At 32.6% G+C, this 72,089-nt stretch overlaps 5 protein-coding genes and 5 pseudogenes across 9 annotated transcripts; 5 read left to right on the top strand and 5 right to left on the bottom strand.

The window, feature by feature from the left end:
• The first annotated feature begins 19,571 nt into the window (after positions 1-19,571).
• LOC146946754 (RAF-like serine/threonine-protein kinase 20) lies at positions 19,572-27,959 on the top strand. Of its 2 annotated transcripts, XM_085744657.1 has the most exons (11): positions 19,572-19,950; positions 20,025-22,842; positions 22,930-23,028; positions 23,137-23,303; positions 23,460-23,528; positions 23,613-23,765; positions 23,874-24,037; positions 24,154-24,301; positions 25,890-26,012; positions 26,116-26,203; positions 26,291-27,959. In XM_085744657.1, exons 2-11 carry the CDS (start codon positions 20,031-20,033, stop codon positions 26,506-26,508), a joined length of 4,041 nt encoding a protein of 1,346 aa, XP_085600783.1. In that variant the 5' UTR covers positions 19,572-19,950; positions 20,025-20,030; the 3' UTR covers positions 26,509-27,959. The 2 variants fall into 2 exon arrangements, with proteins under 2 accessions (XP_085600783.1, XP_085600782.1); XM_085744656.1 differs by having other exon boundaries at positions 20,025-23,028.
• Positions 27,406-27,959, top strand: LOC146946755 (uncharacterized). The gene has a single exon (XM_085744661.1). The coding sequence runs from the start codon at positions 27,406-27,408 to the stop codon at positions 27,829-27,831; it is 426 nt and encodes a 141-aa protein (XP_085600787.1). The 3' UTR covers positions 27,832-27,959.
• Positions 27,960-29,649: 1,690 nt separating this feature from the next.
• Positions 29,650-31,991, bottom strand: LOC146946753 (elongation factor 1-delta-like). 3 transcript variants are annotated; one of them, XM_085744660.1, is made up of 7 exons: positions 31,931-31,991; positions 31,483-31,583; positions 31,262-31,378; positions 30,916-31,130; positions 30,708-30,821; positions 29,949-30,110; positions 29,650-29,853 (listed from the first exon to the last, which is right to left on the bottom strand). In XM_085744660.1, coding segments are annotated over exons 2-7 (696 nt in total). In that variant the 5' UTR covers positions 31,569-31,583; positions 31,931-31,991; the 3' UTR covers positions 29,650-29,851. The 3 variants fall into 3 exon arrangements, with proteins under 3 accessions (XP_085600786.1, XP_085600784.1, XP_085600785.1); XM_085744658.1 differs by having other exon boundaries at positions 31,483-31,580; XM_085744659.1 differs by having other exon boundaries at positions 31,483-31,577.
• A 4,704-nt stretch (positions 31,992-36,695) lies between these two features.
• On the top strand, positions 36,696-37,577 carry LOC146946752 (uncharacterized; annotated as a pseudogene).
• Positions 37,578-42,481: 4,904 nt separating this feature from the next.
• On the bottom strand, positions 42,482-44,595 carry LOC146946751 (uncharacterized; annotated as a pseudogene). The gene is made up of 3 exons (XR_015026806.1): positions 44,426-44,595; positions 43,313-43,663; positions 42,482-43,230 (listed from the first exon to the last, which is right to left on the bottom strand). The product of XR_015026806.1 is annotated as an uncharacterized LOC146946751 (transcript).
• A 5,045-nt stretch (positions 44,596-49,640) lies between these two features.
• LOC146946750 (uncharacterized) lies at positions 49,641-50,810 on the bottom strand (annotated as a pseudogene).
• An 852-nt stretch (positions 50,811-51,662) lies between these two features.
• LOC146946749 (proteinaceous RNase P 2 pseudogene) lies at positions 51,663-52,592 on the bottom strand (annotated as a pseudogene).
• A 5,545-nt stretch (positions 52,593-58,137) lies between these two features.
• LOC146946748 (uncharacterized) lies at positions 58,138-59,146 on the top strand. The gene is made up of 3 exons (XM_085748922.1): positions 58,138-58,693; positions 58,786-58,876; positions 58,961-59,146. The coding sequence occupies exons 1-3, from the start codon at positions 58,573-58,575 to the stop codon at positions 58,998-59,000; spliced, it is 252 nt and encodes an 83-aa protein (XP_085605048.1). The 5' UTR covers positions 58,138-58,572; the 3' UTR covers positions 59,001-59,146.
• Positions 59,147-62,389: 3,243 nt separating this feature from the next.
• LOC146946747 (uncharacterized) lies at positions 62,390-65,923 on the top strand (annotated as a pseudogene).
• A 2,839-nt stretch (positions 65,924-68,762) lies between these two features.
• LOC146946746 (homeobox protein knotted-1-like 4) lies at positions 68,763-71,663 on the bottom strand. Its single transcript, XM_085744663.1, has 5 exons — positions 71,507-71,663; positions 71,207-71,400; positions 70,892-71,023; positions 69,135-69,271; positions 68,763-69,019 (listed from the first exon to the last, which is right to left on the bottom strand). Exons 1-5 carry the CDS (start codon positions 71,559-71,561, stop codon positions 68,980-68,982), a joined length of 558 nt encoding a protein of 185 aa, XP_085600789.1. The 5' UTR covers positions 71,562-71,663; the 3' UTR covers positions 68,763-68,979.
• Between the last annotated feature and the right edge of the window lie 426 nt (positions 71,664-72,089).

Below are 72,089 nucleotides of genomic sequence, written 5' to 3'. Positions count from 1 at the left end.
CAGGCTCTAAAGGAGAATCTTGATGAGAAAGCAAGCAAGCAAAATATCTTAAAAAACAAGACTTGGTGACCAAGTATGCTTAAATAATTAAATAATGGTGTCTTAATGGCTAAGAAATGCAAGAACATTAACAGCAATGCATCTTGGAGAACAAGCATGAAACAGCTGTAAAAAGATAAGATATTTTTACTGTTCATGTACTTTTCACTGTTCACACACGCTCCTGGTACAAAGACAAGCTCAAGCTCATAGTGTTAAATGTTGAGGTCGAGGCTGACAAGCTCAAGCTCAGTGTACAAAACTGTGGGACAATGGCAGTTTTGCAATTCCTATCAACAGCAAGGGTCTCTACACAAGAATGAACAGCTGCAGATGTTGAAGGATGAAGGTTGGCTATAAATAGAAGCTTTCTCTCAACAAAGAAGGAGAATGAAAAAGGGAAAGATTTGGAGATACACTCTCAAGCCTACAATCAAGCAATAAATTCATCAAGCAATCTCAAGATCAAAAATACTCTCACAGTACAAAATCATATTTTCACATCATAAAACCAGTCACACAACCACCACTTAAACCACCACAAATCCATAACCCATCACACCCTAAACCAAACCACATCATAAACTCTATCCAAGTCCACCAAACCGGTTGGAAACCTGCACAAAGCCGGTCACAGCAGAATCCATTTTCAAAAAAGGTAGTATTTCATTTCTTAGATCCAGGTTTGACTCTAACTCTTTCAAAAATCTTGAGATTGTCTTGCTCGACCTCAGCTTTAATTTCTAGAGGTTGAGCTTGTCTTGCTCGACCTCAGCTTTAATTTCTACCTAGAACTACGTAGCTTTGATTTCTCCATCGCACCTGGAGATACGTAGGAGCAAGATGAAACTCTTGTCAAGCATAATAATAAAAAACCTTTTTTTCTCTACATTTAAACATGCAAATATATCAAAATCACAAAAATATTTTCATAAACAAACCTTGATCTTAAATCAAGTGATCGCTCATTTTATTTTCTTTCTTAATCAAATCATCAATCAATTTAATCTTACTTAGGGTCATTTTTCTTCCAATATAAAAAATACAAACAAATTCCAATTTGCCACTTGGATTTCCTTGTTAAAACCTTTTTCAAAAAAACTAATAAAAAACACAAAACCAATCAAACGTCAATTTCTACCCCCGAACTACGAGGTTTTGATCCCTCACGGGTACGTAGGCAAAGGACATGCGTCCTTCCAAATCAATAAAAATGTAGATAAATTAGGTCTCTATTTTCTTTCATCATTTCAAATTCCATTTTTTAAAGCAAGCAAGTTTATAGCACAAAAGTTAAATAAAATCAAGAGGTTCTCGTAGAGTACTACGAATATTTAGGGTGCTTAACACCTTCCCTAAATATAACCAACCCCCGAACCCTTAATCCCTAAAAATGTGGTATTTGAACCTTTTTCCACTTTCTTTTGAAAAGAATTAAATGTTCAGTCGTGAAACCAAAAGCGGGTCGAACGCCAGTCAAACGGCATTCGACCGTCCGAAAAATGACGCGACCGTCCGAAAAATGACGCGACATTAATAAAATACCTTCTCTGATCACCATTTTAAGAAAAAAAACAACTTTTTGGGTCATTAAATAATTGAACATATGTGTATTAATTGATTATGTGGGGTCAACCCAAAATTTTAAGTGGGGTCACCATATCGAAATATACTATTATTGGTTAACAAATAGGCAATGAAGTGGGGTCAGGTGACCCCAATTGCCATTGAGTGCATCCGTGCCTGGTATTCCTACGTTTACTCCTTAAAAAAAAAATCCTACGTTTATTCTTTAGCACCATGTATAGTTCATTCAACCATTCATGAGCAATATCGTCAAAATTGCATGTTAAAAATTAAAATTTATTTTTATGTTTTTAGGTATGAATTTCATGTTAAATCGATGATAAAGTCTAGTTAAATGATATTGAAATTCTATCCGATTCTGAGCGATCCGATAAAATTTAATTAATTTTATTCGATTTTGAATAAATGAACTCCTTCTTTTGGGGTTTATTATAAACTGTGAACCCCAGATACTTCAAAATTGATGTACCGTATCCCCTGCGTATCATGCACCGATATCTGTCTGATACTTCCCGATACGTATCAGGAGAGTATCCGAAGATTAAATTTTATTTTAAAAAAAATAATTATCCGATACTTTCCGATACGTATCAGGACAGTATTCGAAGATTAAATTTTAATTTTATTTTTTGGATATAGTGCTTCTTTTTTGGATCGATATAGTATAGCACTAACAATGTTCCTTTTGGATATAGTATAACACTGATGGTGCTCATTTTGGGATATATTGTGTATGTAATTGACTAATCATCACTCTCTTAATCATCAATATTATTTATATTTATGTTGATGTGCTACGAGCCTATGACTGGTTTCTTGTGTTTGTTAATATATTTGCATATTAAAAAAATGGTTATAATTATATTGTACATTTAATTATATAATTTTTTATTAACGTATCATAGCCGTATCATATTTTGATTTTTGAAATTTTTCCGTATCGGTGCAGTATCGTATCTATATCGTATCTTGTATCCGAGCTTCACAGATTTTAACTTTTAATTACTCTAAGTGAAAGATTTTTCGAATATTTATATTCCAATTTCATTATGTGGACAAATATCTTTATAATTAGGGTTAATTAAGTTTTTGGTCCCTATAAATATCTGCAGTTTTGTTTTTAGACCCTATAAAAATAAATGACACTTTTTAGTCCTACAAAATTTTTCGTTAGTGTTTTTAGTCCCTGTTAAATTAAAATTTGTTTAAAAAACTAAAAGATTTTATAAAAGAGTGCCTTACGATGTTATGAACATGTCTGTAAAAAATCATTCAAAAATTTAAAAGTTTAAGCATAATTAAACAAATTTTAATTTAACAGGGACTAAAAACACTAACTGAAAATTTTGTAGGGACTAAAAAGTGTGATTTGTTTTTAGAGGGACTAAAAACAAAACTGCAGATATTTATAGGGACCAAAAACGTAATTAACCCTTATAATTATTTTATTAGTTATTTATCAATTATGAACCTTAATTAATTAGTAGTCGAATTAAGTAATACTAGTATGGACACCCGTGCCAAGCACGAGCTAGAATTTCGTCGTAATTAAAGCATTGGATGAAGATGTATTATTCTCATTTATGTGGTTGCTCTATGTCTAATGAGTAGATTAACACCAGTGCTGGCTCTTTCCATAAGGTCCAATGATGATATTATAACTTGGTTCGACTTTGCGAATGAAGCATGGGTGAATCCCAGTGACAAATGTCGGTTGCGGAGAGTCTTATACTTAAGTGAGATATGTTGATGTGTTGACTGTGAGCTAAAGTTTCACATTGGATGTGAGAGTAGATGTTGAGCAACATCTAAGTGATATGATCCATATACATAATTTCTTAAGGTTTAGGTTAAGATGTGGTGTCAAATTCATGTGTGTGGATTATCTTTGTATGTTGAGATGATCATACTCAATGTAGGATTATGCGGAAATCACAATATTGTTATCAACCGGTTTTTTAGTTTTTGGATGTCATTTGTTCATTTTCATATTAAAGTTTAGTTTTTATATGGCATTCTCTTCCATATGTTTTTTTTTCATTCAATGTCTATTATTTCAATTTATTCACTTTTGGACTTTTGTGGCAGGTGAAAATGGTAAATTGTCGATGTGTTGTGTTGAGTTGACAAAAATATATATTTATCAGACAATTTAAAATCATGTAACGTTTTCTTAAAAAAAAAATCATGTGACGTTTGTTTAATTGAATCTAATTTTTTGGTAAAATAATTACCCAAAAATCTCGGACTCCTTCGACCAACCCATAAAATAACCAGCAACTCACACTATTCTCTATACTCTCACAAAAAAATGCACGATACTTATTTTCTTTCGCCTATCTTCCCTTGTGTTTTAATTCCTTTTTTGATTTTTTTGTTCCTTTTAATTTTCTTTATTTCTTCTCATGGAAGAAAGAAACATAAACCCCTCTCCATGAAACCACCGCAAACCAAATTTTTTGAACATTTTGTGATTTCAGTTGACCATATTTAAATACGTCATGTAATTACGGAGGTGGATAGTTGAATGATAATTTATCAAGTGTGTATTAAAGTTTTGTATTGGATGGAATAATAGATTTTGAACATCATATAAGTGAGATGACTCCTGATGCCTAAAGGTTTTGGACGAAGATATGATATCAATCTCACTTGTGAGGTTTCTCTTAATCTAAGATGGTGATCAAACTCTATGCATAATCCCCTAGAAGTCCGAAAATCATGATGAACTGTTTTGTTAGTTTTTATATGTCATTTGTTTAACTTTTTTATCTTAAATTTTAATTATTGAATTTCATTCACGTTCATTGTTTTTTTATTCAGCATTCCTTATTTCAAATTCTTTGACTTTGGTCTTTTGTGAATTCTGATAATGGAAAAAGATAAATGTATTATTTTGAGTTTACAAAAATATATACCTATTAGAAATTTTAAAATGATGGGATGTTTTTTAATTGAGTCTATTTTTTTTTGGTAAAGTAATTAGCCCAAAATCTCCTAATCCTTCAACATACCTACAAAATTGCAAGCAACTCAATCCATTTGCTATACTTTAAAGGTTAAAGCACACACCCCTTACTTGTTTTCCTTACCATCTATCTCATGTAAAAAATTCCTTTTTCATGTTAGGTCTCAGTTTGTCCTTATAATTTGGATATGTCACCATATTACACATGCAAAAAGTCTCACATTTAAGAGAGATGTTAACGTGTCATATGTGAGTTAAAGTTTCACATTGAATTCAATGGTAGATGGTGAGGAAAATATAAGTGAGATAACTTATGTACATAATGTCTTAAGATTTTAGATGAAGATGTGGTGTGAATCTTACTTTTGTGGTTGATCTTAGCCTAAACTGATTATATAAAAAAAAATAAAAAATAGGCTCCCTCAGAAGACACAATATTATGATGAACTATTTAGTTAGTTTTGGATATCATTTATTAAATTTTTTCATCTTAAAATTTATAGTTTAGGGATGTCATTTGCTTTGATGTTGTTTTTTTATTCAATATCTATTATTTCAAACCATTTTACTTTTAGTCTTTGGTGGGATCTAAGAATTGAAAAATGTAGAAGTGTTATACTTAGTTGAAAAAAATACATGCTCATAAGCTCATTAGATATTTTAAGTCGATATGTTGTGTCAATCTCCATTGTGTGATTGTTTTTTGCATAATATGAGGATCAAACACAATATAGGCTCCCTGTGTCGTCCCAACATTAAGATAAACTATTTTGCTGGTGTTTAGATGTCATTTGTTTATTTATTTTTTAACTTAAATATAGTTTTTGGATGTCATTCGCTCTCATGCCATTTTTTATTCAACCTTTATCATTTAAAATTACTTTACATTTGGTCTTTAGTGGGATGTTACAATGGAAAAATGCCGATGTGCTATGTTAGTTGACAAAGCACATGCTTATTAGACATTTGAAAATGACGTGACGCTTTGTAAATTAAGTCTAATTTTCTGGTAAAATAATTACCCAAAAATCTTCAACCCCTTCAACAAACCCATATAATTACCGGCAACTCAGTTTATTCCCAATAATTTTTCGGATAAAGCATGCTACATATATTTTTTTCCCTAATCATTTTTATCATGTTCAAATTATTTTTTTGTATTCTATTTTTTCTTTTTAATTTCCTTTCTCTATTATCATGAAATAAATAAACATAAATTTGCCTACGATTGACCTTATTTGACTATATCACATATTTACGGATGTGGATAGTCACACACTTGATTAACATATGTTAATGTATCAAGTGTGAGTTGACGTTCTACATTGGATAAAATAGTAGATTTTGAACAACATGTAAGTGAGATAACACATATACTTAATGACTTAAGATTTTTTGTGAAGATGTGGTGTGGCAATCTCACTTATATGGTTGCTTTTGACCTAATATGGTGATCTAACTCAATGTAGGCTCATCTGAAAGTCTAAACATTATCCTAAAATTATGATGAACTACTTTGTTAGGTATTGGATGACATTTGTTAATTTTTTATCTTAAATTTTAGTTATTGGTTGTTATTCACTTTCATGCTATATCTTTTATTTAATCTCTATTATTTCAAATTCATTCACTTTTGATCTTTGGTTGGATTTGACAATGAAAAATTGCATGTGTTTTGCTAATTTGACAAATAAAGGGTTGTTGTATTTATCATTAAAACAATGTGTCATTTTTTATTTAGTTTAATTTTTTGGTAAAATATATACTAAAAAATTTCGAACTCCTTCAACAAACTCGTAAATCACCAGGAATTCACTCTATTATATATACTCTCGTAGACAAAGCACAAACATTTCTTTTTTTCTTATCATATCTCTCATGTTTGAATTGCTTTTTTGTCTTCTATCTTTTTCTAATTTACTTTCTCTCTTCTCATGAATGAAAAGAATAAAAACATTCATCCATTAAATCACCACCAACCCACTTTTATAGCATGTTATGATTTCTCTAATCTTATTTGGTTATGTTACCAGATTACAAATGTAAAAAGTCTCACACGTAAAGGAGATATGTTAATATGTCATATATGAGTTAAAACTTCATATTGGATGCAAGAGTATGTGGTGAGAAACATATAAATGAGATGACTTATATACCTAGTGCGTTAAATATTAGGACGGAGATGTGGTGTCAATTTCATCTTTGTGGTTACTCTTAGCCTAATGTGATTATCCATGAGAAGACTTTTGGTATTTGCTGGAAAGTAACCATGGAAAAATATTGATGTGTTACTTGAGCTGATAAATTACATATTTATTTAACATTTTAAACGATGTGATATTTTTTTAATTAAGCAAAAAAGAAATGGTAAAAAGAAACGTCATATTAAACATTCCCTTAATTAAGGGGTGTGATCGTAAAAAGAAGTGGTATACTTATTCAGTCATTTAAATTGAAAATAAATCATATTTACATCAAACTGAAGAAAATATCTATATTTACGATGATGTGTATTATTTATTTTTTTATGAACGACGATGTATATATACTTGTTAGTAAGCATTCCATTAAAATTCACCAAAAGAAAAATATGCTTGTTGGTGGACATATTCAAAACTACCAAATACATTTGAAAAAAAAAATAAAAGAATATATTTTGCATTGCGGATGTTTTTCTCACAAAGAAAACTTGTTATTTTTAATTTATTTATTTTTTATAAGTGAAAGTTTAGTGAGTTAGACTCCGAGGGCTCATCTGAATTAGGATATATTTTGAGATTTATCGAGCTCTAATCGAGATACTTACGTACCACCCATCAAGAAGTTTTCACGTTAGCAGTAAAAGCTAAACTCACGACAATTGAACCAAATCTTCATTGAGCAAGAATATATGTTTTTGATACTAAATGGGAGAAATCCATAAATTGAAAGTTGAATTAGGAAAACATGTTAGTACCACTTGAAAGACATTTATTTAACAAATTAGTAAACACCCACAATTAACATATATCAGCATAACTTGACCAAAATAAAAAAATATAGACATAATTGATATTTTGTGTAAATGCTGATATAAAAACATTTAATTTAGAATGGTGCCATAATCATCATGGACAATTTTAAATATTTATTTGAATATTTTGTTTTATAAAAATGAAATATCATAGCATGAAATGAGGTAGGAAATGAGAGACCGTCATTTGTACTTTATATCTAATGTAAGACAAATGTTTATTATAAAGATAAGGATAAAAAAATATAAAGATCTGTAGTGTGATTGAGAATGTGCTTATATTGTCGATATATGTTGATTTTGTTGATAATAAATTGACTCCAGCCCCCATTAAAGTGTGAGTACAATTCTCAATACCAGCGTTAGGACATCCTCGATGGATAATACATTGTAATCTTTTTTTCATTCTTGAGGTTTTCTCTTTGGACTCAACTCACCTAAATAAAGAGTGATATTGACAAAAAAAAAATCTCACCTAAATAAAATTATTGAAAAAAACGAATATGATTTTTTAGGGGAAAAGATAATATGTTTATATGAGTAAAAAAAAGGAACATACTTGTATGGTGCGCTTTTTTCTTGTGCTATTTTTTATTGTTATAAAAACATTAAAATATATTAATTTCCAACTTTTATTCTGATGATATAATTCAATGCAAGGTTTTTCCTAAATAATTCCTTTCCATTTGGAAAATACGTACACTTGATTTTATCAATGTCTATGATTGGCAAAAAAAACTGTGAGGACCAAATGTTGATTGTAATTAAATTGAAGAAATCAAATAAGAAAAATGGGACAATAACCTTTACCGGTTTTCATGGAAAATAATTTCATTTCTTTTGCATAATGAGGAATGCTAGTAACACACATTTTAATATACATTTTTTAACACACTCTTTTGATTGGTTAAGACTCACTTGAGTTCCACCAAATTTATATGGGTCTCACATGGTTTGGTGGAACCGTGCGAATTGCAACCAATAAAAAAGGTATGTTGAAAAGTGTGCGTTGATATCATTTCTCTTTTTATAATACTACCTTTATAGAGGTTTTGAAAGCTCATTTCATTCATTTTTATAGATAGTATACGATTTTTATCTTAAATGTCTAGGCCTTTCATATTCTATACTACTTTTTTGGGTTCAAACATGCATATTCATTCGTTAGCAGTAACAAAATAAAAATTTCGTTAGCAAAAAAAAACATTCATATTCATTCAATAATAATAAATGGTTTTAGCAAAGATCATATACATTAATATAAACGGTTTTGATTATATATATAATTTTTTTTTTTTGCATTTACTATTATTTTGTTGCATACATTGATATACCATAAAAAAACTTGTAATATTCGGAAAAAAAAAGAAAAGAATATTGTAGATAAATGCTAATTTTTTTTACATCTTGTTCCTTTTTAAAGTGTTTGAATCTGTTTGGCTTGGAAATTATCATTGACATATGTTAACATTTGAATGACTTATAATATAAGTGATGACACATATAAAGTACAAATGTCTTTTTCAATTATTCATAACACATTCATAATAATGTCCTTCATTTATTTGGTCAAACAAATAGCTTCCATATTTATCTTGCATGATTGATGCATTTATGTGTATCATTAATCATTTAGTAACAAATGACATTTATCTTGCATGATTGATACATTTATGTGTATCATTTATCTTGTTATTCATAGACTTGTTTAAAAATATAGTGGAAAAAATCTAATATGTTTTTTTGTTGTTGGGGTTAACCCTCCGGTCCCAGAGGAAAAGGACCCGGGTAATTCGAGCAAAGAGGAAATTAAAGTCTTAACAAAAATTATTTTTCTTAAATAATTCATCTTTTAGTAGAACTCATTAACCACTTTGAGTCCAATTAATTGTTTCAAATTTACAATTGTTTAAAACAATATTGGAGTTTTCTAAAAATGGTTGCTTTTTTGTACTTGTGTAAATAACAAATGATCAAGTTTATCAAAGCCTCATTCTTTAAAAAAAAAAGTTTATCAAAGCCTCCAAATAGATTGTACTACCTCTTTAAGATCGAAAATAATGTTGTGTTAAAAAAACTAATCCGAACAAAATAAAAGTATTATACATATAAATGACATAATAAGAAACACCAAATCAATATCTGAACTGAAATATCTGAAGGTACACTATTCACTACGCATAATTTCATTTTTGTGTTAAACTAAAAATTTTGTTTGTAGTCATGTTTCGTTGTTTGATAAGATCCAAGATTCGTAGCGCAACACCAAAGTAGACCTTTCCTTCCTTCAAATCCTTCTCAAATTTATAGATCATATTTCTTCATACAATAGCATGAATTTTGTTACCCTGAAAATGCAAATAGTTAATTAGAAGAATAAAAAAAAAGGAACTGGATAAAAAAAATGAAGGAAAACTAAATACAGAATTTTCACACCTACATGCTATAACAAAAAACACATAAATACAACCACAATGAAAAACAATCATAAAAAGTATACTCGAAACCTAAATTATGGACACAAAATGTCTTTTATTTTATAAGAGGAAGATGGTAGATGAAGATAATGAAAAACAAATTGTCTATATATAGAAAAAAATCACGTCAAGATCAATTTTGATTGGCTCATAAAAAATAAATGAGTCATGATCTATTTTGATTGGTTAAGAAAAAAAATTATGAGTCATGATCCATTCTAATTGGTTGATAAAAATATTAAATGCAATGGATACATAATACATAATACATAATTAAGTCAACTTTCTTGATCAAAGGTCTAATGCATTGAAAAAAATTTGTTTGAGGAGCATTAAATGCTAGAAGCAAAATGAGGCGCCACGTGTACTTATGCTCATAGAAGTATGCTTTTGTATTATATAAAGATAATTAATTAATCAATTAATTAATTAATTAATTAATTAATTAATTAATATGGACTCAATGTTGGTGGATGTCACGATGACCCATGAACAGAAATAATGGAAAACCCTAATTGACCATCACAATGTAAGAGACTATGATTTTCAATATACCATTCATATCATATTATTTCTTCTCCTCATCTATAGAGATAGATGAAACATATTGTAAATCTGATCATATTTATGCTCATACGGTTTTTTTTTTTTTTTGGTACAAAAGAGGGCCTAAGCCCGAAGAAAAAACAAAACTAAAAAGCTAGTCGAACACTCCTACTCATGCAAGCTCCGGACATATCATCAAAAGCAAACTGCATAGATCATTATGAGGAGACTCCACCACAGAACAACTATAATATTTCAAAGACAACTGTAATTAGAAAGTCAGTCAGCATTTCAGTTTCCCTCGCGCAAAGTATGAAGAACTTGTACATGCGAATCCAAACTCAAAAGGTTGCGAATACGTCTCACAAAAATGGAAACAATCCCCCAAGATTGCATTTATACGTTATCATATCAATCATTACTAGATATTTGACCCGTGCTCCGCACAGGTTTATTGCAAAGGGATTGACATATGAATAAGGATATAGCCAACATGATATGAATGAAATTGGTGCGATGCATTTTTTTAGATGGAATTTTTTAGGTTAAGTTACTGCTAACCTAATACAGCAAATGAGCAGGAAAATATTAGGTTAAATTGCTGCAGACCTAACAAAATTAATAAATAAGGATATAGCCAACAGGAAAGGAATGAAATTGGTGCGATGCATTTTTTTAGTATTAATTAAATAAGTGTACAAAAAAAATGCAAGATGATAAGAATGAAATTGGTGCGATGCATTTTTTTAGATGGAATTTGTTAGGTTAAATTACTGCTAACCTAATACAGCAAATGAACGGGAAAATATCAGGTTAAATTGCTGCAGACCTAACAAAGTTAATAAATAATGATATAGCCAACATGATATGAATGAAATTGGTGCGATGCATTTTTTTAGATGAAATTTGTTAGGTTAAATTACTGCTAATGTAATACAGCAAATGAGCGGGAAAATATTAGGTTAAATTGCTGCAGACCTAACAAAATTAATAAATAAGGATATAGCCAATAGGATATGAATGAAATTGGTGCGATGCATTAATTAATAAATAAGGATATAGTCAACATGATATGAATGAAATTAGTGCGATGCATTTTTTAGATGGAATTTATTAGGTTAAATTACTGCTAACTTAATACAGCAAATGAGCGGGAAATATTAGGTTAAATTGCTGCAGACATAACAAAATTAATAAATAAGGATTTCTACTAAAGATTAATACTTTTATTTTATATTAAACACATATTGTAAAATTAATCTTCATTTAAACCAAATCCCAGCATATTTTTTCTATTGGGGCTCAATTTTGGTTCCGGAGTGGCCTCGAATAAAATTTCCACTCATTTATTATATATAAAGTGGTGGTGGGTCGCCATCTGTGTATTTTAGGAAGGATCCTCGGAGTGGCTTAGAGCCTGGTATTCCTACGTTTACTCCTTAAAAAAAAAAAATTCCTACGTTTATTCGTAAGCACCATGTATAGTTCATTCAACCATTCATGAGCAATATCGTCAAAATTGCATGTTAAAAATTAAAATTTATTTTTATGTTTTTAGGTATGAATTTCATGTTAAATTGATGATAAAGTCTATTTAAATGATAATGAAATTCTATCCGATTTTGAGCGATCCGATAAAATTTAATTAATTTTATTCGATTTTGAATAAAAGAACTCCTTCTTTTGGGGTTTATTATAAACTGTGAACCCCAGATACTTCAAAATTGATGTACTGTATCCCCTGCATATCATGCACCGATATCTGTCTGATACTTCCCGATACATATCAGGAGAGTATCCGAAGATTAAATTTTATTTTAAAAAAAATAATTATCCGATACTTTCTGATACGTATCAGGACAGTATTCGAAGATTAAATTTTAATTTTATTTTTTGGATATAGTGCTTCTTTTTTGGATCGATATAGTATAGCACTAACAATGTTCCTTTTGGATATAGTATAACACTGATGGTGCTCATTTTGGGATATATTGTGTATGTAATTGACTAATCATCACTCTCTTAATCATCAATATTATTTATATTTATGTTGATGTGCTACGAGCCTATGACTAGTTTCTTGTGTTTGTTAATATATTTGTATATTAAAAAAATGGTTATAATTATATTGTACATTTAATTATATAATTTTTTATTAACGTATCATAGCCGTATCGTATTTTGATTTTTGAAATTTTTCCGTATCGGTGTATCGGTGCAGTATCGTATCTATATCGTATCTTGTATCCGAGCTTCACAGATTTTAACTTTTAATTACTCTAAGTGAAAGATTTTTCGAATATTTATATTCCAATTTCATTATGTGGACAAATATCTTTATAATTAGGGTTAATTAAGTTTTTGGTCCCTATAAATATCTGCAGTTTTGTTTTTAGTCCCTATAAAAATAAATGACACTTTTTAGTCCTACAAAATTTTTCGTTAGTGTTTTTAGTCCCTGTTAAATTAAAATATGTTTAATTATGCTTAAAATTTTAAATTTTTTAATAATTTTTTACATACTTGTTTAAAACATTATAAAACGTTCCGTCGCAATAAGTTAGCTCAAAATTTTATTTTTAGGTCCAAATTTTCGTTAGTTTTATCTTGAATTTTTGGCGTTTTAAAAAAATTATATTTGATTCATTACATGTTAAAAAATTCTAATTTTTTATAAAAGAGATTATTATAATTTTCTTAACATGTCTGTTAAAAATCATTTTTTTTTTTGCTAAGCAAGGAGTAATGGCAGGCATCGGGAGGAAACACCGACATACCAACTAGGTTGGCATCTGGGAAACCTCCGTCCTATGCCGCCAAACTCTAAAATTTTATTAAAAAAAGGAAAAAAAAATGTACAAGAAGAGGGGGGACTAGGCCAAAACCCTCAATGGAAAAACAAACAAAAATGCAGAAAAAAAACTACTACCGACTAAGAAAATCGGTAGTTAAACAAACCAACTCTATCCCGAAGAAATCCATATGCAACTGACGATCAGCCGGAAGAGCATCTAACCAAATAGAACTTGAATCCCATGACCCATATTCGTCAATTTGTCCGCACAGATGGTACGGACATCCCAATATAACAGAATCATTTGGAAAATGGAAGAGCACCCTTTGCGCGGGTATGATAGGACGTGCCAAGGACATGCTTTTTACGATTTTGCTTCTGCGCCTTGGTAAGAACTTGAGTGAAGCCTTCATCAGCCATTCGTTGATCATATTCACGGATTCTGGCCCATAGATCAAGACCATCTTGAATGTTCTTGCTCACATGTTGCTGTACGGGTGGGACCGAAAAATCTGCAGCAGTGGATTGCTCATCTCCCCGATCAACTATGTTCTCCTCAGCAATGGTATGTTCTGCGACATCATCAGCTTGCAAAGTTGCTTCCAAAGCTATAAAGGCCTCGGTTGATGTGTTGTTTTGCTCGGGCACTTCCTCCTCGAGTGATTCTTGCTGCGGTGTATTAGTGATTACCACAGGTGTCGGTATGGCTGCATGAATAGCATATGTGCTTTCATCGTTGTTAATATCCTGTGTTTCAACCGGTATTGCTTCTGAATGATCATCCGTGGTCTCCCTTTGATGCTGGTTCGGTAAAAATCATTTTAAAATATAAAAAGTTTAAGTATAATTAAACAAATTTTAATTTAACAGGGACCAACACATACTTTTAGTACTTTTAGTCCTTGTAAAATTAAAATTTGCTTAATTGTGCTTAAACTTTTAAATTTTTAACATATTTTTTACATACTTATTTAGAACATTATACAAAGTTCCTCAGCAAAAAAGTAACTCAAAATTTTATTATTAGGTCCAAATTTTCATTAATATAATCTTGAAATTTTGGCTTTTAGAAAAATTCATATTTAATTCATTACATGTTAAAAAACTAAAAGATTTTATAAAAGAGTGCCTTACGATGTTATGAACATGTCTGTAAAAAATCATTCAAAAATTTAAAAGTTTAAGCATAATTAAACAAATTTTAATTTAACAGGGACTGAAAACACTAACTGAAAATTTTGTAGGGACTAAAAAGTGTGATTTGTTTTTAGAGGGACTAAAAACAAAACTGCAGATATTTATAGGGACCAAAAACGTAATTAACCCTTATAATTATTTTATTAGTTATTTATCAATTATGAACCTTAATTAATTAGTAGTCGAATTAAGTAATATAATTAATTAATTAATTAATTAATTAATTAATTAATTAATATGGACTCAATGTTGGTGGATGTCACGATGACCCATGAACAGAAATAATGGAAAACCCTAATTGACCATCACAATGTAAGAGACTATGATTTTCAATATACCGTTCATATCATATTATTTATTCTCCTCATCTATAGAGATAGATGAAACATATTGTAAATCTGATCATATTTATGCTCATACGGTTTTATTTGTTTTTTTTTTGGTACAAAAGAGGGCCTAAGCCCGAAGAAAAAACAAAACTAAAAAGCTAGTCGAACACTCCTACTCATGCAAGCTCCGGACATATCATCAAAAGCAAGCTGCATAGATCATTATGAGGAGACTCCACCACAGAACAACTATAATATTTCAAAGACAACTGTAATTAGAAAGTCAGTCAGCATTTCAGTTTCCCTCGCGCAAAGTATGAAGAACTTGTACATGCGAATCCAAACTCAAAAGGTTGCGAATACGTCTCACAAAAATGGGAACAATCCCCCAAGATTGCATTTATACGTTATCATATCAATCATTACTAGATATTTGACCCGTGCTCCGCACAGGTTTATTGCAAAGGGATTGACATATGAATAAGGATATAGCCAACATGATATGAATGAAATTGGTGCGATGCATTTTTTCAGATGGAATTTTCTAGGTTAAGTTACTGCTAACCTAATACAGCAAATGAGCAGGAAAATATTAGGTTAAATTGTTGCAGACCTAACAAAATTAATAAATAAGGATATAGCCAACAGGAAAGGAATGAAATTGGTGCGATGCATTTTTTTAGTATTAACTAGTTTAGAGACCCGGCGTTGCCCGGGTTAGATATTAAATAGTAAGTTTTATAAGTTTGTGTGCACGAATACACATGTAAGTATATTAGATTGAAATTATTTAAATTTACAATTATAATAATATCTTAAAAATATATATAAATGATGAGATGAATGTCCAATGCAAGAATAAAAAGTGTAACAAAATTAATAATGAATTAGTCCAAGTGGTAAGAGTTTTGGGTCCCTTTAAACATGTGGTCATGGGTTTGTTTCGTGGCCCATGCGTATGAGAGAAAAAAATCGATTGAAAGGGAATAAAATTGGTGTTCGGCAAACCTGAAAAAGGAAAAATGTTAGATGAAAAGAAGGTTTGGGGTTTCTGCTTGTGCTCAAAATATGTAAATATGTGATTAACAAAAATTTATTTATTTATAATTAACATTTGCATTAGAATATGCTGCTAAAAGATAACATAATAACTAATCGAACCTTTTTTTTATCAAAAATAAAAACTAATCGAACCATTTTTTTCCTCAAACATAAAAACTAATTGAATGATACAATGCTAAAAGATTAGTAATAACTAATTGAAGTTTCTTTTCATAAAAACAAATAAACAAATTGAAGTCTTTTAATCATAAAATAAGATCATACATGTAAACTTTGTTGAAAGTATTATGTGTAGTTTGTTGAGATATTTTTGCTACATAAAATATTTGAAATTCAAAAAAAAATTAAAGAAAATATTGAGTGGATAAGATCAAAATGTTGTTGAGATATTTATGTTAAATAATATATTTGTTTTTTAAAAATAGAAAAAATAATAGAAATATTGAGAATGAATATGGAAGTGACACATGGCATAAAAAAACCTTACTTTATATATATACTATTGATTGATTGATTGATTGATTATTGATTGATTGATGTGTAATTTGTTGAGATATTTCTGCTACATAAAATATATTTTTTGAGGGACTGCTACATAAAATATTAGAAATTCAATACAAATTAAAAAAAATATTGAGTGCATAAGATCAAAAGTTTGTTGAGATATTTATGTTAAATAATATATTGGTTTTTAAAAATAGAAAAAATAATAAAAATATTGAGAATGAATGTGGAAGTGACACGTGGCATAAAAAACCTTACTTTATATATATACTATTGATTGATTGATTAAATAAGTGTACAAAAAAAAGGCAAGAGGATAAGAATGAAATTGGTGCGATGCATTTTTTTAGATGGAATTTGTTAGGTTAAATTACTGCTAACCTAATACAGCAAATGAGCGGGAAAGTATCAGGTTAAATTGCTGCAGACCTAACAAAGTTAATAAATAATGATATAGCCAACATGATATGAATGAAATTGGTGCGATGCATTTTTTTAGATGGAATTTGTTAGGTTAAATTACTGCTAATGTAATACAGCAAATGAGCGGGAAAATATTAGGTTAAATTGCTGCAGACCTAACAAAATTAATAAATAAGGATATAACCAATAGGATATGAATGAAATTGGTGCGATGCATTAATTAATAAATAAGGATATAGTCAACATGATATGAATGAAATTAGTGCGATGCATTTTTTAGATGGAATTTATTAGGTTAAATTACTGCTAACTTAATACAGCAAATGAGCGGGAAATATTAGGTTAAATTGTTGCAGACATAACAAAATTAATAAATAAGGATTTCTAGTAAAGATTAATACTTTTATTTTATATTAAACACATATTGTAAAATTAATCTTCATTTAAACCAAATCCCAGCATATGTTTTCTATTGGGGCTCAATTTTGGTTCCGGAGTGGCCTCGAATAAAATTTCCACTCATTTATTATATATAAAGTGGTGGTGGGTCGCCATCTGTGTATTTTAGGAAGGATGCAAATGCAAAATTGCAGGCGTAAACGGATGTTGTTTTAAGGAAAGTCATTTTCATTTGTGTCAAAATATATAAAGGAAAGTCATTTTCATATGGCCACACATAGGAGAATTCCAATATTCGTGCATGATTCAAATTCATATAGCCAAAATAGGAGAATTCCAATATTCGTGCATGATTCAAATTCATATAATATGATCCATATCTATTGTATATACATGCACGCAACGAGAAATAAACAACATCTGGTGCCGGGTTTCTTTAATTATTTGTTTTACATTTATCCCAAAATAAAACAAAAATCCTAAAGTAGTAGTAGGAACAAAGATGATGTTATTTAAAAAAAAAAAAAGAAGAAGATGATATTGGTCCTATAAATTTAATGTCATTTAAATTTGTATGTTGTTCACCTTGACTAAAAATTACTTACGATAATTTATAACTAAGAAAATATCATAAAAAAAGATAATACTAATAATAATATAATAATAGTAATAATAATATAATTATATAATTTACTACTACTTATACATGACTCTTCAGTCTTCATGAAGAATCACCCTTCACCCTATCAAATCTCTTTATAATATTTTTGAAAAGTATAGTTTGGATGGTGGAAAAATTTGGAATTGCTGATTCGAAATTCAACCTATCAAATCTCTTTATAATTTTTCTACCATCCAAACTATATTTTTCAAAAAATATTACAGTTATATGCATGTCTATATATATATATATATATATATATATATATATATATATATATATATAAGATCAAATTATAGTAATTCAACATTATACTATTCAATATCGTTTTACTCAGTTCTTTTTTTAAAAAAATTTGACTATTGGATTGTAAATTTTTATCATATATAAATGGGTCATGCCGACTAATGCTCATGTGCCACTATTTAAGAAAATAAAAAAGGAAAATTTTACGTTGAAAACATATTTTTTTACACTTACTTTGACCACATAAGTTCCAATATATGTTTGTACCAAAAAAAAAAAGTTCCAATATATATTTTATTTGTTTCTTTATCTTATATCTCGGGGGCACTTGTTATCATTTTTCTATAAAAAATTTATACAAATTTAAAATCATTTGAGTTGTTTTTGATATCTACCAAGATTAAGAGACATGTTATTCATTTCTCACCAATTTAAAATTAAATAATAAATTTTCATTAACGAGTATTTTTTAAAAGGATTAAACATTTCAATTATCAATACATCAAATACACAAAATTTTTATTAAAAAATTCATTTGTTATTTTCAAAGAAACTCGTTAGCATTTTCATAGTCTTAAAAACAATTGTCCCCGTGAATTTAACTCAGTTGGTAAAGATAATGCATAAAATATGTAAGGTCCGCCGTTCGAACCCGACCGGCACCTAAAAAAATATTCTTAAAAACAAGGGTTAAATATGTTTTTGGTCCCTATAAATATGTCAACTTTTCGTTTTAGTCCCTCTAAAAATTTCCTTCAACTTTTAGTCCCTATAAAATTTTCAATCACTACTTTTGGTCCCTATTTTTAATTTAATTTTTGTATTTTTTAATGAAATTGTGCAGAAATGTGTAAAATATTCTAAAAAAATTTAGTAAAAATAATTAGAATTTTTTAACAAAACACAAATTAAATATGAATTTTTAACCGTAAAAAATATATAAATTCATATTAAATTCATGTTTTGTTAAAAAATTCTAAATTTTTTTTGGAGTGATTCTTATAATATTTTGAATTTTTCTGGAAAAGTTTATTAAAAAATATGAATTCTATATATGAGTTTACTTTAAAAGAGGGACCAAAAGTGAAAATTGAAAATTTTATAGGGATTAAAAGTTGAAGGAAAATTTTAGAGGGACTAAAACGAAAAATTGACATATTTATAAGGACCAAAAACATATTTAACCCTAAAAACAATTAGAGAAAGAGAGTGTGAAGTTGGTGAACGGTGGTGAGAGATTTGGTGGGGGATAGTCGACCCCACCTATTAGCTAATCCCTTTCACTTTCTTTCTTTTTTAGAACCCTAATTTCATTAATTAGTATTTGCATGAAGCGGTCGAATAATCCACGTGCCTCTTCCTCTCTTACTATTTTTCTTCTTCTTCTCTTCCTTTCTCCACCGCCGTTGTTTCATTTCTATTCCCGGCAAAAATATTACGTGTAACTCCACGCGCTTCATTATTCCCTCTCCCTCTAACTCTCTTTGATGATTATTAGTTTCATTTTCTTCTCATAAAATAAAATAGATTATTCTATTTTGTAAATAAAATTCAATTTCAGTAGCATTAACTGAACAAGAAGAAGAAGAAGAAGACGACTCTGTGATTAATTGATTCAACGCGTATTCGATTTTGTCCTCTTTCGAAAATCACCGACTTCAACTACATCATCACTCTCACACTTCACCGTCTTTTTCACTTTCTGGTATGATTCTTCTATTTCTCTCCTCATTTTGCTCAATTTGACTAGGGTTTTTAATTCTGCTTTTCTGTTTCTAGGTTTTCATGGCGTTTGATCAAAGTTCTAGCCCTAAAACTATGCTGCCACCACCGGTGAACAACGTTATCCGATCGGATGAGTCGGTGAATGTAGGTTCCGGTGCGGCGGTTCCGGTTTATTATCCTGAAAGTGGGTTGGTTGGAGTAGGATATGGAAATGTTACTTCTGGTGGTGGTGGTGGTGGTGGTGGTTCTTCTACAACATGGTGTATTCGACCTCATCCACCTTTGAACCCTAATGTTGGGTTTAATTTCCCTAATCGTGTTGCTGGTGGCAATGCTGTTGATCTTTCAGGTAGTTTTGTTGCAACTTCTAATGGTTATCCTTTGAATTTGGGTAATTGGGTTACTACTAGTAATGCTTTGGATAGTAATAGTAATAATAGTATTCAGTATGGTAGCAGAGTGATTGGTAATGGTACTGGTGTTGGGTTGATTGGGACTCCTCCTTCCGATCGTGTTAATCAATCCGCTAGCCAGGCGAGTGAAAACAGCGGGGATGATTCTGTTTCTGGGCGAAAATTGAAGTTTATGTGTAGTTATGGTGGGAGGATTTATCCTAGACCTAGTGATGGGATGTTGAGGTATGTTGGTGGGCAGACTAGGATAATAAGTGTTAAGAGAAATGTGAGTTTTAATGATTTGGTGCAAAAGATGGTTGATACTTTTGGCCAACCTGTTGTCATCAAATATCAGCTTCCTGGCGAGGATCTTGATGCATTGGTCTCGGTTTCTTGTGCCGATGATCTTGATAATATGATAGAGGAGTATGAAAGGTTGATTCAGAGGTCTAAAGATGGTTCATCTAAGTTAAGGGTTTTTCTGTTTTCTGCTTCCGAATTGGATCCTTCAGGTCTGCAACAGTTTGCAAATTTAAATGATGGTGGGCAGAAATATGTTGAAGCAGTGAATGGAATTTTTGAGAGGATTGATGGAAACAAACTCACAAGGAAAGGGAGTCTTACAAGTGCAGCATCTACTCAAAATTCTGATTTGAGTGGGTTCGAGGCTCCTGATAGCACAAATGCTGCTCAAGTTGATGTTAATGGCCTACCTATGTTCACCACTTTATCACCCGATGCGAATGTCATTGCATCTCATGACGCTACTGCTGCAAATATTATGGTTACTGACCCTGTTGAATCGGTATGCTCAAATGTTTCTGCAGTTTCATTGGGCATACCTGTGGCTAATTCAGCTCCAACTCAGCCTCCACCTTTGCAGAATGAGGTTGAGGTAGAGAAGTTGGTGCCTGTTACTTTATCCCAACAGCCATTTGGCTTGCAGCAGTCTGGAATGCAAATTCCACCATCTGCACCTTTGCAGGCATTCACTGATCCTCGACAACAAGTTCTGAACCATGCAGATTATGTCCCAATGCCTGCCCACATGGGATTCCCAAGCCCCCAGCCTGTAGGTAGGCCTGGGACTATCTACTCTCAGCATTATTTTCATGATAATACTGCCCGGTTTACATCTCAACAGGTAATCCCTGCATTGCATGTGACAATGACTCAGCCATCTTCTCATGCCGGTATAAGACCAAGTGTTATTCAACCACAACCAGTCATACATGGGCAACAAAACGGTTTTGAGCAATATTATGACGAAAATACTTCAGGGCTAAGGATGCACCACCAGCTTATTTCTGAGCAAAGTTGCAAAGCATATCCAGTTCAAGTCCCTTTCGGAGGTAATTATGGTTGGGTTCAAATTTCTCCTTCGGAGCATGTTTTTTATCATGATGGAATGTTACCTCAACAACCATTAATGGTCCGTCAAAGAGTAGAGGATTGTTATATGTGTCAGAAAAAACTGCCTCATGCTCATTCAGATCCAGTGGTTCAGGATCAGCATAATAGCTGTGTAGGTTCAGTTCCGGATTCAATACCAAGTTACAACAATCTCCCGGTAGAGGACAATTTAAGAGCTCAACCAACAAACAGGGTGTCGGTGACTGCACAAGTGAAGGAAGGCAATGTTAATGTTGAACAAGCAGTTGGGACCAGACCCAGGGACATTATACCGTGTGGTGACACGAGTTGTCTTCCTCTGGAGGCTGAAGGTGAGAGAAATAGGTCTGATCATCCCAGAAACGCAGTGATTATCCCGGAAATGGTTGGAAGAACAGGTGAAAAACAGTCGTCAGGGGACGGGCTTACAGCAACAGCACCACTGTCTTATCTAGATGATTTCGCCCGCCAGCACATGGTGCCAGTTGAAACTTGGGCCAAAGAAGATGTGGTCTTGAATACGCCTGTTCATGAAATACCTTTAGTTGGTGGCACATCAGTTGAAAATTCTATTTGTAGGGTTCAAGAATCATCAACAGAATATACTAATGAGCTTGCTAATACAATTTCAAAAGCAGATGCTGTGGAGAATTGGATTGCACAGGACCTGCTCAAACCTATTGATGGAGGGATGGACAACCTCAAGATAAGCAATCCTGAAACTTTTGTAAATAATGATAATTTTGATTATAGTACTCAGCATGCTATAGAGAAGAAAGGGGTGGATTTGGATAACATTGGCAGGTCAAAATTGATTGCTGATGGAAATCAAATTAAGATGGTGGATACTCTTCCTAATCCCACTGTAGAAATTCCATATGGTAATAAATCCAGGCCAGTGGAGTACAATGAGGTTGCACACTCGCCTATGTGGGGAAGTCCTGGAACAAATCCTCAATCGAAGAATGGAAACCATCAGAAGGATGATGTAGTTTTATCTTCAATTTCGCAACCTGTTGGGTTTGGACATGTGCAGGATTCTTCAAACTCACTCTTTAGCAATCAGGATCCATGGAATATACACGGTACCTACTATCCACCACCTAGACCTGACAAAGTCACATCAAAGAAAGAAACCTCTTCTTATATGGATCAGTATGGTGAGAATTCAGGTAACAGTGTTGAACAAAAGTTCGATGGTCAATTGAATGATGGTCTCTATCAGACATTCAAACAGAATTCAACATTAGAAGAAGCACGATATACCAAGGGTCCGTAAATTGTTAAAGTCTTACATATCAGTTATCCTTATCAATCATAAATAGTTTAGATCATGTATTCCATACTCATTGTATTTTGGTTTCTTCATTGATCACCAGAAGACCAACAACTTCAAGCTGTTGCTGAAAGTTCAGCTGCATCTGTTTTGCACTCAAGCACTTCAAATCCTGACTTACATGCCCGAGATGTGTCCCTTCATGAAAACATCGAAGATGGAGATGTTCAAAATAATCTACTAGATTTACACTGTAAAGAAAAAGCTCAGGTGACTGACATCCCTTTCTATTTATATTATTTTTTTCATTCTTGCAATTGCAGGAACTGTCTCCAAAATAAAATGTTTCTTCCTCTCACATTCTTGCTCCTTCTTAGTTGTGAATTTATTATTGTTCTAAATAGAATTATTCTCTTTCCTCCTTAGGATGACAAAAGCAATCTGTCAGAGAAAGCAAATTTTGGCTTTCCAGCATCAGATGTTGGATCGTTACAGGTTGAATGTTTTCTATTGTATGTTTTTTTCTATTAAAATTGCTTTCCCTGCTAAACTAAATCCTTGCTGTGGGAATGTGGCTAGATTATTAAAAATAGTGACCTTGAAGAGCTAGTAGAATTGGGCTCTGGGACCTTTGGGACTGTGTATCATGGAAAGTGGAGAGGTACTGATGTTGCAATAAAGCGGATCAATGATAGGTGTTTTGCTGGAAAGCCTTCAGAGCAAGAGCGCTTGGTCTGTTTCTCATTAGGAATTATTATTGATTTTGATTTCCATTGTCTCATAGTTTCCTTCATTATCAGTAAACTAGCTTACATTGTTCACCGTTTATGCATTAAGCAGAGAGCTGATTTTTGGAATGAAGCAATCAAGCTTGCTGATTTGCACCACCCAAACGTGGTAGCTTTTTATGGTGTTGTTCTTGATGGCCCAGGAGGGTCTGTGGCAACAGTAACAGAGTATATGGTTAATGGTTCTCTAAGAAATGCCTGCCAGAAGAATGGAAGGTATGTGTATGTCGTGCATGCACACACTTCTACCTGTTGGCTATTTTGCATTACCCTGGTTTTATGTATCACTGTTTCATATTATAAACGTTTGCATCTTTTTTTGATCATATCAGGAATCTTGACAAGCGCAAGCGTCTTATGATTGCAATGGATGTGGCCTTTGGCATGGAGTACCTCCATGGAAAAAACATTGTGCACTTCGACTTGAAAAGTGACAACTTGCTTGTGAATCTTCGTGATCCACACCGCCCAATATGCAAGGTTTTAAATCTTTCTGATGTGATAATATTATATTTAAAATATTGTTCTGCAGCATTCATCTGTGTTAGACATTCATCACATCATTTTGTATATAAGGAGCTGAATAACTAGTGCACCAAATTAGTGAACCAACTTCAATATACTCTAAGGCTCTTAGCAATTCAATGGTGTGAAAGTTCAGAGTGTGACAACATATAACCCATGTTCTGTACTTTTTGAGAAGGTGATTGGATACTAGTGTTAGGGATATGTTGAGGTGGCTTTTCTTGGAGGACCTTGATGAGATACATTTACAATTTGCTGCTTTTGTCGGATTTAAGAAATTTGAATCAGCAGAAAGGCGAATTTAAAGACTAATATTTTATTTAGCTATACTCAAGGTCTATGTAGGCATGTTTGATATATACAAAAAAAGATAGCACTATATCACTCAAAATGGTTCTTTATTACATTAGAGTTTAGTCTGCAATTTCTCATCACAGATTTGCAGTGTTCTCCCTACAGCGCCGCGAGGAATACACAACTACTAATAAATGCATCAAGTATAAGTCAGGCTTGAAGATGCATAGCTCTCCCACAAAAAAATTGAAATTTAGTGTTTTTTTTTTTTTTGTTTTTTTTTTTCACAAAAAATTGAAATTTATTGTTAAATCTTGAATTTTGGAGTTTTCACTACATTCTAATTAGGTACTTATTAGCATTCACCAATGATTTTACGCTAAACCTTAATGTATGCTCCATACTAATGTTCCTATACCATAGAAATGTCCGTGTAGAGTTAACGAGTCGTTTGGTGGCCATGATGAGATAATGATAGATTGAATAATAGGATGAGTCTGATAAGATCTTATCATATCCAATGATTGTTTCGCACTTAAATAGACAAAATTACCTTTCCTATTAGGCGTCTTGTGGGGTTCAACGGCGTGTTAGAAACAGACTAGTATTACTTTGGGATTTTCCTCTGAATATGTGATACCTCTATTCACAAATTGAATACTAGGTTACAATGAAGATACAAGTATGTTCTCGAGCCTCTCTTCTCCCACTATCCACCGCCAAGCTGATACTGAATAATTGCATTCCCAAATCGAATACAATGGGATTTATTGAAGATTGTTTTGGGTTCACTATCTACCTGAATACGATGGAAGTGACTTTACTGGCCCCTGAGGATTATACTTGTTGATAATACTCCATACCATCATTGGTGTATGTCACCTGATACTGGCTAACATGAAGTATATAAGTAATTTGAGATGTTTTTGCGCAGTATCCGGTTGTTCTGTTAACCGACCATACCTGCAGTTTGTTAGTTTTACTGGCTTAAATATGCCTATTGCCTATGCCTCATCCTTATTTTCTTATTTACATATTCAATGCAATTGACACCATGATCTACTAACGATTTAAAATTAGTTCTACCTCTGCGACATTAAGCACCATCTTATTTTCAGTTTTTTGTTATACTGGTTTTAGGGTATATAGTACTTCCTGTCATGATCAAAACAGTTCTACTTTCAGCACAGAGCAACTGAATGTATTATGTTCCATATCCCAGTTATTCACATGTTGATTCTGATACCAGGTTGGAGACTTGGGTCTGTCCAAAGTAAAATGCCAGACTCTAATATCCGGTGGTGTGAGAGGAACCCTACCTTGGATGGCACCTGAACTCCTGAATGGGAGTAGTAGCCTTGTTTCAGAAAAGGTTTGTCTAACTCATTTTAAACATTGATTTATTTAATGATTTTTTGCACATTTTTTCATTCTCTAAATCTAAACTAGTTTTCTTCTAATATTTGTTCTCCTAGGTTGATGTGTTCTCATTTGGTATTGTCATGTGGGAACTGCTCACTGGAGAAGAGCCGTATGCTGATTTGCACTATGGGGCCATCATAGGTAATCCAAAGGCCGAATCCCTACTATAGAGTCAGGTTATATTAGCTTTTGGTTATTGAGCTGTGGATTTTTCCAAACATAATTCAGGTGGCATTGTGAACAACACTTTGCGGCCTCCAGTTCCAGAATCCTGTGATCCAGAATGGAGAGTGCTGATGGAGAGGTGCTGGTCTTCAGAACCATCAGAAAGACCTTCATTTACCGAGATTGCCAATGATTTACGTTCCATGGCGGCCAAGATCTCTCCCAAAGGACAAAATCAACAGCAGCAGTCTGCTTCATCTCAGAATCAGGTGCAGAAATAATTCCCTACAACTGCAGGAGCGAGATGCTTAATCCTATATCCATCTATGGTTTGTGTTTCCCATCCAATTGGCAATATTTGCCTTATGATGGTCTTGTAAGTCTCAGAAGGTAACCTATGATTGTTAATAAGTGTCAGGTTGTCTAGTACTACTACCTATTCCTGTAATACACCCAAGGTCAGTACTAGAAAAGAAAAAAGATAAAGAAAAAGAAAAATGTTTGTCAGTATTCTAAATTTTTTACAGTGCTTGTAAAAATTTATATTGTAAAGAGGAGCAGCACTTTTAAGTTTTAACTATGTTTGCATTTGTTGCTGTTGTTCCATGTTTAAAGTGATTATTGATTGTGTTACTGTACTAAGTACTAAACAAAAAAGAAAAGACCATTTATTTTCTTTAACAAATACCACTACTGGGTTTGACTTGTGGCCACACAGGCAATTAAATTTCTTTGTTCTTATCAATGACGTGGGAGCCACCAACAGCTGAGCGTGACATAGCTTACCGTTGGAGTCTGCTTTATCCTTCTTTAAATGGAATCCATATTTTATATCATTTTTTTGGGTAGAATATTTTATATCATTTTTCTATTCTTATATTAAATTATATATTGCCGTCTCTTGAGCTACCGACTTGCCAATTGAAATTGCCAATGCCAGATACATCGCTTAATGTTGTTGTTTGCATTACCAAACTTCATAGGATGCTTTATTTGCTTGTAGTTTAAAAAGCTATAATCCCTTTTATTAATATTAATTTTGCTTGAAGAATTTTTTAAGACAGTTGTAGCTTCATTTTCTTTGTCATTATCTCCCTTACATCTTTCTCCTTTTTAATGATTGTCACCTACAAAAGAATCTGAACAAATAAAGCCCCTAGTATTATTTCTCTGAAAATATGGCTGCTTTTGAGGGAAGCCCATTGGTTGAGGCGGTGGAACACGGTAGAGAAGATTTCAATGATCACCAAGAGGCTAGTGGATGTGGGTATGGGTGCTTTCGTGTTTGTGGGTTGAAATGGGGGCCAAGCAGTGATGAAGGTAAAGGTCTGCTGGAGCAAAGGGAAGATTCTTGGTGGGTTTGCAAGTTGAGGAAGATGAAGGAGGTTTCAGAAGTGATTGCAGGTCCTAAGTGGAAGACATTCATTAGAAAGATTAGCATGTATGGTAAGAAGCAACAGAAGGGTAAGTTCCAATATGATGAACACAGCTATGCTCTCAACTTCAGTAGTGGGGCTCAGAGTGAAGATGACGACTTGCCGCACAGTTTTTCGGCTAGGTTTAGTGCTCCTTTTCCCTCTGGACGTCGCCAGGGTGAACTGTGATTCATGCATATATCTTGTTGATTAAGGTTTTATTGCTTAAATTTGTGCACTGGATGGTATATTTGTAGATTCATTCATCATTCATTGTGTAAATCTCATTCTTTTTATTCATATTTTGTTGTTTCCGACTTTTCCCTTCCCTTGGTTCAATGTTCCTTTTTTTTTTTTTTTTGTATTTTTTAAATGTAAATTGTAGAAAATAAAAAATTAAAGAGAGATAGAGATAATCATATATGGTGTCTCATATGGTTTCCTGAACTTTGAACTGGAAAAAACTTTAGAAGAACTAGGACATGTAACATGGTAAGATGACAGACCAAACTTAGACTGAATAATTTTGTCCACAAAATGTAAGATGGAGAAGCACATGGAGAATTGAAATGATCCCATAAGAATATACTTTTGGTAGATAAAAATACGGCGAAACCTCCACTAAAAACTTAACGAAGTTTAGTTTCCATCTAAAGGCTTTTGACTGATACGGAACATAAAAAAATGAAAAGGAAAAAAATAAGAACAAAGGAACCACAAAAGAAAAGACCATAAAAGAGAGAAAAAGAATAAACAAGGAACATACTGGCAGTAAAAAAAAAAAACAAAGGAAGATAGACGAAAATAGATAGAGTAAAAAATAAATAAATAAAAAATAAATAAAAAGAACTTGACAATAAAAGGAAAAAATTGGACAGAGGAGCCACAAGAGAACTAAACACAGAGGAAGATAAATGGAATTTCAACAAAGATAAAAGGCGACAGTGCGTTATTGACTACTCTGATTCAACTTAGTGCTTTTTTGTTTGTTTGTTGTGAAACAGGTATTTCGCGTAACAGTAGAAACTAATCTCTTGAGTTGGGTAGGATCGTAACGAGTGACAATACTCACCGTCAAGAGATTTATCATTGTTGCGCTCTCATTATTGGATTCGAACTTAAGACTTTTTTATTTTTAAGTTGAAAGAGATATATTATCATTCATCCAAGTGCACTTGGTATCGCAGCGAATTTAGTAATATCACAATGAACTATCATGAATTTGCGACTAATTATATATGTGCACCTATAATTTTCATATATTTATTCAACATTTTATTTTCTTTTGTTATCTCTCATCCAATCACATCACTGACAACTGACATTTACCACATTACTACTTTTTTTTTTTTTATTCTTTTCTCTATCAAGATGTAAAATAGATATTGAATGTCTGGGAAGTATTATCTTTTTGTACAAGCTACGCTTCATAACAAAATAATTTTGCACAATCCACCATGATTTTAAACATGCATTAAGTAACTTTGGTTCGTTGTATTTTGTTTCACATTCCATAACTAATAACTGGCAGATTGATTTCCTTCAAACAAGTAGTTATTTTCAACAATAAAAATTTCAACCTGAGTTAAAGTTAACCCCCGTACCATATGAAAAATGAGCTCATCTAGGAAAAGAAAACCAGTTTAAATGTACACCCCTTATTACAAATTTGGACTAGGGTACTGATTGGATAAACAACTTATTACCACACATGCTTATTACGATAAACACTCGTGCCTGTTGAATTGTTTTGGTAAAAGTTACGGGCTATTTTCAGTTAGTTATCTTGGGGAACTTGAGAAAATAAGTTCAAAATCCAAACAGGGACGAGATGCTAGATACATCAATTTGCAACATTAATCACTATTTTTAATGTTTTTGAAACATTAGGGTAATTTGCATTCCCAGGGTTTGTTAGAGGACACCCCATGAAATTTTAATGTCACATGATTCAAAGAGTGTGCGCAAGACAAGAATCAGAGTTTAAAAAACACAACATGCCTACAATTCTCAAAGTTTGAATAATTATAACACAATCCAGATAATGGATAAAGTCACAAAGACACAGTATCACAAAAATGACAGCAACAAGAAGTAGGTTCCCAAAAACAAAAATCTCATCTTAGGATAATAGTATCCCTTGATTGTCATTTCTAATAATTGCAATTTCTGCCTCCTACCATGATCTCCATGTCATACGAATTGCAGATTCTGCACCAAAGAATATGATATGGCATTAAGATATGCAGCTTATGAGAGAAAAAATTATAAAACCAACAGTCAAATAAAATCTGAAAATTACTTACAGATTTTATTGAAGGCCACAATGTCACAACTCTGGACATACTCACTTATGGGTTCAACAGTAAGATAATCCTCAACCATATTGTCAACGGAAACAAGATCATCCACAATAGTAAGCATAATTTGAAGTTTCTTGATACCGTACCCAACAGGAACAAGTTTGGCTATGAAAGCAATAAACTAATATCAGAATCATGGAGATAGCTAGTAAATAAAACAAACAAATAAAATTAATAGCAAAGACTAATGTATATTTTTACGCATTCGAGCATTTGAAAATAGTCTCTCTTTTACAATTGAAAAATAAGATATTTCGCTATTGGATAAAACATTCCACCATTAGATCAAGCGAGATATGAAGGGACTTATTGACCCAATAGTGGAAAACAAACTTATGCATAGAACACCAATATCTTATTTGTGCACCATAGACATGCCTTGAAAAATAGTATACAATAAACTGAATGGTGCACAATGAGATGACCGTGAACAAGTTTGCTTTCACTATTGGATAAAACATTCCACCATTAGATCAAGTGAGATATGAAGCGACTTAATGACCCAATAGTGGAAAACAAACATATGCATGGTACACCAATATCTTATTTGTGCACCGTAGACATAGCCTTGAAAAATAGTATACAATAAACTGAAACTTGTTATTCAGAATCATATCATAGAATGAAAACAATCAACAAAGCTGAAATGAGCAAATATTAATCGACAAAAAAATAAAAATGGTTAAGAGACAAATAACATACAAGCACCCCAAAACAACCCTTCCAACTGAACAGATCTCACTGCTTCTTCAAGCTTCTTCATGTCGGTCTCATCATCCCATGGCTTCACATCCAACAATACAGATGATTTCCCACCTGATAATGCAATCAGCAGAAAACCAATACTCTAAATTGATGTCCAACCAGATTCCAAATAATTATGAGGATATGAAATACAACAGAAACTCACTCTCTTTCTTTTTGCCAGATGCCTTCACAGCTGCTGCCCGTACCTCAGCTGCCTTCTTCTCTTCCTCAGTCTCTTCACCAAACAAATCAACATCGTCATCATCTTCATCCTCAGCTTCAGCGGCCTTTGTGTCAGAAACTGGAGGAGTGGCAACAGTCTCTTCCGCCACAAGAGAAGATTCCACAGTGACACCAGATCCCTCACCAGAAACACCACTACAGTCACAAAACTCAATTAAAATTTGACAAAGATAATTGCATAACGAATACAAGTCATTTGAATTACTAATTTCTAATTAGTTTACAATGTTCATATATAATCGACAAAGATGGTGAGGGGAACTTACGCAATTCTCAACAAAGCATCAATGTGCTTGTACCACCTAGCAACATTCCCATATTCATATGATGGAACTGATGGCAAAGCTGCATAAACAGTGATGTCATCCTTTGAAGCTTGGTACCTAAACAGATCAAATAAAAACAGAATTCATAAGAAACAAAAAAAAAAAAAACAAATAAATAAACAATCAATTATGAAAAAAGAAAGAAAAAAAAAAAAACCTACCCAGTGATGTAACTGCGTGTAAGAAGGTACTCATCAAGCTTCTTCAAACCAGATTCAGCCTTAAGGTTATAGAGTGTAACTGCCATTTTTTTTTTCTTCTACTTCACAAAACACATAACATAACAACGATCAACATAAATCACCAAAAAATTCAATTTTTTACATTGAAATCAATCACTGCAACTAAATTGCGAAACCCCCAAAGAAAAACTCAAATCAGGAAGATAAGCTATAACAATGATTAAGCAAAAACCCATTAACACAAATTACCGAAAAATTCAATCTTTTTACTTGAAATCAATAAATAATGAAAAAAGCCTTAAAAAACACAGATTCGGGATGTTTTTTTTTTTATTGATTTATGCAAAAAAATTGACTATTGTTAACATCGAATTTAGGGTTTTGTGAATTTAAATTGAAGAAGAAGAGATCGATTGAATGAGTTTACCTGTGTTAAGAGAGGCGAGGAGATTGAAAGCAAGTAGTAGCAACGAGATTCAATGCAAAGTGAGAGTGAATTGAAAAAGGGTTTTGTTTTAGGGTCAAACATGTTTTTGGTCCCTATAAATATATCAACTTTTCGTTTTAGTCCCTCTAAAATACCCCCCCGAAATTGCAAGGTTCATTAATTACCCCCTGTTGTTAACGAAACATCAATTACCCCCCGAAATTGTTAAACGTTAGTCAATTACCCCCCTCCGTTAATTTCCTCCATCCAACATGCTGATGTGGCAGTTAACTGCCCACGTGGCACTGCCACATGGTCAGAAAAGGCATGCCACGTCAGAGGGAGGTAATTGACTATATTTTTTAATTTTTTTTTGAAAAAATTTAATTTTTTTTTCTTTTCAAAATCAACATTTTTGCCACTCACGGGCCTTGCAAATATCCCCCTGAAATTTAACATTAATGTGCAAATACCCCCCTGAAATTTAACATTAATGTGCAAATACCCCCCTTAAATTTAAAATTTATGTAACAAATACCCCATGAAATTTATAACTTATATGCAAATATTCTCTCCAAAGTTAAAACTTATATGTAAGTTACACCTTGAATCATAAAACTTTGATGGTAAAGTAAAACTTATTCATAATATATAATTTACTATATCTCTAATTACAATAAAAAAGAAAAAAATCACAACTTTAAAATAAAACAAACATGTTTGTTTTATTGTTACACATTAGAGAAACAAGCAGCTATTATTTCCACAAAGCCTACTAGCCGCCAAAATAAAAGGAGCTGCATTTTCATCATGTATTAGAGTTTAGAATTATAATTAAAAGCATATTATTAAGCAACACATAATTCCTCATCAGCATGTTGAGTGTCCACAACATAGTTATGGCCACTTGTTGAGTGTCCATTCCCTCCCAATTGGGCTCCATGAACCATCTTCAATCTTCATGCACACTTTCTCCCCAATGATTGCACAGTAAACGTTGTGATTGGCCTCCAGAATCCTAATAGGTGATCTGTTATGATCCACATGTCAGTTTTATTTTAAAGTTGTGATTTTTTTTATATTAGAGATATAGTAAATTATAGATTATGAATAAGTTTTAATTTACCATCAAAGTTTTATGATTCAAGGTGTAATTTGCATATAAGTTTTAAGTTTGGAGAGGATATAAGCATATAAGTTATAAATTTTATGGGGTATTTGCTACATAAATTTTAAATTTGAGGGGGTATTTGCACATTAATGTTAAATTTCAGGGGGATATTTGCAAGGTCCGTGGGTGGCACAAATGTTGGCTTTGAAAAGAAAAAAATCAGATTTTTTTCAAAAAAAAATTAAATTTTTTCAAAAAAAAAAAAAAATATAGTCAATTACCCCCCTCTCACGTGGCATGCCTTTTCTGACCATGTGGCAGTGCCACGTGGGCAGTTAACTGCCACATCAGCATGTTGGATGGAGAAAATTAACAGAGGGGGGTAATTGACTAACGTTTAACAATTTCAGGGGGGTAATTGATGTTTCGTTAACTACAGGGGGGTAATTGATGAACCTTGCAATTTCGGGGGGGTCTTTGACTATTTACTCGTTAATTTTTGTATTTTTTAATGAAATTATGCAGAAATGTGTAGAATATTGTAAAAAAATTCCTAAAAAAATAAATTTTTTTAACGAAACATGAATTAAATATGAATTTTTAACCATAGAAAATGTAAAAATTCATATTAAATTCATGTTATGTTAAAAAATTCTAATTTTTTTTGGAGAGATTCTTACAATATTATGAAGCTTTCTCAAAAATATGAATTCTACGTATGATTTTACTTTAAAAGAGGGACCAAAAGTGAAAAAGGAAAATTTTTAAGGGATCAAAAGTTGAAGGAAAATTTTAGAGGGACTAAAATAAAAAGTTGGTATATTTATAGAGACCAAAAACATATTTAACCCTTTGTTTTATACAGGTGAAAATTGCTTTTCACATCTAGTCTATTAGCTTTATTATATAAAAATCGAAGTAAAACTAGTTTTACGATGTCCTTATTAAAATTTAATTTTACATCTAGTCTCGTCAATTTTAGGTGTATAATGATTATTTTGTATTTCAAAAAAAAAATTATTATTTTGTAAAATTTAATTTATTTGTTATTAAAAAATTGAGAACGGATAATGTTGATTACAAGTATAACTAATTTTCAAAGATAACTATCAAGCTAATTTATTTGCTTTTTAAAAGATTAAGGGTTAAATATGTTTTTAGTTCCTATATTTTACGCTCCTTTGATAAATAGTTCCTACATATGTCTTCGCGAGCTTAACTCATTTGGTATGGACAATGCATAAAATATGCAAGGTCTGAGGTTCAAATCTCGGGCACCACCAAAAAAAAATAGTCTCTACATTTAAGTAAATATTTTTAAAGTCCTCAAATTTTATCTCCGTTACCAAATTTAGTCCCTACATTAATGTTTTGCGTAAAAAATAAAATTTTAATTAATAGAAATATTGCATTAATGTTGATATTTAGAAATATTTACATAAAATTTTCTTCTGCATATATAAGCATTTAAAATACCCAACAAATGCGGTTTAAATATTTAATGGTGTTTTAAATATAAAATAAAAATTTATTTAATATACACACTACATTAATGTTGATATTTTTAAAATAGTCATGAGTTTCCAAAATTTTATCATATCGATTTTCTCATGTCTTTTCATTTTCACTTATCTCAATACAAAATCTTGGATTAATCCAAATTGGTTAGCATATCAAGGTTAGCATATCGATTTTCTCATGTCTTTTCATTTTCACTTATCTCAATACAAAATCTTGGATTAATCCAAATTGGTTAGCATATCAAGATTAGCCTATACTTTGCTTGATGCCTAAGTTTAATTTTTTTAAATCGGCTTTTCAAAAAGTTGAGATTTTGATATGGCTTATGTAATGGATCCTTCTTTAACATGATTTAAATGAATATCCTTTTTTAGGATTTATTTTTGAAGGATTTCAATAAGAAGATACATGATTGATATTCATGAGAATATTTTGTATTAATTTGCCATAATATATATATTTGGTCTAATTTGAATAAGACTTGCCTATTATGTGTTGAAGTTTGTTGTATGTCCCACATCGCTCAGGTTCCCGGGCTGTCGAGTGTATAAATATACTTGAGTTCCCTCCTCCTTCGAGCTAGCTTTTGGGATGAGATCCAAGCTTATTTAACATGGTATCAGAGCCGGGTTAAGGATTGCGATGTGGGAATTTGACCCAGGCCCACGCTAGGTTCCACGCTAGCCACGCTAGGTCCCACGCTACGCGTGAGGGTGGGTGTTGAAGTTTGTTGTATGTCCCACATCGCTCAGGTTCCCGGGCTGTCGAGTGTATAAATATACTTGAGTTCCCTCCTCCTTCGAGCTAGCTTTTGGGATGAGATCCAAGCTTATTTAACATTATGCAAGCATCATGAGGCATATTAATATAATTTGTGCATAATTAGTTTAGTGCACAATTAGTTTAATTGTTGCATAAGCCCTCGTGAAATTTTTTCTTATTAAATGTTTAAATATAATTTGTGCATAATTAGTTTAATTGTTGCATAAGCCCTCGTGAAATTATACTTGAGTTCCCTCCTCCTTCGAGCTAGCTTTTGGGATGAGATCCAAGCTTATTTAACATTATGCAAGCATCATGAGGCATATTAATATAATTTGTGCACAATTAGTTTAATTGTTGCATAAGCCCTCGTGAAATTTTTTCTTATTAAATGTTTAAATATAATTTGTGCATAATTAGTTTAATTGTTGCATAAGCCCTCGTGAAATTTTTTCTTATTAAATGTTTAAAATATGTTTTAAGCATGAAGTAAAAATAACCAAGATATCTCACACAGACACTTTCAAGCGAAATATTTTTTTTTATTGCACGTGTGTTTGCATAAATTTTGTGAAAATAAAAAGCACTTTATAGTTATTTTTTTTTGTGTGCTGCTAAAATGTGAGAAAACCATCTTGAAAAGAATGACCCTTTAAGCATTATAGGAGCTGAAACTTTGAAAAATTCATATATATTCTCAACATCATGATTTTTTTAAAAGAGCGAAATTTTATTGATTTGAAGTCAAATCACTCTGATTTTTTTTAGCTTCCGCATTTGCGTCACTTTCTCTCTATTAAAAAAAAAATCATTGAACAAATTTTCAAATGACATTTTGTTTCAAACGGCTAGAACATAGCTGTGACTTTCTCTCTATTAGAAAAAAAAAATCATTGAACAAATTTTCAAATGACATTTTGTTTCAAACGGCTAGAACATAGCCGCGTCCATCATTTTATTTTTGGGAACATGATCTTGTTTTCAAATAAATTGTTGTCTCAAATTGATGTAATTAAGGATATTCATGTCATAAAATTGAGGGGGAGGTTATTCTAAGTTTGAGAATATTTTTTCTAACAACTTCCATTGACATTGAGAGCAAATAACTGAATTTTGCATGAGGTTAAGTTATATTGCTTTTGATATTATTAACCATATTGTGATTGCAGTATTGACAAGAATAAACATTTGTTTTGGTCATATCATTGAGGTCCAGAAAGTTGATGATACAGAAATTCGTGCATTTAAGATCAGGTTGATTTGATGATACAAAAATTGATCACACAGAAATATGTTAGCTTCTTTCGATATCAGAATGAACAAAGGTAATAAAATTAAATGATGTATTGTTGTATTTATATATAGGGCTTTCAATGTCAAGGGATTATGACTACATTAAGGATCTCAAAAAGGATTTGGACATTTGGAAAATAGGATTTAGAGTGCTTGATTCTTGGATTGGGACTGGTAGTAATGAAAATCAACATATGGAGCTCATTATTTGTGATGTAAAGGTTAGAGGAGTTAGTCAAGATTTGTTGTAATTTCCTTTATGATTTATCAATGTTACTTATTAGTGTACATTTTGATTTATTTCTGTTTTTTTGGTTTCTTTCTCGGAATTAGGGTGATCGAGTTCATGTAATAACTCGATATAGAGAATTTGAGCATTGGAAGGCTTCGATCGAGGAAAACAAAACTTATACCTTGTATAATTTTTTTCTTGACAAATATACTTTGTATAATTGTCATGTATTTGATAATGACATTGCATTTATGCCTGTTGACCATCCCTTTAAGGTTGTTTTTGGTTCTGATTCAAAGGTGCAGAAGGATGACAAGTTAACTAACATTCCTACTCATGAATTTCGCTTTAAGTAATTTAAGGAAATTCAAGATGGAAAATTAAAAACCGACGTTTTATATGGTATAGTTATGTGCTTTAATTTATTTTTGTGTTTTCTCCGATTATAAGATTCTTACAGATGTAATTTTTTTTTTAAGAAATCATCGGGCTTCTTCATGAGATTGTCAAGACAACGCCAATTTGGACTGTAAAGAAACCGTGCACGAACATTATGTTAAGAGATGAAAGGTATTATTTTCTAATTTGTCAGCATCAGATGATAAGATTTTGTGTAGGTTTGATAATGACCTGAAAGATGTCTTTCCTTATGCAGTGAGAATATGGTTGATGTAACACTATGGGAAAAATACTCCGAAGCTTTATCATGTACCATCTATTTACCTTGAGTTCTTTGCTTCCATTTTGTAGACAATGGCAAGCCAAATATATGTAACAATTGGTCAGGTTTGAGGTTGCTCATCAACCTACATCATCCGGTTGTTGAGAAGTTTAAGACTTAGTAAGTTTGCATTATGATTTCACAATACACTGTTAAAGTAACTTATTATTTCACAATCTGATTTGATTGTTTTTTGACCATGTTTCTTGAATAGTTGTTGTGACCTTAACATTTCTCAAACTCAGAGTCAAAGCTTCAGTCAGAACTTAAGTCAGGGTTCGACTTCTTCTCAACGTACTTCGTACAACGATTTTTTCATTCTGTCTCAAGTTAGACCAATTACTGAATTTAGAAAATTAGCCAAGGTCTTTTTTTTTTATGCACAAACATGCTTTGAGTTTTTTTAGGCACAAATTAAAAATACATTTATTCTTTATTTCATTTGCATAATTTGTGTTAAGATACATACTGCATCACTATTGGGAAAACAACTAAATTCAATCATAACCAGTTTGGATGACATTATGAGAGTTGCACCAAATGTCCGAAGGCATCAAAGTCAATTGGTGTTAGCTATAGATGGACATGCGGGAGTGATGCTTAATTTCCATTTGTTTCAACAATATTAATTGGTCAACGGGGTACATATAATCCACATGCATGCATTTATCTAAACTGTATAGGAAAATAATAGGAAGATAAATTACAAGTCATGATACATTTACTTTACCTTAAAATCAGTTATGCTTCCTTCATTTTATTTTATAAATTATATGTAACTATATTCACATACATCTTATCCATGTTAATATCTTTTATAAACCTAACTATTATGTAATGTTAATCTGCACATTGTTTGGTTCCTTCATTGGTTCCAATTAGTATCATGTTAATTATAATGTTGTTTTCCTAATCTCTTGAATAAAATAGAACATGCTCATTTCCTACAGCAAAGCTTTATAATGCTTTGGTAAATGTTTTAGAAAGGTACATGTAGCTGAGATTTGTACAATATGCTTGCTTGATTTTCACATTTATGAAGGACAACAATTTCTTAAAAAGATGCAGTTATTTCCCTTAATTTGCTCATTTCACCTTTATAACAAAGATTTTCAAAAATACAGTACGGATTTTCAAAAACTCCAACTTCTCTCTAAACTTTTTTCCCCTTCGTTCATCGAGGAGGGGTGGTTTTAGGTCATTTTTTGACCTAGAATCACCCCTCCACATCTTTCTTCTCTTTTCTTTCAATCTAAATAAGTGGTTTTCACATAGATCAAGTTTCTTCTTTTGTGTTTTTTTGTGATTTCGTCGTCTAAGTGCGGCGTTGTGTTGTTCGTCGTCTTGTGCGGCGTTTGATTTTGCGTCTTGTCGCGGTGTTCGTTTAATTCCTATTGAAAGATCGGCATCAGTCAATTACAAATTCAACAAATGATTTGGTCGTCAACGTTGCAGATCCGGAAGCATGTGAATTTCGGTGACTTAGGTTTTATCATTTTTTTTTGTAGGCATTTTGCCGTTTTATGCTATTAGCTTGGGTGTTGTGAGTTTGTTCGCAGATTCACCCTTTACGTTTTTAGCGATGTTTGTATCTGATGTACTCTATCAATTTGAATGAATGAATATCGTTTTGTTTTTGTCAAAAAAAAACTACTCCCTCCGTTTCAAAATGAGTGTCGCTTTAGCCAAAAAAATTTGTTTCAAAATGAATGTCACTTTCAGTTTCCAATGCAATAATAACTTTTTCTTTCAATTGTACCCTTCAATTAATACTCTGCACACTACTTCCAAAGTATTACTTTTAAAACTAACCAATAGTTAATAAGGATAATTTGGTAAAATAACTATTCTCTTTCTTTTAATCATTGCATTTCTTAATATGTGTGTAAACACCTAAAACGACACTCATTTTGAAACGGAGGGAGTAGTTTTAGTAAATAAAAAACTACCAACATTATAACAAGTACACAACAGTTGAAATAGGCATCGGTTTAAAAAACCACCAATGCCTTTTTCAATATAAGATATGGTAGACAAAATTAATTAAATCATAAATTACGCCAAATGATAATCTAAATAAGCCTTTGTTTCAAATGGTTTAAAATCATGTAAAGTGTAGAGAGCTCAATCGACACTAGACAGGTAGCAGAACCATCTTTATAGCCACTGCCCACCAGCAACCCCGAAAGCTGTCAAAATTGAAAGATCATGCCAATGGAAAGAATTATCAGGAAGGATCAGATCTCTCTTTTCTTTTACCAGTGACAGAAGTAGTATTATTCTCAATGACTTGGTAATTTAAGCTAAGTAGTATGATGCTAGAATAAGCAAGGAGTTGTTGCCTGCTCACAACTAAGAAAGTTCTTCCTTTTAATTTTAAGTTTTCAGATTATTTTTTTTTACATCTACCTTCTTTTGAAATAGGTTATTATAGTATCAAATCAAAGAGTTTTAAGTTGTAGAAACATCATATATATTTTTTATTAATTTCATGACATTCTCTGTTGTCTGAGGTAGCGCCAGTTGTTTCCCGTCTATAGAGCCTTCAAAGCTGATCCATGTATCATACAAACTCTGATTTTTAGGCGACTTAAGTTTTGTACACTGTGCCTGTATTTTTGTAACATGTTTGTTTTCTTTATCTACAGGTTCACTACATTTTTGTTAAGGGGAACTTGAAACTTCAGATGCCACCATCGTATTCGATGGTAATCCAGGTAATGTTTTGTATGTGCCATGTTATTTGTTTAGTGTTGTCATTCTACTGTTCTTTCTGGGAATGTGCCAGAGTGATTCTGCACTACATGACAGACAAATATTTTGTTACTTTGGTATTTGAGGGTAGATCGGTGTAATTGTTTTTTAATGTGTTGCACAAATGTCTTAGGTTCATTACCGCTAATGTTCACATAGGTTTTGTAATAAGCTTTAGAAATAAGAAATATCTTACCTGAAGTCTTTCTTTCCACTGGTTAAAAAAGTTGCTTCCCTAGGAGTTCAAATATGTGATCTCGCATTTCATCATTTGTCACAAGCAAACACCTGAGTTTTACGGTAGCATAGAGCCAATACCTGAAACCCAAAAGATAAATTAAGTTCATAAAATCCCAACGGAAAATAGGTGATAAAATTGAATAATATGTAAACAGAGGTTTTACATAATAGTGATTGAAAGATTCAAAACAAAATTTTGACCAATGTAAAAAGTAATAGCGTATAATGAAATTGCATCAAAGCGATGAATTAGTTAGTAGTGAATTTAACTATACATACAAATTATTTAGACCAAAAAATTAGCACAAACTGAAATAAAAATATATTAATAGCACTATTAAAAATAAAAACTAAAACTTTAAGAAAGTTACTTCTTAGACTTTTTGAATAGGCTTGACACAACTCCAAACACTACCTTAAGGGGTGAGAATTATTTGTGCCTTATAAGGACCATTTCTGTCATACCCCTAGTAACTGTGAGATCTCAACACACCCTCTTAAGCCAAATACATGAACTCGGAAGTGTATAGTTTTTAGGAAAGGACATCTAGTTATTGTCCAACATCTGACCTAATATAGACTCTAATACCATTCTAGAATTTTTTACTAGGTCTAACTCAACCTCAAGACAACTCATGCGACTAAGATTGTCAATGCTTCATAAGCACTATTTTGCATGTATCTTTAATCAATATGAGATCTTGACATAATATCATAAGGCACGAAAATGGTATCCATATATATTGTCCACGACAGAATCAAGATAACGGAAATTGGTTGCAAAAATCATGCAAGTGGAATGTGGAACTTCTGATTGTCAAGATAGTATCCATGAACATAATCCCCAGAGCTAAGCTTCTTCAGAGAACCAATGCCTCTGCCCCTAACAAACTCAATGATTCCACTTGATATTTTTCTCTCTCCACCCAGCATCCTTAACTTACACTCCCTCCGTCTCAAAATAGGTGTCCTCTTTTCTAATTTTATGTCTCAAATTATTCGTCCCTTTTACAATACCAATACATTTATTATTCTTCTCCACTAACATACCCTTATTTATTGCATTTCAATCATTTCTAACTACTCCACTTACTATAATTAATAAGGGTGTTTTAGTAAATAACACATATTTCACCTTTGAAATCAACACTATTAATCATTTCCTTAATACCCATGTAAAACTCAAAGAGGACACCTAATATAAGACAGAGGGAGTAACAGAATTTCCATTACACAATTCGTTGTCTTGTTTCTCTCCTATTAGGGTCCGTTTGGTTCGAGAATTAGGAGGGGAGGGGAGGGGAGGGGAGGGATTTTAACGGAGGGGAGGGGAGGGGAGATATTTTTAATTAAAAGTGTGTTTGGTTCACAAGGGGAGGGGAGGGGAGGGGAGGGATTTTAAAAGTATTTTACCGTTTTACCCTTAAATTTAATTAAATAAAAGAAACTGCTTGTTTTTACGATTTTAGAAACCGACAAAAGACAAGCACACATCTAAGCTGCTATTTTATCTTAAACGGCTCATGTATTTTGCTCCATGCATCATATTGTTTTTTTTTTGTCGTTTTTATAGGAGCAATTCTTTGTAGTATTTTTTTTTATAAGAGCAATTCTTTGTAATTTTTTTTATAAGAGTAATTCTTTGTAATGCTTGCATTTTTTGCCAATTACTTTCGTAAAAAATAGCATAGCTCTTAAATATATGACATAAGAATATTCAAAATCATGGATAGTGCTTATTAATTAACAATTGTAAGATAAATGAAATTTGTTGCATATGAACAAATAAGACACATGAAAGTGACTACTTACTCAAAAAAAAAAAGACACATGAAAGTGACTACTTACTCAAAAAAAAAAGACACATGAAAGTGACTATGACTACGATTAACTATTTCTCCTTAAAAAAAATAATGATAATAAAAAACAAAATATTCAGTGTTCCAAATATTCAGAAACATTATAAAGTGCAAATAAAATACTCATAAACATTCCCTAAAAAAACTCATAAACATCATAACACCATCATAGTATGATTAATCAGAAGAGCCAAAGACAGTTTCCATTATCACTGCTTTGCGTGCTTTGGGTGGACACTGAAGAATCATTCTAAGTATGTCTACATCTTTCATGACAACACGATAAATCTTAGGCAATGAATTTGGGTCACATCCACACTCCTCTAATAAATTCCAAGTTTCTTCTCCTAAAATTGGAGGCAACTCATGTTTATGACGTTCTCTCGTTATTTAATTTCCTTCCCGTATTGCAGCATTTCCTTCTCTTAGTGCCTCTGCAACCACTTTCATTGACTCTTTAAGTTCAATAATATCATTGTATGTCTCTTTATTCTTAGCCGCTTTCAATTTCTTCCTTTTTCCACCACTTGCCATGGTTGAAGGATCATATGATTGTGTTTCAGGTAAAGTAAAGTCATAATCAGGAGCATCAAAGCTCTCCAAAGTTACCTCATTCCGAGCAACACGGTCATCAATATCTTGAATAGTTTCAACAAAATCTTCCTCGGTGATCGATGCCCCTCGTTTTCTGGTCTCTTTAAAAGTTCCAGATTCATCTCCATCAACTCGGTTAGGCCCATGAAGTATTGTCATCTTTTTATAGTTTGGAAATGAATCAACTCTCCAATGTGCTGCTTTTGGTTTCAACTGAAAAGTAAGTTTGACACAAGTTGTAAAATTTTTGATCAATCAAAAAAATATTTTAAAATACAAGATTTACAAAATTTACCTCAATTAGAGCAGCCCAAACTGGTTCTTCCGCATCCCATAACTGTGTATTTGAATTCCAAGAAAACCCACTCATACCACCTTTAAAAATTTCGTGATACTCACTGTAGTTTCTTTTCAAAGTTTTCCAACGATTTTGTATCTTCACCTTATCAATTTTGTCACCAAACAATCTCACGAGTTCATCTGTAACATTGTTATATGCTATTGTCGTAAAGGTACCGTTAACTTTGTTACCTTTTTCAAATTCTTCCATGAAAGCATCAACAAGAGCATCATCCATGGCTTGGTTCCAGGTCAAAGCCCCATAATTACCATTGTTGGTTGACAATTGCTTTTTCGATGTCATAATCTATGAAAATGGTCAATTATAACATAACTACATTAATAAATATAATTAACATGAAGTTCCAATATCATTCACTTGACATCAATTTCAAATATACATTTAGTCCAAACACACACATATATAATAAACACCATAATTCAATAAATTCAGTACTACTTCATTAAAGAACAACCAAAATCAAAATAATAATATAAATTGCAATGTAATCCATTTAGGTTTGACCATTATTTTTTTTTTTTAAAACTATGTGCGTTTTTAGTGAATTTCATTTTCAATTTGATTCAATGATTACGAGTTATATTCAGCTAATCCGGTAATAGTAAGGTTGTGCAGTGAAAAAAAATTCCGGTCAAGATTTTACACAACAAGACATGGATAGGTGAATTGACCATGAAAGAAAAAAACAAGCAACAACAAGTAATAATAAGCTGAATTAAAATAAAATAATAATAATAATAATAATAATAATAATAATAATAATAATAATAATAATAATAATAATAATAAAACTTCAACGAAAAAAAAAAAGAAAAGACTTCAACGATTTGAAAACTGAAAAAAAAAAATTACTCTCAAATGAATGGATCAATACTATAAGAAAAAACACACTATGAAACAAACAAGCCATCGTAAGGATAAAGCAACAATTTAAACAATAAAGTTCCAACAACAATAACGATTAAACAAGGATAATAAAGTAGCGAATCAATAACGATGTAATTAATAATACTACGATATAGACAATGAGATGATGAAATTACTCACAATTCACTTTGGAGGAAGTCTCAAGCAGTCGTTGACAACAACAAAGTAGTAGTAAGAGCGGTTTGTACATGTAACAAATAAGAGTGGTAGATTATATAATAATAAAAGTTGTTACAAGGAAAATATAACAAAATAATAATAATAATTGTTACAAGAATAAGATAACCTAATAATAATAATAATAATAATAATAATAATAATAATAATAATAATAATAATAATAATAATAATAATAATAATAATAAGATTGTTACAAAAATAATATAATCTAATCTAATAATAATAAAAGTTGTTACAAGGTTAATATTGAGATTTGAAATTAATTTAAGGATAATTATGGCAATACAATAAAATTTTAAAAAGATTTGCTCCCCTCCCCTCCCCTCCCCTCCCCTTCTAAAAATTGAACCAAACACTTCAAATTAAAAATCTCTCCTCCCCTCCCCTCCAAAACACTCGAACCAAACGGACCCTTACTCTCTCTATGTGGACATTCCTATTCTGTCCTCTATTCCTATTAAAATAAACTCCCCACACTATGGGCCTGGACAACAGACGTGCTAACTGTCCCTTTGAGCCCACCTTCTCAACAAGGGTCCGATCTAAAATCAAATATAATTTGGGAGCTTCTACGGTGCAGTCATGAAACTGACTTTTTTGAAAAAGTTAATTTTGATCTTAATGTTTGATTCATTTTTAAAATTGTTGATTATTGATTAATGATCAATAGTAATTCATCTAGTAGTGCTTGCAATATCTTGGACTTACAAGTACTATTTTATCGTTGAAATCTTTAAAATGCAAACAGAGTTGATGATATTATGTGATAGTCTTAAGTGTTACACTTTGTGGGGTGTTACGCTTAAAATAAGGTAGGTTAAAATTAGATTAATTGTAGTCTTGTTAATCTGATGAATTGATGATACTATGAGGACTAAATTTTTGATGTCATTGTACAAACAGTGGAGTGTTACTCACTACATTTTTGATGTTATAGTGTTAACTTCACCAGAAAAGTCTTTCTCATGACTTCACCATAGAATTTTCCATATAATTTACATCGGTGCGGCTACAAATAATACCTAGAAATCTGTGTACAAAAACTTGGTATTCAATAGTGCCATCCCTTAATCCAAAATGAATTCGAAATATTAAGGCATTAAATTTTCTATTATAGTAAAGAAACATTCAAACATTTCAAGAAACAATAATGTTGTCCTAAGATAAAGACATAATCAAAACTTAAAAGTAAATTTTGCAATTTACCAATCATCATTTGATCCATTTGGAGTTGTATATAGCACACCGTTTTTCATCCACTCTTCGACCAGTTTTCGGCTGGAAGGATTTTCCATCAGCCCTTTCACACGCTTGTTGTGTAGAACAACCAGCGGCCATTTTTTCCCACTCTGATTGTACAATTCTTACACAACATCATCAAGCTACATTATTATATAATCAACATGCAGACACAATCAGCAACATGAACTGCAAAGTTTACTAATCAACCAAGAACAAGAACTTGCATAACTTCAATTGACAATAAAGGAATAAGAAAAAGGACCAAGTAACATAGGCATATTACCTGATTAGTGCTAAATCCACAGTCAGCAAAATTTTGCTGATAGAGCCCAACATTTGCACCATCCACTATGGCTTCATAACAGCCATGTTTCTCAAGCCATCCCTAGTAGTTGCCAAAAAGAGGACAGAATCATCAAAACCAAGTTACAATTTTAACTTTTAAAGAATGTTAACAATGCTCTCTCTCTCTCTCTCTCTCTCTCTCTCTCTCTCTCTCTCTCTCTCTCTCTCTCTCTCTCTCTCTCTCTCTCTCTCTCTCTCTCTCTCTCTCTCTCTCTCTCTCTCTCTCTCTCTCTCTATATTATGATATCAGTGGGACATATAACACACAAACTCATAAATGACTAACAAAGAGAACAAAGGAGAGACTTTCTTTTAACACACTATTTTTATTCAACTTGATGGTTCAATATGGTACAAGCAAGTGCCTTTTATAGACTTCTAAACTTAATGCATAAGAAAGTAAATGACAATTTACTAGATTTTTCTACATAGATGGTGCTAGATTATTCCTATAGAGGAGGTGCAACTCTCTAGATTTTCTAGTGGCGGTGCTAGACTATTCTAGGTGGTGCTATTACTTGGATATTTTTTCTTCTTAATGACTAAGCAAATACATAGGTTGTTCTAGATTATTCCAGGTAGTGCAACTTAGATTTTTTCTAGTCTTAATGGCAAAGAGTAACTCCAAGCTTCTATTCTCTTCTAGATATTTCTTGATTTAATTTCTAACATTGCCTCCCTTAAATCAAGCTTGCATCATTCCAAGCATTTTCTTCAATTTGTAAAATGACTCGGTCTTCAACGGCTTTGTAAAAATATTTGCAATTTGCTCTTCAGTTGGACAATACTCGATCACCACTTTTTTCTAAGCAATCAACTCTCTTATCTTGTGAAACCGGATATCAACATGCTTGGACCGCCCGTGAAAAACTGGATTTTTAGATAGTGCAGTCGCTGACTTGTTATCACAGTATATCTTTGTAGGAGTGTTCTGCTCATGATGCATCACTTCTAAAATCCTTCTCAGCCACACTGTGTGAGTAGCACAACTGGTTGCTGCTATATACTCTGTTTCTGCGGTAGAAAGTGCGACAACTGGCTGTTTCTTTGAAGACCATGAAATTGCACCAGTTCCAAGATGAAACGCGTACCCTGACCTGCTTTTTCTTGTTTCTGTATCTCCTGCCCAATCACTATCTGTATATCCAACAAGCTTCACGTCACTATTATTATTATAAAAAATTCCTTCGGTCAGTGTACCTTTGATATAACGAAGAATCCTCTTGGCTCCTTGCAAGTGACTAACACACGGCTCCTCCATGTATCTGCTAAGTAAACCAACTCCATATACTATATCTGGCCTTGTTGCAGTCAAATATCTCAAGCTTCCAATCAAACTTTTATAATGAGTTGGGTCTACCCTTTTACCATCGCTTTCTCTTATCAGCTTCAACTTTTCTTCAACCGACGTGGAAATTGGCTTTGAATGCTCCATCTTGAATTTCTTCAAAATATCACTTGCATACTTCTTCTGAGAAATAAAGATTCCATCCTTCTGTTGAACGACCTCAATGCCTAGAAAATAAGACATTAGGCCCAAGTCTGTCATTTCAAAACATCTTATCATAGCCTCCCTGAATTCAGCAATCATCTTTGAGTTATTGCCAGTGAAAATCAAATCATCAACATAAAGACACACAATAAGAACATCTTCAGGATCAATGAATTTGATATAGAGTGTGTGCTCAAACGGACATCTCTGAAAGCCATTCTGAATGAAATAAGAATCAATCTTTTTGTACCATGCTCTTGGCGCCTGCTTCAAGCCATACAATGCTTTCTTCAATCTATATACTTTATCCTCCTTTCCTTTAACTACATATCCTGCAGGCTGCTCAACATATACTTCTTCTTTCAAAGTACCATTAAGAAATGCAGACTTAACATCCATTTGATGTATTTTCCAATTATTTTGAGCTGAGAGTGAAATAAGCATGAAAATTGTATCTAATCTTGCAACAGGAGCAAATATTTCAAAATAATCAATACCTGATTTTTGTTTGTAGCCTTTAGCCACCAACCTCGCTTTATAGCGATCAATTTCACCATTGGGTTTGTACTTTGTCTTGTACAGCCACTTCACTCCTATTGGCTTCTTGTCTGCTGGTAATTCAGTCAGCTCCCATGTTTTATTCTTCTCACTTGCTTTAATTTCTTCATCTATAGCTTTTATCCAGTTTTCATCACTGGAGGCTTCTTCAAAAGTAACTGGCTCACAATCTGCAAATAAAGCAAAGTTGATAATCTCTTCATCAGATGGATCATTGTCGATACCCAAAACACAATCCTGCAGTCTAGCTGCTAATCTTCGATTTCTTTGTGCTATGTTCGATGTTTCTGACTCATCAAGCTCATTAGGTTGTGTATCTATATTCTCAACCTCCTCTTCATAATCATTTGGAGTTACTATAGGCTCCTTTTGTGACTTTGATGACCAATCCCATATTCTTCCTTCATCAAAAGTCACATCTCTACTAATAATCACCTTCTTGGTCTCTGGATTGTAAAGCTTGTAGGCCTTTGAATTTGAGCAGTAGCCAATAAAAATACATCTCTCGCCTTTATCATCTAACTTCTTTCTGATTTGATCTGGTACATGAGCATAGGCAATACATCCAAAAACTCTGTTATGCCTGATTGAGGGCCTCCTTCCACTCCATGCTTCTTCAGGAGTCTTATCTTGAACACTTTTTGTTGGACATCTATTAAAAATATAAACTGCAGTAGCAACTGCTTCTGCACAAAATTCATTTGCCATTTGTTTGGCTTTCAACATGCATCTCACCATATCCATGATTGTTCTGTTCTTTCTTTCAGTTACTCCATTTTGTTGAGGAGTGTATCTTATGGTTAACTGATGTTGGATTCCTTGTTGCTCAAAGAAATTTGTTCCGGCGAGGTATTCTTGGCCTCTGTCTGTTCTGAGTGCTTCGATTAGACAACCACTTTGTTTTTCTACGAACGCTTTAAATGTCTTGAAGGCATCAATAGCTTCTGATTTCTGCTTCAGAAAATACACCCAAGCCTTTCTGCTAAAATCATCAATGAAAGTAATAAAATACATGCATCCATCACATGTTGGTATTTCAACCAAACACAAATCTGAATGAACGATCTCCAAGAGTTTCTTTGCTCTCCAAGACTTTCCGGTTGAAAGTGACTCTCTATGCTTCTTTCGAATTTGACATGTCTCGCATACACCACTTGGAATGTTCACAACAGGCAAACCAGAAACATATTCTTTTCGTGACAGATAATTTAAGCCAGAAAAATGAAAGTGACCAAATCTCATGTGCCACAACTAATCATCATTTGGAATTATTGAACTCAAGCAAGGAAATTCATCATGTTGAAAGAGGAAATAGGCGGTTAGGAGACATTTTCACCTTTGTGATGAATCTCCCATTTCTATCAATCAATGTGCAATAATAGCATTTGTGAATCCGCATGTTGTAACCTTTCTCTGACAGTTGTCCCATGCTCAAGAGATTGTAATGAAGACTAGGAGCATAGAAAACATCACTAATAAATTTTGCGATCCATCTTTCAATCTGATAGCAATTTGGCCTTACCCCTCAATTGGAATATTTGAATTATTTCCAAACTTCACGGTAGATTTTACCATTTCGTATAGGGAAGAAAATAATTCCCTTTTCCCACACATATGATTACTACACCCAGTGTCCAAATACCAAATATTTTCTTCTTCTGAAAGTGTATTGCTTGCTAAAAATAAACTGTGTTTATTTTGAGAAGACTCATCAGAGTATTGATATGAATTCTCTGCCATGTTTGCCTGATGTTTGTATCTGCAATCAGCTGCTTTGTGCCCGTACTTTCCACAATTAAAGCAACCATTATTTGTCCTCTCTTGGTTGTAATAACCTCTTCCTCTGCCACGGTTGTTGGACCCAAAATTGTTTCCACCTCTTCCTTGATGTGATTGATTGAAATTGTTGTAATTGTTGTCTCTCCATTGGTTGAAATTGCCACGTCCTCTTCCTCTAAAGGTTCCTCGACCTCTTCCTCTGAAATTTTCTCTTCCTCCATTGTTGAAATTGTCACGAGCTCTTGCTTCTCCCATCTGACTAGGTTCAGCAACGTTGTTGAGGTTCACCTGGCTTTTCAAGGCTTCCTCCTTTACTTTTTCAGTTTTCTCCAATATTCGGTTGACATGGCTTTCGATACTTCCTTGCAACTCTGCTACCGACAAGGTATCAGTATCATGGGACTCCAATATCGTAGTCACCACATGATCATATTTCATCGGCATGGTGCGTAGAATTTTCTCCACCACCTTGCTATCTGGAATATCTTCTCCATACACCCTCATCTTGTTAACAAGATTTATAACACGAGTAAAATATTGATCCACTGTTTCAGAACTTGACATTTCATACCTTTCATATTCTCTACGCAGAGACTGCAGCTTTGATTTCTGAGCTTTCTCCACTCCTTTATGTGACAACTTCAATATGTCCTACACCTCTTTCGATGTCTTCACATTTGCTATTTTGCCAAAAATTGAGTAATCTATTCCTTGAAGAATTTGTGATAGTGCCAGCTGGTCCCTTCTACGAGCAAGTTCATCAGCTCCTTGTTGTAAACGAGATTCAACAAAGCTCCATATGTTGTGAGCTTTAAGATGTGTTGTCATCATAAATTCCCAATAACTGAAATCTAATTCAGAATTCAATTTGGGACTGGACCAAACGATATTGAAATTATTGTTTGACATATCTCTCTCAAAATATGCTTACAATAATTTCGACACAATGAGAACTCTTTTGTTTCTCACACACTCAGACTATTTTTGACACTGACTTTGACACAGTGAGAATTATTTTGTTCCTCACACACTCAAACTATTTTTGACGCTGACACTTTGCAGGACCTAACCCACTTTGATACCAATTTGATATCAGTGGGACATATAACACACAAACTCACAAATGGCTAACAAAGAGAACAAAGGAGAGACTTTCTTTTAACACACTATTTTTATTCACTCAAACTTGATGGTTCAATATGGTACAAGCATGTGCCTTTTTATAGACTTCTAAACTTAATGCATAAGAAAGTAAATGACAATTACTAGATTTTTCTACATAGATGGTGCTAGATTATTCCTATAAAGGAGGTGCAACTCTCTAGATTTTTCTAGTGGCGGTGCTAGACTATTCTAGATGGTGCTAGTACTTGGATATTTTTTCTTCTTAATGACTAAGCAAAACATAGGTTGTTCTAGATTATTCCAGGTAGTGCAACTTAGATTTTTTCTAGTCTTAATGGCAAAGAGTAACTCCAAGCTTCTATACTCTTCTAGATATTTCTTGATTTAATTTCTAACATATTACTGCTCCATTCTGTAAAAAAGTTGACACACACTTTAAAAGTTGGTGTATTTTGCAAAACGATCACAGTAAAATTAGTGTTAACATTTCTTTGGATAGAAGAAAAAACAATGTTAATTGATATGAAGCAATGTCACCGGTGTATGTTTGAAAAAGGGGAATGTGTACCAATACATTTTGGAATCCACATATTATTAGTTTTTAAAGATAAACAATCTCAAGAGTACAATTTGAAATTATTTTGCGGCTAGTCTTTTTCTCACCTGAAATTCACTAAAATTTGCCTTGACCTCACGCTCCACAGCCAATGCAGCAACAGACGAAGAATATTTCTCCATCTCCTCATCATCAATATCCACACAAACCAATTGCTCACCACATCCACAACAAATCCCATCATCATCAACACTCATTCTAGACACAACCCAATCCCCTTTTCCAACCCACCCTAAACCATGCCACCCTCCTCCATTCCTCAAAACTGCCTCCCTAACCCTCGTCACATCCAAATCCCCCTCACCAACCTCACGCGCCTCGCTGCTCCGAAACCACTCCTCAATAAGCGTCGTCGTTGATTCCTCTACGCGCCTCACACGACTCCTTAGCTTGTGGAGATACATGTAAACCCTATCAGCCCGACCTTTCTTCGCACTAACCTTCAAAAGCGCCGTAATTTCCGTTTCTTCCAAACTAACCCCAACACTATTCATATGTTCCTCAACTTCATAGGCTTTATCGACATCAAGTAATTCACAGAAGCAGAACAATGCGGGATCGTAAGTCCGTAGCCTAGGGGCTACATTGTAATTACTAATATTTTTTACCAATTCGAATGCACGATTACCATCGCCATTAGCTGCAGCAAGTCTCGCGACAGTGGCAACAATGGCTTCATTAGGGGTGATGTTTAGTGAGGACATGTGGTTGAATATGCAAAAACCATAATCTAATGCGAGTTGTTTAAGGGAAGGGTCTGTGACGGCGTTGGAATAGAGGTATAGTAGTGCGTTGAGGTGGTGTTGGTTGACACGGGTGTTGTTTGAAACAGCATCATTAAATAGAGAGACTGCGCCGCAAAAGTCCTTTGATTTGGAACATGAATTGAGCTCGAATTGGAATTTGTTCTCTGGGGTTTGATTGGTTTTCTTCTTCTTGGTTGTTGTCATTTTTGTTGTTTTGAACATTTTGGTATGTCCATTGATGGCGTGTATTTATGTATGGGAGTGGCGCTTCTATTTTGCACTAAACTCAAATTTTAGCATCCGTACCTGTTGGTGCACAGAGATTTCAGCACATAAATCAAATATTCATGTTAAACCATTACAACAAACAGAGGTCAAAGTAACCAAATAAAATTAAGACAAAAAATAGAACAGAGTCGCGATAAACATTAAATCAAAAAGTATCCTGTAATCGAACAACAGAAACACAACAGATTGCAATTAAGGAAAATAGGGTGAATTATTGATAACAATGATAATAGTAGTAGAGGGTTTTTCTAACTACACAAATTGAGAGAGGAATCATACTCTGGCCTAAACAAAAAACTTATTCCGTCCTACTCTAAAATTCCTTAGAATTCCTCTTTATATATACAAATAAAGAGAACATTATATTATTTAGGGAAAATTACACTCACCTCCCCTGAGGTTTGGCTAAATGTCACACACCTCCCCTATGTGTAACGGTGTCAATCATATGTTCTGTTTCATTTAGAAGAAAAAATTGAAACATGCTCATTGGTGCTCTTTAGTCTCCCCTTTCACATTCTGATTCTTGGCTTAGAAATCATTTACTCATGTTTTCCAATTTGTTATCTATCCTACCTCAAGTTTGAAAGACTCAGTAACAATACATTGTTAGAAATTTTCATCTTCTGATTTACAATAGCATCATGGCTTATTTTTATTTGATACAGTACATTGCTCATAATAAAAAAAAAACTGCATCAATTAAAGCACATCAACCAACAATGAATTAATTCTAAGCACATTTGAGACGAAGTCTTGGGTGAGACAAAACAACAACCAACTTGTGTTGGAAAGACTTGTTGGTTTATCAATAGAGTAATGATATTTTGACATCCATTTTATGACAACTTTATTGACAACCTTGTTTTTCTCACTTCTTATTGGTCAAAAACAATGGAGAGAGAAAAAGGAAGAGAGAGGATAACAACATCATGTGAGTATGAGAGAGAAAGTTGTCCAAAAATTGTTAAAAAGTGGTTGTCAAAATATCATTTCTCTTATCAATATATTCCATTTTGGTATTTAAAAAAGGGAAATGTTAACTTGTGTCATCAAGGCACAAGTTAATGATTCAAATATAGAAAATTTTTATTAGAATGTGTGTATTACATTTAATATTTAAATTTTTAATCATTTAAATGCATAAAATTTTAGAGAAAGTTTCTTTTTTTAGGTTTCTTAACATGTGCCCTAAGGGCACAAGTTAACACTACCCTTTAAAGAAATGGTTGTTAAATGACCATTTCTAATACTTTAATGGGTAATAATTTTCTCTTTCCTCTAGTGGTATTGACTTGAGACTTAGGAGTGTGATCCTCCTCAAGGTCTCAGGTTCGATTCTTCTCGATGCCAATTTGAGTCGGCTAATTTAGTTTCTTCAAAAAAAAAATCTCCTTGCTCAAATCTTTTTTTTTAAATTAATAATAGCCTTAATAATAATAATAATAATAATAATAATAATAATAATAATAATAATAATAATAATAATAATAATAATAATTAAAAACTGAGGTGTCAAGTCATGATCACCAAATTTCTTAGCAGCAATAAATTTGTAATAAACACAGGGCAATGAAAAATCATTAAAAATGTAATTTATAAGTGGAAAGGATGGACTTGTTTTCCAACCAAGTACTATTTTCTCCTTAAGCATACCTTCACCACAAAATAGTCTGTCAATATCATTCAAGTCAAAAAGAACAATCTAAATAAATTCCATGTAACCCCCCAAAAAGGAAGTGGATAGGAAAAGGAAGACTCCTATACATGGAACTTTGTCAACCCTTTGAATTTTCAAAGTGAAGGAACTGCCATGAAACCAAGGAAAGAGTGTAGTAAGGGCACAGTGCAGAAAACACTTTTTAAGTGGGGTAAAAATGACTTTTTATGTCGGTTCTATATCCCATTTATAGATGGCCGACTTAATAACTATTTTGATTCTAAGTAGTCTATATTTCACCCCACCAACAAGATAGGCTGAACAAAAATAAATCGATTCACCACTAAGATTATAATTATTTTTCATAACTGCGAATTCCAAACTCTGAGCGAAAATTTGCTATTTAGTGGCTTTTGTTTTACCTTGTTCTTTGTTGGTCCTGATATACCAGGTGGAAGTTGTTCTCTTTCTATCCAGGTAATTCCTTTATCATATGAATGTTTCATGAATCGACTTCATCTAAAATAAAATAAGCTAATTACTCTAGGCTCATAATGAATCCTCAATTTCTTTAATTAATTCAAAAGCACATTACTAACCTAGATTGGAAAAAATACACACACACATGCATATATCTATGAAGAATGTAAGGATAGAAACATTACTTTTGAAAAACTAGGCCTATTTTGTAGAACAACAACAACACATTTGATGGAAGTTTGAATAGTACAGGGTCCACATAGGAACATTTGGTTCTTCATCACCAATTACAAGTACTTGCCATTTGCCATTCTGCCAATCAAATTTTCATTAATAGTATTAAAAACAAGCCGTGAAAACCTTAGAGCCAAGTAACAAATCCACTCCCATTATATGAAAACAGAATACTATCATTATTACTTTACTACCCAAACCCAATTTAACTTATCAAATTTTTCCCTTCACAAATCTAAGGTTATGATGGTCTTTTGCGCTGATAAAACTCACTTTTTACCTCTTTGCAGACATCAAACCCTCATATACACTGGGTATTGCGTGCTACATCCTATTATCCAGCCTTTTCTTCATAGAGAAGTTAAAAGACTATTCCCATCATTTCACAAAGAATACAAAGACATACAAACTATTCATTTCTCATTTCTCTCTCTTTACTTCATCTTCTCATTTCTCTCTCTTTGAGGCTCAACCCTTCTCATTTCTCTCTCACTGAAGCTCAGCGCCGAACCATTCTCTTCCAGGTATCATCTAAAAATTCATTTTTTTTGTCGAATGATTTTAGTTTTTTTCCGTTTGCATCTTGTTGTATGTTGTTCGATTGTGTTCGATTCTGTCTGAAGTGAAAAAAATGGTAAGTTTTAACTGTGTTTATCTCATTAGCAAAGCTCAGATCTCACTTTAATCTATGATTTACAACTTAATCAAACAACATGCAAATATTACATGCTTGAGAAGTCAGTTTTTGGTTGAATCTCAAGTTTTTCAAATGTTATCAGTTCTGATTTCTACCGAAACTCATGTTGGTTTTCAGTTTTTTTTTGTTAAAATACAAGCATGTAATGTTTGTAAATCATAGATGTTCGGAAATAGACTATGTAGTCAACAAAAAATACAACCATACTTGCTTAGTTTTAACAAAAAAATGTTATAATACCTTGGTTTTCATTTTTCAAAGTTCTGATATAACAAAGTTCATGTTAAAATACAAGCATGTAATATTTGTTCGATTGTGTTTGTTGTTAGTTTCATGATCTTGGGATTTAAATTTTCTGATTTTCCGCCTAAAATTTGTAAATTTGATTTTCACTTTAATCTTAGATAAAAGTGGTGTTTGTTGTACGTATAGCCATAAAGCTTAGATCTTTACTTTAATCTTTGATTTCAACTAAATGGAACAAATAGAAGAAATTTCATGGTAAAAATTCACTTTTAGCTTAACTAAGTTTTGCTTTTCAGATGTTATAAGCTTTGTTTTCTATTGTAGGACTCTTGGTTTTCAAGTTTTTTTTAAAAATACAAATGGTGTAAAACATAGTACTACTTAAAATGGTGTAAAACACTTAGTGTTATTCATTTTTTTGTGAGAGTTCCCTGTTTTGGTGTAAATATTAACAATACATTTTATTTTAGTTAAGTTTGCATAGATATTTTTGTGTAAATATCAACAATACTTCTTATTGTAGTTAAGTTTGCATAGATATTTTGAATAACCAAGTGTATGTAATGACATTGTAGGCTCATGATGGGATAAACCGCAAGTGCACGGTTATACTGATGTAGTAATAAAAAGATATCGTTCCGACAGGGAGTTATGAATTCAATTAACTTTAAATAATGATTAGAAGAAGATTAAATTATAAAGTTGTGATTTTTAACTAAAAGAAAATAATAAAAATAAAAAGAGCCTTGAGATTATTGGTTCATCATAATGACGAATCCTTCACAAACAAACCCTTAAACTTATAACTTTACGTTAGTCCTAATTTCTAAAGACAAGTTTCTCTTTAGCGAATCAAAGCTTCTCTCGAAGTCAGTGAGTGTGTTCCTCCAACAACCACACCTATTCTCATGGGTGATTGCCTTTGGAATCCTTGAAGCTCGAAACTTTATATGTCTCAAGGTTTGCTAGACTATTCTCATGTTTCACAATCCTTGTCTAAATTCACTTGTTCCAATATTAAAGCTCCGCGTTCGCTTTATGAATTGATATTTGAGATGATGAATTAACAATTATCAAACCCTCCGCGTTAGCTTCCACAGTTTGATAATGGTTAATTCATGTTAAAACGGTGAATTTAGATTAGAAATTAAGGTTACATATAATTAAGGTTTAAGGCTTGGTTTGATTCGGATTACGTCATTAGACTAATCCAACAATCCCAAGACAAAGAAGAGTCTACTCACTAACGTTCATTGTAGACATAGAGAAGAAGAAGAAGAAGAAAATAACAATAAAGTAAATGTGAACTTTTATTCCAAGAACAAAAGATGAATGTTTGTGATGAGAAGCTACTCTATTTATAGTTTACATTCGACTTAAAATCTAAGCAACTACATGGGCTTTTTGGTAAAACTAAAACAGAGTAGCTTAAGTCCTAAGCAAAAGCAGCAAAAGGCAAATTGGGGGTGTGTCAAGCTTCTATTGGTTGGCCTCATATTCTTGTATCAAATCTTCATATTTTGGTGAAGGATCTTCAAATTCTTTGCACAAGATATTTTTGTATGAGATCTTCATATTTTTGGCATGAATTCTTGCACAATATATTTTTATATGAGATCTTTATATTTTTGGCATGAATCAGCTCCAATTCTCCTTTCTTTTGCTCCAAGACTCAATCTTTAGAATATTTGTTCCTGAAATATAATATTTTGCAATTGTAGTCAAATAGTTCAAAAAGGAAATAATATTAAAATAAAATAAATTCAAATATAAATAAAACGAAACTAAATAATATATAAAAACTAGCTAATTAATGACTCATCATCTCAACATGGATAAGAAGATTGTTACGAAACGTCCGTATGACAATATCAAGGATGTCGACTAATCTAAAGATGTCTGGATGTTTGTTGTTAGGGTTGTAGATGTTTGGCCTGTTATAGGAAAATTCAGCCAAGAGCAATTGGATATGGTTGTGGTTGATAAGCAGGTAAGTTACTGCACTTTACGCTTTACATGTCTGCATGTTTATATAAACCTCAAACACTAATCATATATTGTGCAGAATGACATTATCCACATTACGATTCCAAATGAAGAACTGCGTGAATGGAAAGGAATGCTGAAACAGAACAAAACTTATGTGATGATCAACTTTCAGGTCATGAAGAATGATATTTCGTTCAAGGCGTGCACTCACCCCTAAAGACTTGCAGTCACAGGGGCAAACATTATCAAAGCAGTTGATTTTCCTGATATCCCTGTGGCCTCTATCAAATTCAAAGACTTTGCTGAAATATTGGCTAGAAATTACCGGACTGATTTGCTCACAGGTAAGCATTGCTTTTTATTGTACATATAACCATATAGATAACTCCACTTTTTAATTTTTCAATTTCAGATGTCATTGGAGCTTTCCAAGAAGTCACAAATATAAATAGGAATCAAGGCAGAATCAAATCAGTCACTTCCCTTCTTAAGGATATTAGGTTATTTTCATCATTTTAGTTTTTAGGTTGTTTCAACTGCTGATTTATGAAAAACTAACTTTCAAGTATATTTATATACACAGTGGCCACATGATTCATGTCTGTATGTGGGATGATTTGGCAAAACAATTCTTCGATTCTTTCGACAAGGCACATGGTGAAGATACAATCTTCATTGTTGTCAAACATGGAAGGATAAAAGCTGCTCATGGTAAATTGACATATTCTGTCTGCATATATTCTTTTGTCATGCCGTGTAACATTTGTTCATCAACATTCTCATTATTTCTATGTTGGTCGTAGGTATTTACCCATTATGTGTTACCAATACTTGGTCTGGAACACAGCTAATTGTTAATGATGATATTCATGAAATCAAAGACTTCAAAGCCAGGTAGTTCTGAACCAGTTACTGCCCTCCAATTGATTAGTTTAAGTTATAAATCATGAACTCTTATTAACAAGTTTTTTGACACAGATTTGCTGATGTTCAAGCCGATGATTCCAATCCAAGTTAACAACCTTCACAGGTCACCCAAAGTTCTTATCAAACTGAAAATTCTGATATAATGTCTAAGACAAATTTCCTCACTCTTTCTGAGGTCAATCATGTTATGCATGTAAGTAGCTTTGTTTCGAGCCATCAGTTGAATTTCATTAACTATAACAATTGTCATATACTACTGCTTTAATCATGTTAGAATTCACACTTAGAAATTAGTTTTTTTTTCATCTTTTTCAAGGAAACCATATGTGTAACTGTTGCTGAAATCAAAAAGCACAATGCAAACAAGTTTGGATGGACATATGATGGTTGCAAATTTTGTAACCTGTCCGTCAAGACGGATAATGGCAGACTGATGTGTAATAGGAAGCATATCAATGAAAACCCAATAGCAAGGTATTCACTCATTATTTTTTCAACACTATCATTTTTTCAACCCAAGAACAAGGTTCACATTGTTTCCGGCTAATCAAATTTCTTGCAGGTATAGGGTTGAGGTTCAGGTTGTCCACAAAGATGATAAGGCTAAATTTTTGCTATGGGACAGTCATGTTACATCTATTGTTGGAATGTCTGCTGAAGATTTGAAGGAGGAAATGATAAAGGTTAAAATTTTGATTGTCTTATTAATATATTTTGTATTAGATTAACACAAATTACTAATGTACAATTATTTCTAGGCTGGTTATTATCATCCTAAGATGTATCCTCCAGCTCTGGACAAGTTGATTTCCCCAAAAAGGGTTTGGAAAATAAAAGTTATGCCTGGCTCAAATCCCATTCTGTTATCCAATTTAGTGACAATGAGCACCTTCTGAAAAACCTAAAAAAGCAATTTGGATTGGAAGAGGTATATACATACATGAAGTTTTCTCATTACTGTTTTTTATGTTGTTATGCTTCATTCTAATTACTATCTATACACTATTGAGTAGGCGAGTTCTAAGCTTGCAATTGCTGGACCATCTACTGCTGTTGATGATAAGGATGGATCAAATGTGAACACTGCTGCTGATGATTACAATGGAGAAAAAGAGAACACTGTAATTTTTTAATTCTCACTGATTGTACTGTAATACACAATCCAAATTATATAGTTTCATACCGATACATATGTTTAAATTAAGTTCCATGACATTCACTTGCAGCAATCTCTTTACGGTGAGAATGATCCAACTTCTACTTTTGCTTCCCCTCCTCCAAAGAGTCCATTAATGATTGTACGTCAACACTAGTTTTTTAGTCATATTTGTGTCCTTTTTGTAATGTTTTGAAAGTCAAATGCTTGTATACATGGTTAAATCAGCTCAAGATGCATAAAAGAGAAGTCTTGCATAATTTGGAGAAGAATGCAAAAGTTTAGCTAATGGAGAAATCGTGCCACGATGGACCTGAATCGTGGCACGTTTGAAGCGTGGAATTTGCCTGAAGATGCTGGAAAAATCGTGGCACGATGGATGTGTAATGTGCCACGATGGTTGAGTAAATTTGCTACCGCGTAGGATTAATGAGCAAATCGTGCCACAATGGCCTCGAAACGTGGCACAATGGTGGGCTTTCTGAAACCCTAAAATTCTTTCTATAAAAGCCAGAAGCGACCAGAGATTAGTGGTGCGAGATTTTGGAGACCTAAACAGAGCATAGACAACACCAGGAAACCAAAGAACACGCAATGGATCTCACCTAACTCATAGTTGGTTCTAATTTATGTATGTTCACTATTTTCTATGTATTTGTTTGTTTAGTTATGAGTAGCTAAACTCTTAGATTTATCAAGCCATGAGATGAATCGTGTGATCTGTGAGCATGTAATTTGTCAAGAACTTTCTTTAACATCAATGAAAACCTAGTCTTTATTAAGAATTATTTGTGCTTAATGCTTTTCTTATGATTGTTTGTATGACTACTAACCTTAACTTCTTTCAATCGCATTAATTGATCTTAGGAATTAATTGACTACTAACCCTAGCTTTTAAACTTGAAATAGTAATTCTGTTTGGCTTTACATATGAAACTAGAGATAGGAAGTTGCGAGTTATGACTTATGGATTAACGTTTTGACTATGCTTCCGTAGTTATTCAATCGGTTTAAGAGATTAAAAGCTTATAATTTAGGAAAGGGTTTTGAGTCAAGAGATTGATCAAAACCACTTAGTTAATCCGTCGTAAAGCTAGGTTAATTTCTTTGAGAGAGAAGAGAGCCAAATTACTCATAGTGAGCAATAGAGGATTCGAAAGGCTTGATCATCTATTTAAATCCAATTATCAAACCATTTTATTTATTTTGTTTAAGTTTTATGCAACCAAATCCAACTTCCTAGGGCAAGCCATAAATTTACTACATCCATTATTTTAACGAACTTGCTAAGTTGAAATTAACAACGGTCCTCGTGGATTCGATCTTTATTACTACTTCGATAGTTTTTGGTACACTTGCCAAATTTCTATCAACTGTCTCAAGATGAAGTTGACTGGGTTGGTTCTAGCCAAGATGTTGAGGCAACCCAATTGTCATCAACTAAACTGGCCAAACAACCAAAGTTGGAACCAAAATATTAAGCATCGTTTCGCAATTTTTTTTGACTTAACTTGTAACTCCCCCAACTGAACAACTTATCTAATCTCATCTGGCTTCGCCTTTTGAACTTATTTTGTTTTATGTAATATATTTAAGTATGCCACCCAAACTTGATGACTTTGCTCTACTTACTTGACATGCAAGCTATTTTGATCTACTCCTAATTAAGTGCTTCAATCAGAACTATTATGGAGAAATGTTGCTATCAATATAATTGCGAAGTTCTGTTCTATATGATCGATCATTATGGATTTTACCCATTTTACTGATGCATGCATAACGGATTTAAAGAAACTAATACATATATAATGGATTTTCCCCGTTTTAACAGACATTATATACTTTTAATCGATTATGCATCTTATATCAAGGTGAATATTGTTTGACCTTAGAAAAATTAGATTCATAACATCAATTATTGTTAAGAGGACGAATTTTATTAAAACAAAAGGCTGATTAATTAGATCCATTATCAGGACTGTCATGTTAGTATTTTGGTTCAGCTAAAAATAATACCTAAATGTATGCTCAACAAATATAATTATCATTTTATAAATAAAAAATATATGCTAAACAAATATAATTACCAAATCTCAAACCTTTAAATCTATCTAAAGCAAAAGAGGGTCAATCTCAGTCCTGATACCTGTGTTGGCATATATAACATTACCATAGCCTTCTTTCAACAAACACTTATATCCTCACTCTATCAATTTATTATGAATGGTCTTAATATTACATGTTGAGATATATAATTATTTTCCACCATTATTATATGCACAAAGCCATATCCTGATATGACATGATGTTGATGTTTCAAAATTTAGTCCTTCCATATCTTATTTTGACCACAAATTATGCATTGAAAGTAGTTCAACTTTTTCAATTTGCAGACAATATAGGTCTAGGACATCTATAGGCTTTTTCTTTTTAATATAGTATATATCAACATAGATTACTAATTTATAAATAAGTTAGTTTCACTTTTTGAACCATGTGTTGAGAATAGTCTAAGTATGGAAATTGTCTTTTTTTATTGTTATTTTTTAATATTTCTATAGAACCTACTAACATTGGGAGGGAAACTGAAAAGTTAGACATTCATAATTCCCTCTAATATTATTACATTACCTTCTTGACAACTTTTCATAACACGACCTCATTTTTTCTTTGACAGTGTTCCAAGGAAGATTTCAAAAATGGTGGATTCTGATGAAGAGGATCTTCACACATCATCAGGTAACGCAAAGCTGAAAGGAAAAAAAGTTTGTCACTCAAATCCTCCTAAAAAACGTAAATCATTAGCCTCACATTCAACAACTCCATTCAAAGATATCACTAACACAACATTCACCCCACAACCTCCAAGATCTTCAAACATTAGTAACTATCATGGAACTTCTGCAAGCAATACGACTCAACATGTTAACAGACTAAGTCCTGCCAGCAACATATCAAAAACACCATTTGTATCTCTAACTCCTCCTTTAGCTAGGCCAAGTGGTTCTCAAACTCCCAAATTTCAACCAGCTAAGAACTTTTCACATAAAATCACTCCTGCATCTACTCCACATCAAGAACCTAATCAAACTAAAGGTCCCAACCCATTTTATAAACCAAAGCATCATTTTCCAATCAATTCCCCCAAACTATGCTGCAATCAGTCCAAATATACCTCTTAGGCCAAACATAATGTCCACCCCAAGTATGAGAAAAACACCAGACTTTATGTCAAGCACACAATCACAGAATCAAACACCAAATTTCACTCAACCCATATCATCTAACTACTATAATAGAATCCCAAAACGAACATCCACTTCTAATAGGCTAGGGATCAATTTACTTGATAAGTTTGCTATGGCTGATCAAAGTTTACCATTAACTTCCACTGCTGCTGAAGAAAATGTGATCAATGATGACAGCAAAATCTCAATAGATAGTGGAGAGTTTAAGGCATATGGTCCAGCTCATGAGACTGAAAGTGAATCATCTGAGGAAGATGACTTTGAGGGTACTCTTTTCACATATACAAATCAAACTGATGATAAGGGTAATTGTTTGTCTTTATAATCATCATTATTTTTTAGCTTTGCACTGCATTATAGAATCTTTATTTACTTAAGGCCATTTAATTGATAGATAATAACTACATTATTTGAAATAGAATTATGTAGCCACTTCAAACATTATGTTAAAACAGTTTAGTGATGTTTCTAAATATAGGGTATTCTGATCTCGGTGATCCTGTCATGGAGTACCACCAACAATGTGGAGCATGTATGTGGTATCAAAAAAGAAAACAAAAAGCCAGACACAGTGCTAATCCTAGGTTTGGAATGTGTTGTGGTGATGGGAAAATTCAGTTACCTTATTTGAATCAACCACCCACCTTCCTTAAGGAATTATTGTTCAACAACAATTCTTCCAAATCCAAACATTTCCAACAACACATAAGATTGTACAACAATATGTTTGCTTTTAGTTCTCCTGGATTTAAGGTTGACAAAAAGGTCAAAAGAGGTAGAGGCCTTCCTACGATTAGAATTCAAGGACAAGCATGTCATAGGATTGGAAGTATGATGCCAATGCCTGGACGACCACCAAAGGTTGCACAACTATATATATGACATGGAGAACGAGTTACAACACCTTGAAGGATTAAGGTATGAAAATTCTTAGACCCTTTTTATTTATGATAAAGTTATAACTGTATGTGAAGAGTTATCACCAGTTATATCATTGTTTATGCAGCAATTCAAATGAACTTGATAGACAAATGATATCATATTTCCAACAAATGCTTGATTGGCACAATGTCCATGCTAAAGGATTCAGAATGGCATGTGACAGATTATCCCAAGGCAATTCTCAAAATCTGAAGCTAAAACTTATCTCGAAGAGGACCACTGATGGTCGTATTTACAATCAACCAACCGTGTCTGAAGTCGCGGCTCTTATTGTTGGTAATGTTGATTATGCTCCTAAAAGAGATATACAAATGCAAACTCAAAGTGGGGAGCTGCAAAGGATTGATGAGTTTCATCCTGCATATTTGGCATATCAGTATCCATTTTTGTTCCCGTATGGAGAAGATGGCTGCACAGAGATAAAAAAAAAACAGGAAAGAAACCAAAAAGAAGCTTACAATTAGAGAGTGGTTATGTTTTAGATTGCAAACAAGATATTTTGAAGCTATGACTATATTGGTTTCAAGGAGGCTATTTCAACAATTTTTAGTCGATGGTTTCACCATGATGGAAGCTGATAGATTAGCATGGTTGAGAAGGAACAAATCCAACTTAAGAGTTGGTAAGTACAAGAGTATAAATGAGAACCATCATAACAATGATGGTGAGTCCTCTAAACAGGGTAAGAGAGTTGTGCTACCATCCAGCTATGTAGGTAGTCGAAGATATATGGATCAACTATATTTTGATGGAATGGCAATTTCAAGTGTCGTTGGATTTCCGGACTTATTCATCACTTTTACTTGCAATCCTAATTGGCCTGAAATTCAGAGATTTGTTGGTCTTAAACATCTTAAACCACATGATCGTCTGAATATTATTACAAGGTTCTTCAAACTTAAGTTTGATCAGCTACTGAAAGATTTGACCAAGAATCACATACTTGGAAAGGTCATTGCATGTAAGTGTTCTAAATTACTTTTCACTCCAAATTACTTATATTATTATATCTCCATACCATAATGATTCATAATTATGTGATTTACAGACATGTACACAATTGAATTTCAAAAGAGGGGATTACGACATGCACATATTCTGCTTTTCCTCCATCCATCAAGCAAGTATCCTACACCTGATGACATAGACAAAATCATATCTGCTGAGATACCAAGTCCGGATAGACAGCCATAACTATACAAATTGGTGGGAACTCACATGATGCATGGCCCATGTGGTTTGGCAAATAAAAAGTCACCTTGCATGCATAATAAAGACCGTTGTACTAAGTTTTATCCAAAGAAATTTATAGACCACAATATTGTTGATCATGATGGATATCTTGTTTATAGTAGAAGAGACAATGGAGCTCAGATTCAAAAAAATGGAATCGCCTTAGACAATCGGCATGTTGTACCACACAATCCTAAGTTGTTAATGAGATATCAAGCTCATATTAAAATGGAGTGGTGCAACCAATCAAGTTCAATGAAATACCTCTTCAAGTACATTAACAAGGGATATGATCGGATTACTGCTGCTGTTGCATCTGAGAATCCAACAATTCAACCTGCACAAAACAATGAGGATGAAGTCAAAAAGTATCTTGATTGTCGATATGTCTCCCCTAGCGACTACTGTTACAATATGCCAACCAAGTGTGATTGACTATGCAGCCAGCAACAGGGACGTGTTCAGCCATCTTTGAGCCTTTGTATCTTCCAATAAGTGTAACAGTTGTTTTTCACATATCATATTCAACTACTTTTCATTATTTCTTACACACTTCTTTCTCTCCCTTTTTGCTATATATAACTACTGCATTCACTTTCTTTTTCTCATCCAATCTATTTCCTTGCCATGAATTGAGAAACAATGTCTTTCATATCAAGATTGCTAAGAGACAACAACAGAGGTGGTTTTTTAACCGCACATCTTTTGCTTGAAGTAAGCTCATATTTTTTTTTCCTTCTGCTCAACATAAATCTTAAAGTAATTTAGTTTTTAATTTTTATTTTTAATATGTTTTATCTTATTTTAGTTATAAACTCTTTATTTATTTTTTTCATTTTCAAATTGTCCAAACATACTTTATTTTATTTTCCAAATTATTTGCGGATTAGATCCACTTTTTGTTGCAGAATATTTCGATGAACTTGAAGAACAATGGATGCTACAAGATGGTATTGGCAATTGTCATCAAGTTGAATTTAACAAAATCCTCACTACACCAATACTTACTACCAGTTGGCATCAATTTAGAGATTTTTATCTATCACAATGAATCAACTTATGTCTTTCACATATTTTGGTGATAGTGTATTCCAAATCAAAATATTCAATGGTTCTACACCAAAAAATGAATATCCACGTTACCAAAGATTGACTACTTGCATTACTCGAGATCTAACATTTCAACTCCCCAATGCCAATTTAGTTGGGCTAATTTAGTTTCTTCAAAAAAAAAAAAGAGAGAAGATAAAACTATTGCCTTCAGTTCTTGGAAAGAGGTACATTTCAATTATTAACAACCAAATAGAACTTCCTAGTCCTGATTAATATATATGAAGCAATGACACAAGCACGGACACTAAACAGGACATTGATGCTAACACATAGACACCAATAATAGTGTAGGAAAATAGAAGTGATTCAAGGTAGCTACTTATGCCGATGTCATATAGGGTGTGTTTGTTGTCCCTAATGTTTCCATAAAACTTGCGCCAATCGTTGGCGTTCCTTGTGGGATTTATTGCGCATTCTACGCATCAAGCGTTGTATCTGATGTTTTCGACGCAGATGTTGGGCTTGATGTGGTCGCAGGACGTGATGGTTGAGAAGTATTGCAAGGAGGACACGCCATTTTTGGAAGTAGCCTCTTACTTTTTAAGCGCATACAAAACAGAGATCACAAGTTTGAAAGAACAAATTTTCAAGAATGATTTAAACAAAAGCACAAACTGTCCCACTGAGCGTGCTAATTTGTTTACCTTGATTTTTGGTAAACAACCGCAGGTTTAAAATTAATTGCTTACAAGATCAACCAGTAAATCTTTGGGACATATTGTGTTTGTTATTTTCCAGAAAATGATGAATGTTCTTAATATTATTATGAAAATGATGAAGATAACTGTCGAATTTGATGAAATCAAATTCGTCGAAGCTATTCCAGATGAAGGAATGTAAAAATACTCTAAAAGAACAAGTAAATTGCAAAGGAATTTAAAGAAATAAACTTAAATTGCATCGATTGAATGTAAATTGGTACACAAATTCATTTATTTTGACTTGTAACTCGTTTCTCTCTAGATGCGGATAGTTTGAGTGTAAGTTTTTTGTATGGTTGAATTGTGACCCGTGTTTCCTATGAAAAACTAATATTTGTATTAGAAAACTAACTACATATAGACATTAAAACTAACTGCTACTAACGGCTACATACACCTCTTCGATTTGAATTTCAAATAGCATCATTTGAAAGCAACCGTTGTTTGGTTTTATCTGGAACCAATCTTCTTTTCGACGCCTTCTTGTCTGTCGAACTATAAACTTCGAAACAACCAAATCACACTAAGTCCATATTTTCGACTAGATAAGTGAGTCAAACATATTAACTTTTCTTCAAAGTCTAAAGTCAAACTCCATTTACTGCATTTAATATAGTCTGTCGAAAATACAGGCTAACAGCAGGGCCATAGACTAAAATTTATTATGTCTTAATCAAGTATTGGTTCTGAAAAAACAAATTTAAGAGCAATGATTTTCATGAGAAGCTATGTTACAAGTAAGAATCTAAAGGAGTCAGACTCTAGAGGCCATTCAAACTCTGAAGATGGTTCAAACTCTAAAGGTCAGAATCTGGACAACCTAAAAGACAAAGGATATGAAGCCTTGAAGATCAAGTCTGAAATTACTCTGAAGATCATGCATGATGGTTCTGATGATATCAGAAGGTCAATGGATGTCACTTTCAGTGAAGGTACAAAGAAGGACAATCTTGTACGACCACTACTCAACTACCTCCAACATTCCCATGTACATTGAACGAAGCTACAGTTGTGTCTCCATAGGAAAAGAACGATTAATTCCTTATCAAGGAAAGGATTCAAATTCATTCCTTCATAGGACATTAACCAAATCAAGCAACAAATCAATGCTGAATGATCAAGATGCTCAAATGACTCTTTGATGCGCCGACACTCTTCTGAAGTAGATAAAATAGTCAGAAGGAAGGAGAAATTTTAATTGTGACCCTTTCAAAATTAACTTGTAACTTAAATATAAAACATCATATTTTAAAAGGAAACGAAACATCCTCCTATATGTTTATACTATTAAAGGATGTGGGGTTTGTTCATAAAATAGTGTTCCTATATGTTTATACTATTAAAGGATGTGGGGTTTGTTCATAAAATTGTGTATTAAGTAAGAACTTGCAATATTTGTCTTTTACGATCTTATTATACCGTTAGCCTCATATACAACAAAACAAAACTAACTTCCTCTGTAATATAACCAAGTAAATACCATTTCTTAGCAATGGTTGGTATAAACATAAATTTCGATTTAACATTCATATTCCACCACACGAGTTTCATGTTTTTCACGGTAATTATGCTCTTGCCCTATCAAATGTCCCACCATATACTGTTGCATAGAATGAAAATTTTCGATAGATTTTTTCTTTTCCATCTTTGTTTCCTTGTTCGAAACAGGGTGCCGAATCACATGAAACTCTGGTTACTTGTTTCACCTGCACCACTACTATTGAAAAGAAAAAAACAAAAAACAAGAATCAGATTTAGCATCAGCATAATGCTTAAGTAATAAACACGCTGTGAAACAAGAAAAAAGAGTCCATTAGGGAAATAAAACTCACCTCTTGCGTTTGGTTTTGGAGCCAGTGGAAGACGAAGGATTAGTATGCCAATTCCTTTTTCTTTGATTAATGAACCAGTTATTTATTTGCTTTAATTGAAGTCCTGTTTCCTGGACCAACCTAGCCTTGTCTTCTTCCTAGAAGTACATTCACGAGTCTAATATGATAAGCAATCATGGAAGAGGCAAATAATGCGTAGATGAATTCTTAGTTAGCTACGCACATTAATTGGAACATAACATTAATACGTTATTAATTCACCAGTCATGGTTGTCTCCTTGATCATTACTAGTACGGCTAAATAATCAAGTTCTACTAGTATATGCTTATGACTTGACACATTGGGAGACACATATTATTCGAGAGAAAATTACGAGGGTGCAAGACTTTTCTAATTACTCATCACTAGTACATCCTTTTCAAATCACATAAGTTATATTTCGAAAACAAATTTTGTTTTTACCAATTTATAAGTCACTTTACGAATTAAATATTAATAATTTTTGCTTATAAAAAATTATTAATGTTTTTTTTCACATGTTATTAATGTTAATAAATGATAGTTTTATAAAATCACTCATAATTTTCTAGTAAAATTACATTTACCTCCTTTGAGGTTTAACTAAACAACACAAATCCCCTTGTATTTAAGGTAAAAAAACACTTACATCCCCTCAAGTTAACACCGTTTAAGTACGGTTAGGGAGAAAAAACACAATTGTACACTTTGCCTCTTAAGTTCTGATGGTTGTGCCCTAGCTTTTTGCATTTTTTCCAAAAACTCCTTGAATGAGATTATTTAATTTACCTTTATTTGAATTTTCTATGTCACTTTCTTGATTTTATTTTCTTGATATTGAAAATTAAGTAGTGAAGGTTTGTGTCCCATTAGAAAATAGAGGGGTTGTGAGTGACATTTTAACAAATTTCAAGGAAGGTAAGTGTAATTTACTCTAATTTTTTTATATAAAATCAATCACACTTCTTAATACGCATGAAAGTGGCAAAATGATGTACAATTAAAAACAGATGAGTAATTATTCAAATGAATTTCGACATATACTTCCACGGATTTCATTCAACAAAAGCAAACTACCTCACACCCTTGAGAAAAATAGTTCACTTCATTTAATTTTCTTTAAAATACTCTCATGGGAACTTGTTCCATTAATATTAAAAGTATTATTGAAAAATAAATTTGAATGAATGATCACACTAAATATGATAGGGTTAGTTGATTTTTTCCTATATTTGAGATCACAAAATAAGACTTTTTTGTTGTTAGAAGGATGTATAAAATTAGTTTTTTTTATGAATTATTTAAAACTTTGGGACATTTTTATTATTATGGAAGATTTTATATTTTTATACATATATTATCTATCTTGTACCAGTTATTAATATTCCAATATTTCTTTCTATTTTTGATATACTATTTATGAAGATTAAAAAACATGTTAATCTAAATAGATCAATAACGGATAAGGGTATTGGAGGAAAAGATATTACTTCTCCACTCTTTTTAAAAAAATAATCCATAATATTAATAACTAAATAAAATAATTAATATTAGGTTAGTTTCAAAATATACTAATTTTAAGGTATATGTTTTATTCTTAAGAGTAAAAAATATCATATAATTCTAATTTAATTTCAATTTACTCCATAGTTGACATAGGAGAAAAACCAATTTTTATTAATTTTTTTTATAGATATACGAAATGACAATTGTCACGGACATTGATCTTAAAACTTACAGTTGGATAAGGCCATTTAGAGTGTGATTGCCACCAAGCTTTCAAAAGGGAGGTTGTGTCACCTGGGAGCTTTCCCGCTCTTCTCTTCCGTAGAATTTCTTCTCTTATGTCCACAATCTTACTCTTGTAACCCTGCATATTGAAAAAACATTAAATTAATTAACTATGCAAATCAATTCAATTTAAATAATTATGTGATTGATTCTTTCATCTTTGCAAAGACACATGCATGTCACGTATATATAGTATAAAATATATACACCATGGTTGCATTGCATTGCATTGCATATATATGAGAAAGTTATAATGTGCTACCTGTTTAAGCTCGTGCTTCAACTCCTGCCTCACACGTTCCATTAAAGATCTTTCACTTTCAGTAGGAACAAGAGGACCAAAGCTGAGACTATCACCACCATCAAGGCTTCCTTCATATAAGTTTGCATTGCTCTCTGCTTGGTCGTCTTCATCGTCCGACATTGTTGCACCACTCCCTTCACCAGGAGATACACCTGTTCATGCATGCATCATGTACGGCTTTTTATCTTTGCAAATGGTACGTGGATGATTGGAAATTTGAAACAGAGATATCATTACTGATAGTTGAAACTTAATTACCGGTCAAGCTTTGTAGAGACTGCTCCAGCTCCCAACAAGCCATAACAGCTTCCATGGCATGAACACGGACATGTTGTTGTAATTGTTCTTTAAAAGCACAGAGCAGGAGAACATAATGCGTCTACATACTATCCCAATTATAAACTCACACAATATGTGGGACTCTACACTTAAAAAATAAGTGATCAAATTATTATCATATAATGATTCAACGAATTAAAATATATGATTAGATTTTGATAGTGTGAATCAAAAGAACGGAATTACCCACTTAAATTACAACATGAAAGAATCATAGGAATAGATATGTAATAGATTGAAGTACTACCCCACACTCATATGTCATAAATATTTGTTTGTTTTTTTTTTTGAAGGATAAATATTTGTTTGTTTGTAAAAAAGGTTAACGGAATCAGTAAATAAGCTAGATGATGACGTATCCATCAATGCAAAATATCATTAAGAAATCAAAATGAAAACAATTTACTCACAAGTGACAGACACAGTTTTATTCATCTAGGAAGATTCAAAGGTTGAACCAAAAACTAGTTAATGTCACAATATGTGGTTGCCGAACACCAAA

Source organism: Medicago sativa, chromosome 2 (genome assembly GCF_051527215.1).
Source record: "Medicago sativa cultivar Bolivia chromosome 2, Bolivia_mono, whole genome shotgun sequence".
NCBI lineage: Eukaryota > Viridiplantae > Streptophyta > Magnoliopsida > Fabales > Fabaceae > Medicago > Medicago sativa.
The sequence above is the reverse complement of the archived record's forward strand: the minus strand, read 5'-3'. Positions and strand labels throughout refer to the sequence as shown.

Bases quoted from the DNA above. Each gene is read 5' to 3' on its own strand.
- LOC146946754 (XM_085744656.1), top strand. From the start codon at position 20,031: ATGGCGTTTGATCAAAGTTCTAGCCCTAAAACTATGCTGCCACCACCG. The intron at 23,029-23,136 runs GTCCGTAAATTG...ATTGATCACCAG, and splicing joins AGAAGCACGATATACCAAGG to AAGACCAACAACTTCAAGCT. The intron at 26,013-26,115 runs GTTTGTCTAACT...TTGTTCTCCTAG, and splicing joins GTAGCCTTGTTTCAGAAAAG to GTTGATGTGTTCTCATTTGG.
- LOC146946755 (XM_085744661.1), top strand. From the start codon at position 27,406: ATGGCTGCTTTTGAGGGAAGCCCATTGGTTGAGGCGGTGGAACACGGT.
- LOC146946753 (XM_085744660.1), bottom strand. From the start codon at position 31,568: ATGGCAGTTACACTCTATAACCTTAAGGCTGAATCTGGTTTGAAGAAG. The intron at 31,131-31,261 runs GTAAGTTCCCCT...TTGTGACTGTAG, and splicing joins GATGCTTTGTTGAGAATTGC to TGGTGTTTCTGGTGAGGGAT. The intron at 30,822-30,915 runs GTGAGTTTCTGT...TTGCATTATCAG, and splicing joins ATCTGGCAAAAAGAAAGAGA to GTGGGAAATCATCTGTATTG.
- LOC146946748 (XM_085748922.1), top strand. From the start codon at position 58,573: ATGATTCATGTCTGTATGTGGGATGATTTGGCAAAACAATTCTTCGAT. The intron at 58,694-58,785 runs GTAAATTGACAT...TGTTGGTCGTAG, and splicing joins AAGGATAAAAGCTGCTCATG to GTATTTACCCATTATGTGTT. The intron at 58,877-58,960 runs GTAGTTCTGAAC...TTTTTGACACAG, and splicing joins ATCAAAGACTTCAAAGCCAG to ATTTGCTGATGTTCAAGCCG.
- LOC146946746 (XM_085744663.1), bottom strand. From the start codon at position 71,561: ATGGAAGCTGTTATGGCTTGTTGGGAGCTGGAGCAGTCTCTACAAAGC. The intron at 71,024-71,206 runs GTAGCACATTAT...TTCAATATGCAG, and splicing joins TGAAGCACGAGCTTAAACAG to GGTTACAAGAGTAAGATTGT. The intron at 69,272-70,891 runs GTAAGTTTTAAG...ATGTACTTCTAG, and splicing joins CTAAATGGCCTTATCCAACT to GAAGAAGACAAGGCTAGGTT.